At 42.1% G+C, this 71338-nt stretch overlaps 4 protein-coding genes across 7 annotated transcripts in view; all 4 read right to left on the minus strand.

Annotated features, from left to right (window-relative positions):
• LOC109892555 (amyloid-beta A4 precursor protein-binding family B member 1-like) overlaps positions 1 to 17562 on the minus strand; it is an 18867-nt gene extending 1305 nt beyond the window's left edge. The window contains exons 1-15 of one of the 4 annotated variants that reach the window (XM_031826459.1): positions 17381 to 17562; positions 15935 to 16743; positions 15524 to 15729; positions 10518 to 10580; positions 10290 to 10366; positions 10157 to 10217; positions 9882 to 10028; positions 9655 to 9782; positions 8318 to 8323; positions 7785 to 7899; positions 7533 to 7617; positions 6676 to 6756; positions 6085 to 6200; positions 5770 to 5946; positions 1 to 3972 (exon numbers count right to left, since the gene is read on the minus strand). The exon at positions 1 to 3972 is cut by the window's left edge and continues 1305 nt beyond it. In XM_031826459.1, the coding sequence (XP_031682319.1) occupies positions 3811 to 3972; positions 5770 to 5946; positions 6085 to 6200; positions 6676 to 6756; positions 7533 to 7617; positions 7785 to 7899; positions 8318 to 8323; positions 9655 to 9782; positions 9882 to 10028; positions 10157 to 10217; positions 10290 to 10366; positions 10518 to 10580; positions 15524 to 15729; positions 15935 to 16743; positions 17381 to 17547 (2400 nt within the window). In that variant the 5' untranslated portion in view covers positions 17548 to 17562 and the 3' untranslated portion in view covers positions 1 to 3810. Of the gene's footprint in view, positions 3973 to 5769; positions 5947 to 6084; positions 6201 to 6660; positions 6757 to 7532; positions 7618 to 7784; positions 7900 to 8317; positions 8324 to 9654; positions 9783 to 9881; positions 10029 to 10156; positions 10218 to 10289; positions 10367 to 10517; positions 10581 to 15523; positions 15730 to 15934; positions 16744 to 17380 lie in introns of all 4 variants that reach the window. The other 3 variants (XM_031826456.1, XM_031826460.1, XM_031826458.1) reach the window with 3 other exon arrangements.
• A 4070-nt stretch (positions 17563 to 21632) lies between these two features.
• LOC109891756 (fibroblast growth factor receptor homolog 1-like) lies at positions 21633 to 32404 on the minus strand. Its single transcript, XM_020484243.2, has 12 exons — positions 32324 to 32404; positions 26990 to 27086; positions 26600 to 26852; positions 26363 to 26501; positions 24900 to 24998; positions 24627 to 24787; positions 24363 to 24500; positions 24166 to 24277; positions 23597 to 23696; positions 22845 to 22944; positions 22600 to 22706; positions 21633 to 21836 (listed from the first exon to the last, which is right to left on the minus strand). The coding sequence occupies exons 1-11, from the start codon at positions 32334 to 32336 to the stop codon at positions 22620 to 22622; spliced, it is 1299 nt and encodes a 432-aa protein (XP_020339832.2). The 5' UTR covers positions 32337 to 32404; the 3' UTR covers positions 21633 to 21836; positions 22600 to 22619.
• A 4207-nt stretch (positions 32405 to 36611) lies between these two features.
• LOC109892556 (ubiquitin carboxyl-terminal hydrolase 32) lies at positions 36612 to 59870 on the minus strand. Its single transcript, XM_020485169.2, has 34 exons — positions 59675 to 59870; positions 56413 to 56540; positions 48724 to 48829; positions 48334 to 48452; positions 47173 to 47332; positions 46947 to 47078; positions 46754 to 46861; positions 46543 to 46658; positions 46328 to 46390; positions 46144 to 46227; positions 45975 to 46036; positions 45759 to 45861; positions 45452 to 45644; positions 45110 to 45267; positions 44837 to 44977; positions 44583 to 44703; positions 43450 to 43604; positions 42812 to 42893; positions 42649 to 42723; positions 42267 to 42405; positions 41988 to 42093; positions 41675 to 41848; positions 41166 to 41340; positions 40694 to 40845; positions 40479 to 40596; positions 40041 to 40246; positions 39741 to 39925; positions 39544 to 39630; positions 39333 to 39453; positions 39026 to 39217; positions 38581 to 38824; positions 38098 to 38480; positions 37873 to 37965; positions 36612 to 37747 (listed from the first exon to the last, which is right to left on the minus strand). Exons 1-34 carry the CDS (start codon positions 59730 to 59732, stop codon positions 37574 to 37576), a joined length of 4713 nt encoding a protein of 1570 aa, XP_020340758.1. The 5' UTR covers positions 59733 to 59870; the 3' UTR covers positions 36612 to 37573.
• Positions 59871 to 65246: 5376 nt separating this feature from the next.
• The window catches only part of LOC109892557 (amyloid protein-binding protein 2-like), a 24523-nt gene continuing 18431 nt past the window's right edge, over positions 65247 to 71338 (minus strand). The window contains exons 10-13 of the mRNA XM_020485170.2: positions 68203 to 68288; positions 67738 to 67928; positions 67302 to 67467; positions 65247 to 67149 (exon numbers count right to left, since the gene is read on the minus strand). Coding sequence (XP_020340759.1) covers positions 66893 to 67149; positions 67302 to 67467; positions 67738 to 67928; positions 68203 to 68288 — 700 coding nt within the window. The 3' untranslated portion in view covers positions 65247 to 66892. The remainder of the gene's footprint in view (positions 67150 to 67301; positions 67468 to 67737; positions 67929 to 68202; positions 68289 to 71338) is intronic.

Consider the following 71338-nt stretch of genomic DNA (forward strand, 5'->3'; position numbering starts at 1 on the left):
CCAGAGTTACCTCTGCTGCAGAGGATGAGTTCATTAGTGTTAACTGTACCTCAGATTGTAGCCCTAAAAAAACACTTCACAGAGTTCAAGTAACAGACACATCTCAACATGAACTGTTCAGAGGAGATCGCGTGAAACAGGCTTTCGTGGTCAAATTGATACAAAGAAACCACTACTCAAGGACACCAATAAGAAGAGACTTGCTTGGGCCAAGAAAAATTAGCAATGGACATGAGACCGGTGGAAATCTGTCCAAATTTGAGATTTTTGGTTCCAACCGCTGTCTTTATGCGACACAGAGTAGGTGAACTCCGCATGTGTGGTTCCCACCATGAAGCAGGTGGTGTGATGGTGATTTGCTGGTGACACAGTCTGTGACTTCTTTAGAATTCAAGACACACTTAACCAGCATGGCTACCACAGCATTCTGCTGCGAAACGCCATCCCATCTGGTTTGCACTTAGTGGGACTATCAATTGTTATTTCATAGTTTTGATGTCTTGTAGAAAATAGGAAAAATACAATCCCTTGAATAAGTAGGGTGTCCAAACTTTTGACTAATACTACATATACATAACATCTCATTTACATTCTTTAGATATAATTAAAAAACTAACCCTTTTTCTTGCATTACAGTCATCAGTGGATATTAAAGGAAACAAAACATTTAAAAAATGCTCACATACAGTATGAACAAAAGCTATCACTTCAAGGTTTTCTTAATACTCTTTGAACACATCATGCGAAACAAACAAAAGGCACACAAAAGTTCAGGTTTGTCAAGAGAATGTACATATATTTTCCATGGCTTATGACAGAGGACATGATCACATCCCTATCATATTAGTGTTGCGGTTCATTTGGATCAAAGTCTGTTTCTCACCCTTAACGTGTAATCATTCAATAATATTCATCTTAAATTAAAGAAAAGCATATGACTTTTTTATTGCCATGACTAAATCCTTAGACATATATTTATCATTTAAATGTCACCAAAGCAACCTAAATATCTCAAGCGTAACCAATGTATACGCTTGATCCAATGGGTAGGTTAAACGTATACCCAAGACTTCCTATCGTGTCCTATATTTGTCCTCACAGCGCTGAAACACACGGAAGACCTCTGAGCTCCCCTGTTCTGAGTCTGGGGTCAGTCCTTATATACCATTTATGGGGCAGCCATGCAATGTGCTCCCATAGGTTGGCATCTACACTGTAGTGAATATATGGGTGAAAACAGGTTTCTCAGCAAAACTGAAAAGAAACAGGTGAGAAATATGTGGATGAGATGTGTAGTGACAGTCACTATTGAAATGAGAGGAAACACATGTGAATTCATGTAGTCATATCTATAGCCACAAAACACAACATTTCTTGAAAGTATTATTGAGGCCTCCAGAAGCAAAGCATGGTACAACATTACAGTGTGCATTCAAAATCAAATAGAACACCAGGAAGCTCTGTTTGTATAAGGCAACCAATGTCTGACACTTATAGTAAGTAGTGGAGTACATAGTGTGTATAGTAAGGAGTAACAATTATAGGACCAAAGGAAATTACATGGACACAAATTCAGTTAACTTAAAAATAAAAAAAATCTGAATGTGTAAAACCCAAAAACTAAATTGTACATACACTTCTGTTTTTATGAGTCAAAACTTAGTGACAGAGCAGCTGAAGCAAGGCATTAGTCAAATTCATTATTGTCTGGTCAAACTGCTGTCCAAAACAGATCAGAGAGAGGAAGAAGAACTGTGGTGCTATAATGTGAAGGAGGATAACTATAGTCTAGCGATACAGATTTGGAAACACTGCTGCACCAGTGACCACAGTGGTAAGAACAGAGGCAAAAAAAAAGGCATGTCTACCTCACAGATACAGTATATTATACACACACGTAGAAAAATATAATTTCATAAAAAATATAACTTATTTTGAACCAACTGCATTAAAAAAAAAGGGGGAAATCTAGTCAGTCAACTATGGGATAAATTATTTTAAAGATGTCGTGTTCATATGACTTACACCGCAAGGAAGAAACTCCAACACATACTTTAAGTCTGTCTCTTTCACAGAAAAACACTGTCTGTGGGTAAGCAACACGTTCCGTATTGCAATCTCTGCATAACAAAATGCCTTCTGAAGACTGAATGTGTCAGGCTTCTTAGCTTTCCTATAGTGTTGTCAGACACACTGCTCATGAACAAGACTATTTGAAAGCCCACCCGAGGGCAGTCATAAGTTTCAAAAACGTAAAATAAAATAATGTCGGTGTTAAACGAACAATATGTGGTAATGACATACTTTGGTGTAATTTTAACTGTATTGTTGGTTAAGGGCCTGTAAGTAAGCATTTCACTGTTGTATTCGGCACATGTGACAAATACAATCTTATTGGTCAGTGTCATGCCTATCGCAACAATACTAAACGTACCATCTGCCCTTAGACCCAATTGGTTAAGAGACAAAAGTTGGCAGATGTTAGTGTGCAGGGACACCTCGGTAGCTAACAGTAGCTCTGTCACTCTGCTTAGACGTAACAAAAAACATACACTAAAAATGCATAGAGAATGGAGTAGAGGGAACAGCGTATAACACTTACATGAAAGGAAAATGTTGTTAAACAGATTCAACATTTTTGGGGTTATCTGAACATAACAAAAGGATGGTAAAATCACCTTCAGGTCAATTTCCACACAATAGATCTGAAGAGGAACACCATAAAAACACATGATTCTTCTAGCTTTGGCATCACAAAGATGATATATTCCTCGACTCCAACATACAGTACCCCCCACTTGGTATACAGCTGGAGTGCAGTAAAAGATAGCCAAAGCTTTCTTTGAGATTTGAGAGGTTTCATTAAAACTTGAGCCATGCTCTAAAAGTATGCCATCTCCATTTCAGATTTGAGGAGCTGAACTACACTTTTTAGTGCAATTTGCAATACACATACAAATAAAAATATAGCTATAAAATAAAGATAATGCACTTGCTGATTTACCAGCTCCATCAGATGGAAGAGGGGATGCTAAGCTATTTAGGCATTAACAAATGTACTGTACAAAGTATAGATTTTAATGACCCAAACGATTAGCATTTTATTTGCCGAATATTACATTCGTAGCTAGCGAGTCTTAGTTCTTCCACCACTGACATTCACCATGATGCATTTTATACAGACTTCTCATGCCATTTTATTTCTCAATCATTTCTTTCAAATCTACTTTGAAATGAAAACCAACATGATAGTTCCACAAGCAAATGGCATGAGTTCAACATTCACAATTCAATTGCACTTCTTCCATTTCTATCCTCACAAATAATATACTATATTTGTTCTGCAAAACAAACAGCAGAGACAATGTTACAGAACAGTACTGCTTTCCTAAGCATAATTAGTGTTGGTACTTTGCAAACTAGACCAAGTTTAACCAACTATTGCTGTCATTCAAACCACTGTCCATGAATCCAGCAGTTTCCTCTTAACAGATCACAGATTAAACAAACAATGGAAGGAAAACATGGCCTACTTGTCCAACCAAGGATTACGTGAAGGAAGTGAAAAGCGTGGAGCAGCTGTGGGCAGTGCTAGGCTCACTGGTACCCCAACCACACCGGCAGCCCACACTGCCCACGGCTCTGACATCACATCTAAAAGAGATGACAGGTGTTGAGAGGGAAGCAGGTTATACCATAACACCTCAGGGTGGGGGGAGAGAGAGGGAATGGAGGAGTGAGGAGAGCCATGGCTGGCATGGTGGGCTGGGCCTGGGGGTGGACTGGAGTGGGTTAGTTGGTTGGCACCTCTCAGGGCGTCTGGGACCCAGACCTCTTGAAGCTGCCCAGCAGGCTCTGAACCCCCTTCTTGACACTGGAGCCCACACGACGTGCCACGGAGTCGGCTGGTGGGCCTGGCAGGCAGGAGCTGGTACTGGGGGGCCTGGCGTCCAGACACTTCTGGTAGCGCAGCTGTCAAAAGTCACACAACATAAGCACCAAATCTGAATATAAAATTAAACTTGGACTCAAAATATTTGGTGCAACAAGGCTGTGCATGTTTAATATTACCGTGTAGTAAAACAGTCCAATCCCTGCAAACTCCTCCCATTTAGAAGAACCACTCACCTAATGTTTCTGAAAAAGTTGCCATATCAAATAGAAGTCCATTCACATTTTTAGTTGTGCCCACTGCCATTTCATTGGCTCCTTGCACATTGGCTCCTTGCACATCTCTCTGTCCATCTGGCTTACCAATATCCCATGCTTCAGTGTCAATTTATTTGTCCACTTATCTGTACTTCCATCCTTGGTACCATAGCTAGTTAGCTAACTTCATTTGCACTGTTTTGGGCATTTTTAAGCGAACTACACAACCAAGCATTAGACTAGCATGAGAAGGAAGCAAAATGACTTCATCTAAATACTCCATGCTGGACTTGTATGACATTTCTGTACATTCTCTTACAGGGATGTCTAGCAAAACATAAAATAGCAGAACACTTCTCCCCTGTGTGCATAGAGCCAGTTGATACAATGCTGAAAGTTTGCTAGCGACAGTGTGAGCTCAACACAGACAGGCGGAGTAGAGAGAAGATGTGACTGAAAGACAACCTGAACCAACCTCTGTGCATAGCCAATGTACTTTGTGGCGAAATTTGCACGTAGCCTTCACCGTGCGCTGCCACTTTAAGAGAGCATGAGCAGTAAGGAAGGAGGAAATAAAGACAGCTCTTTCAGCTCTTTTGGGAGGCGCGACAGTTTGAATGTGTGTGCTGCAGAAGTTGTTTGTTTTCAGCGTGTGTAGTTTATAAAGTATTTAACTCAATCATCGGTGTGATCGCTCTAGGTCGTGGTTGTTTTCGTTTGGGACCGCGCCCGTTATGGATCGCATGGATTAGTAGCAACATTGTTGCGAAGCTTTAACATACAGACCAACAAACCATCAGACAGTACACCAGCACGCCTGAAGACCACAGCTAAGATCTCTCGTTCTTTCTCTTCCCTCTATCATCCCAGTGCTTTACCCTGCAACAGACTCTCTATTTTTCAAATGTACTTCCCATTGAAGTTCATTAGAGCTGGACTATTATTGCCCTGCCAGAAGTATTTGGATGGACATTTTAGTTAAAAGGGAGGTTGCTTGCAAGTTGTGTATTGTTATGTGAACTGTATTGAGGTGAGGTGTACTAATGACATGTGGCCGAGAAGATTGTGGACATTTTTAAGGCCTTTGTTGTGTCTATGAACACCCCCCACATTCATACCCTCTGCACTCATCCACTAGAAAATAATACAGATTATTGCAAATCCTCTGTTGATGACTGGGTTCTTTCTTGTATTAAGTTGCTGTTAAATTGCTCTGCCATTATTAGTATTATGATTGTATAAGGTATTCTTGTTGGGGTTACCCCTGTGCTGTAATGTGGGTTTTAGATGGTGTGTGTTCTCTTTTCTCTCCACTGGCTATCTGGTAAACGGGCTACACTCTAGGCAGTCTCTTCTGCTGATGTGTGTGGGTCTGGTAGTGGTACTCTCTCTATTCTACTCTTTTCCTTTCGGCATGGTTAATACCTGCCTGGCGCCCAAACAAAATCTTTCTTTACCCCTCTCTAATAAATACCGCTACAACTTTATAAAGGATATTTATTTTCATAAGGATATTTTCTGCTGGACAATGTGTCCGGCAAAGTTTTTATTTGTCTGCTTGAATGCATTTGTATTGGCCAAAAGCCCTCAATCGTTGGCTGACAGAAACGTTGCACTCACCATGCAGGCGGCCTGCACAGCCTCACTAAGGCTGGCAGCGTTGGGCTCACACCAGAACATGTGGCAGATGAAGTCCCCGGGGCCCTCGGCCATGATGAAGGCAAAGGTGTGGATGTCCTTCCCCACGCCTATGAAGGACAGGAACCGCACCCGGCACTCAGAAAGAACCTCCTCTGTCTGCAGGGAACACAACAGAACACCTTGGGTCAGACTATTCCCACAGCAATTTAAACAACCTCAGAGCTTCATATTGGAAAGACATTAAAAATATATATATTTTTGAGATTGTGTGTGACTATCTGTGTGTGTGCTCACCTCAGCTGTGACTATTGTAAGTGTGGCTGAAGCCACGTTCACAGTAACTGGCGTCCACTCTTCCTTCTCTTTGGAATTGATTGCTGTGTTGAGGGCTACGTTGACTAGGTCCATACCTGGATAGGACATACCACTCAGGTTAGCTGCACATCTGAGTACACTCAATACCTGAGAATTTCAGGAAAAAGGATGGAATTACAGGAATTGTGTTAGTCATACTTCACAGAAAACCAAGTGTTAGGTAATAGCTCAATATCCCTAACAAGAGGATAGCTCATAGCAGTCGAGACGTCACACAATAAGACATCAGTATCACAACCTGTAGAAGAAATTAGTAGAACACATGCAATACTTTGAGACATTCAATAAGTCAATGTATATTAAGTGCATTTCATTAAGTGAACCCCAACTTAGTTGAAAGTCAGTATTCATTTAATTACAGTACCAAGTGGAAGGTTAGGACAAGTGGAAGGTTAAATACAGGCAGTGACCGAGAAACATACACAAGTTTACCTGAAATGTAATTCAATACACACCATCACAACTCTAGGAAAGAGAAGAAAAAGCATTCCTTACCAAAGCGTTCCTTACCTACGGGTTTAGCCACCGGCACGTTACCCAGGTAACGTACCTGGAAGGACTGGACTAGCTCATTCTTTGGTGCAGGGAATTCTGTAGGGAGAGGAGAGAGACAGAAAACCACTGTGACATCCTATTAAAACCATACAAAGGACCTGAAGTTGCCCATAAATACATTTGGTTTTAGATTATACAGTAAGTATATGGTCATACTAGGCTCTGGCAGTATCCAGATTGTCATACCGACCTTGTACTATACCAGGATATTTGGTAATACCGGCACTGAACACAAGGGACACCGTTTTCAAACCCCACTGATAGCATTTCTAACCTTCAGATTACAGAGTAACAAGTATATGTAAAATCCCATAGAGAATGCTAACTAAATGCTAACGAGCGCAAAGCAAACATTTTATAGCATCTGACCTAAACTATACAACCAACTCAAAAATGCTACTCACAGTTTGCTTGCACGCACAAAACAAATATTAGGCACCTGATCCAGGAAGAGATTTTCTGCTGTTACCAAGCGAATGCTTGATTTTGGAAGAAGCTAACCACTTAGCTAGATGGCTAACTAGCTACTAAATTAGCAGAACAAATGCACAACTGCAGAGCATTTAACACATTTTAGACAGTTAACTTAATTGTTATTAGATATCGAGCTGGCAACCATTTAGTTGTGAATTCCATACTGCAATTAGATCACATGGCGCATGCTGCACAACAGTGAGTGACTCACAAGGCTCCAGTCTCTCGTTATTCTGTGCTTGTAAACAAACACCAAGTGACTAGGGACTAACTCACAAACACCCCGGTATATGGTATACCACCAAGCCTACATCATACATCAAGTGCCAGTGTTTTACCCTGGAAAGGAATGTCCACCAGTTTAGAGGGGTCTATGTTGAGTCTGTTCAGAGAGGACTTGGATGATTTCCTCTGGGCCATTATCTACAGAAAAGGAATGACAGGAAAAACCCGATACAACATGTCAAAAAATAAAGACACAAACGACCCCTGAACCCCAGTCCCAAAGTTAGGTGAAAAAGGGGAGATTTCATTCAGGTTCAACGTGGAGACCTGAGTATGGTGCAGTGAACCAAAGCAGATGGGCTTACCTTAGAGCAGATGTCATGCATGCTGGTGGCAATGTTCTTAGCAGGTGTATCACACCTGAACACATGGCACTTCAGAACATGAGTCAGTTTGTCTCTCGCCACGTAGGCAAAGTCCCTAAAGTTAACACAAACAGAGGCGTCTCTTGAGAGGCCGTTATAAAGGCTGATCATGACAATTGAGGCAGATGAAATGGACAATGCTGAAATCAATACATTTTGATAATATCAGGATTTACTCAAAGGAACTAGCAACCTAATAGCATAAGCTTCCACAAATACAACAATGAACAAATGTACTAACAATTTGGACTGAGAACACTTAGTGTTGTCAAAATATGATTAATAGCTAAGCAAACATTCTCGTCTATAGAAACTGATCAGAAAGTCATGGGTGTGATTGAGAAATCATGGGTGTGATTGAACATTATGGGATAGGGGTGTGGAATCAATATGCTAACTATGAAAACCACAACTATGATCAATTCTATGTGACATGACTGAAGATGGTGGATACGACAATAACAATACACTACCTCTCCCTGTGTGCCCAGGTGCAGCCGGTTAGAGAGAGAACCCCAAATTAATCAATTCAACAGAAAAAGCAGGGTTCACAAAACAAGGCAACAAAAGCCAGACAAATAAAACCAAAATAAGAAACATTGTCTGTAGTAAACTGGCACACATATTTTTAGTATTCAAATATGAAGAAAATACAAAGAAATGTATACTGAAAATATAAAACGCAACAACTTTAAAGATTGCACTGAGTTATAAGGAAAACAGTCAATTAAAATAAATAAATTAGGCCCTAGTCTATGGCTTTCACATGACTGGGAATACAGATATGCCTCCGATGGTCACAGAACCCTTTTTTTTTAAGACTGTAGGGGCGTGGGATCAGCAAACCTGTCAATATCTGGTGTGACCACCAATTTCCTCATGTAGCACGACACATCTTCTCATAGAGTTAATCAGGCTGTTGATTGTGGCCTGTGGAATTGTCCCACTCCTTTTCAATGGCTGTGCGATGTTGCTGGATATTGGTCGGGAACTGGAACATACTGTCTTACACGTTGATCCAGAACATACCAAACATGCTCAATGGGTGACATGTCTGGTGATGCAGGCCATGGAAGAACTGGGACATTTTCAGCTTCCAGGAATTGTGTACAGATCCTTGCGACATGGGGCCGTGTATTATCATGCTGAAACATGAAGTGATGGCGGCAGATGAACGGCACGACAATGGGTCTCAGGATCTCATCACGGTATCTCTGTGATCTCAAATTGCCATCGTTAAAATGCAATTGTGTTCGTGGTCCATAGCTTATGACTACCCATAACATAACCCCACCACCACGGGGCACTCTGTTCAGAACGTTAACATCAGCAAACCACTCTCCCACACAACGCCATACACATGGTCTGTGGTTGTGAGGCTGGTTGGGCGTACTGCAAAATTCTCTAAAACAACATTAGAGGTGGCTTATGGTAGAGAAATGAACATTCAATTCTCTGGCAACAGCTCTGATGGACATTCACTGCACGCTCCCTCAAAACTTGACATCTGTGACATTGTGTCGTGTGACAAAACTGCACAACCACAGCACAAGGTGCACCTGTGTAATGTCCATGCTGTTTAATCAGCTTGTTGATATGCCACATCTGTCGGGTATTATTTTGGCAAAGGAAAAATGCTCACTAACAGGGATGTAAACAAATTTGTGCACAAAGTTTGAGCGAAATAAGCTTTTTGAGCATATGGAAACTGTTTAGGATGTTTATTTTCAGCTCATGAAACTTGGGGCCAAAACTTTACATGTTGCGTTTTGGTTTTTGTGAAGTGTAGTTAGAGTAGCAGGGGACTGACCTGCCGTTGTCCCGGCCCACTCCCCACACTCGGATGCTGACGATAGGCTGGGTGTGCAGCAGAGTCTGGCCCAAAGGATCAATCAGGTTCAAGGTCTCATTCTCCAGAACAAGGAGCATGTCTTTTCCCTGTGTGAAAACACATTACAGAACATTCCTCTTAACCTCTTAACATTGTTCTACCAACACTATCCAGGTAATATTCCCACACATAAGCCATTCTCTGACCTCTCCCCAGATCCCAGCCGTGTCGTGCAGGTTGTGTTTGTGGTAAGAGAGCTGTCTGATGCAGTTGTTGACAGCCACGCTGCTCTTCCCTGGAGCCATCTCCTCCTCTGATATCTCCACCCAGCCCAGAGACCGCACAGCAAAAACCTTTTGAGAGACACGAGGAGAGGGAAAGAGTGATTAAGAGCATGTTGAGTGTTAAAACAGAAAATATTGTGTGTGGGATGGGAGTGGAATGATTGGTTATGTCTATTTGTCTGAGTGAGAGCACATACCTTAGCGTCCAGGTCATTGATGAGTGAGCTCATCTTCTCCTTTCCTTCAGACTGTGAACAGCTGGATGTGAAAGGAATCAGACAATATAAGCATACAATGATAATACATTGTACCTGAAGGGTGGGGACTCACCTGAGATTGATAGAGGCATAACGCAATGTGGCTCCTTCAAAATCCTTCAGGGTCTGATCAGCCATTGCATCTTCCTCCTGAAGACATACCAACAACAGTAAGAAGTCACATTTCCACATTTGAGATAGAAAATAATAAGCAGTTGATATCTAAACATTGAAAACCTCTGAAAAAAGGTTTGCAAACTGCATTGATGTTAGGTTTGTTTCAAGTACATTTGGCACTCACCTTCCAGAACTCCTCGTCATTAAACCTGTTGGGGCGGGACTGGGTGAGACTACTCCACGTCAACTGAAGATACAAAAAAGAGACAAGGACCAATTAGAAGTAGGAAACTAAATCCGTTAGCACTAGCAGTGGGTGCTTAAATGGAAATACAATGACTGTGTGACCCTAATTGCCACAGTCAGGCCAAAACCTAAAGGACTGTGTCCACAGACATGGAAGGAAGCTAAAGTAATTCCACTACCTAAAAATAGTAAAGCACCCTTTGCTGGTCTAACAGCCACCCAATCAGTTTGCTGCCTGTTCTTCAAAAACTGATGGAGAAAATTGTGTTTGAACAAATAAAATGCTATTTTTCAAAGAACAAGCATGCAAATAGGAAAGGGCACTCAACTTGTAATGCACTGACTGAGATGATTGATGATTGGCTAAAATAAATGTATAATAAGATACTGTAGTTGGAGCGAGGGCTGTGGCGGTCATTACATTTTATCAGGCGGTTATTGTCATGCAAAAGACTGCCGGTCTCACGGTAACTGACAGTTAATTAAAATAAACACGTTTAGCATCTCCAGGCCTCCAAGCTGTATTCAAGCCACAGATGTGAGCCATTGAATCTAATTTTTTAAAAATGAATAAATCAATTTAATATACACCATCAGAATAAATCCATGATTTATTTTAGGCAGGTCTAAATAAACAACGATATGAAGACAATGTATTTCAGAAGAGCAGAATATGAGTTGGCCTACTGTATGTTACCTGGCTATGTGCCATGCCACTGGCTTGTCCACTTAGCAGACAAGATATGCTTATAAATCCTGTGCCATAATTGTATATCATATGAGTTTATAGTAAGAAGAATAAAACTTAGCTGAATAAAATATAAAAAATATTTTTCCCATTCCGAGGCGAAGTGGCTATTTTGAACTATGTTTACATACACTTAGGTTGGAGTCATTAAAGCTTATTTTCAACCACTCCACAAATTTATTTTTAACAAACTATAGATTTGGCAAGTTGGTTAGGACATCTACTTTGTGTATGACACAAGTCATTTTTCCAACAATTGTTTACAGACAGAATATTTCACTGTATCACAATTCCAGTGGGTCAGACATTTACATACACTAAGTTGACCGTGCCTTTAAACAGCTTGGAAAATTCCAGAAAATTATATCATGGCTTTAGAAGCTTCTGATAGGCTAATTGACATAATTTGAGTCAATTGGAGGTGTACCTGTGGATGTATTTCAAGGCCTACCTTCAAACTCAGTGCCTCTATGCTTGACATCATAGGAAAATCAAAAGAAATCAGCCAAGACCTCAGAAAAACAATTGTAGACCTCCACAAGTCTGGTTCATCCTTGGGAGAAATTTCCAAATGCCTGAAGGTACGACATTCGTCTGTACAAACAATAGTACACAAGTATGAACACCATGGGACCACGCAGCCATCATACCGCTCAGGAAGGAGACGCATTCTGTCTCCTAGAGATGAACGTACTTTGGTGCAAAAAGTGCAAATCAATCCAAGAACAACAGCAAAGGACCCTGTGAAGATGCTGGAGGAAACAGGTACAAAAGTATCCATATCCACAGTAAAACGAGTCCTATATCGACATAACCTGAAAGGCTGCTCAGCAAGGAAGAAGCCACTGCTCCAAAACCGCCATAGAAAAGCCAGACTAGCGTTTGCAACTGCACATGGGGACAAAGATCGTACTTTTTGGAGAAATGTCCTCTGGTCTGATGAAACAAAAATAGAACTGCTTGGCCATAATGACCATTGTTATGTTTGGAGGAAAAAGAGGGAGGCTTGCAAGCCGAAGAACACCAACCAAACCGTGAAGCACAGGAGTGGCAGCATCATGTTGTGGGGGTGCTTTGCTGCAGGTGGGACTGGTGCACTGCACAAAATAGATGGCATCATGAGGAGGAAAATTATGTGGATATATTGAAGCAACATCTTCCGACTTCAACTGTATTTGTTAGATTTATTTGGCAAATTTAGTTGTGAATGGTACAAACCTTAGAAATAAAAACATATGGGCTGCAAGATTTGACTATAGGCTATTGATGATTTGAGAAAGTCACAACAAAAAAAGCTTGCGCTCTGTTCCTTGCTTCAGGCTGCACACACCGTTCTCTCAAGTGATCATATTTTCACCCATCAGACTATTCTCAATTTAATCTTGTCTTTACTATTAAGTCAAATCAGTTTAGATTTAGAATGACCCATTATGGGAAGGAACAGGGGCACCTTTCCAGGCGGTTCATTTTTCAATCATGCCGGGTAGGCTCCTCCGGTTATTTCACTCCATGCATCAACCCCTGTTTGAGGAGCATGCAGCCTCTCGTTTCATGACAGGTGATATTCCGCCCAATCTCTGTATGCTATGGGCTCTCCAACCCTGTTCCTGCAGCTACCCAGTGCTTAATTTGGGAAACCAAGTGAAATCTGTTCAGGAACATTGTTGTTATCACAAATAAACATATTTCTGTTGTCAGCCCCTCTCTCTGCAGCTCAAGAAAGGAATGAAGGAGAGAAAGAAGATGGAAACACATGGTAGTGAGATATTCTGTAGTTAAGGTAGTGTCAGCCTATTAATTATAAAAATATATTTGTTAATTGCTATTATTAGGCTATTCAAAAATCAAATTCACTCTAATTGTAGGCTAACTAAACCAAATGAATCTTCGCCTTAGAAAGCACTGTATATTTTGTGCTATCTGTCTAACCTCCAAACGAGCTTCAATGCCATACAACACTCCTTCCGTGGCCTCCAACTGCTCTTAAACGCTAGTAAAACCAAATGCATGCTTTTCAACCGTTCGCTGCCTGCATCCGCACGCCTGACCAGCATCACCACCCTGGATGGTTCCGACCTTGAATATGTGGACATCTATAAGTACCTAGGTGTCTGGCTAGACTGTAAACTCTCCTTCCAGACTCCTTCCAGACTCATATCAAACATCTCCAATTGAAAATCAAATCTAGAGTCTGCTTTCTATTCCACAACAAAGCCTGCTTCACTCACGCCGCCAAACTTACCCTAGTAAAACTGACTATCCTACCGATCCTCGACTTCGGCGATGTCATCTACAAAATTGCTTCCAACACTCTACTCAGCAAACTGGATGCAGTTTATCACAGTGCCATCCATTTTGTCACTAAAGCACCTTATACCACCCACCACTGCGACCTGTATGCTCTAGTCGGCTGGCCCTCGCTACATATTCGTCGCCAGACCCACTGGCTCCAGGTCATCTACAAGTCCATGCTAGGTAAAGCTCTGCCTTATCTCAGTTCACTGGTCACGATGGCAACACCCACCCGTAGCACGTGCTCTAGCAGGTGTATCTCACTGATCATCCCTAAACCCAACACCTCATTTGGCCGCCTTTCGTTCCAGTTCTCTGCTGCCTGTGACTGGAACGAATTGCAAAAATAGCTGAAGTTGGAGACTTTTATCTCCCTCACCAACTTCAAACATCTGCTATCTGAGCAGCTAACTGATCGCTGCAGCTGTACATAAGTCCATCAGTAAATAGCCCACCCATTTTTACCTACCTCATCTACATACTGTTTTTATTTATTTACTTTTCTGCTCTTTTGCACACCAATATCTCTACCTGTACATGACCATCCGATCATTTATCACTCCAGTGTTAATCTGCAAAATTGTAATTATTCGCCTACCTCCTCATGCCTTTTGCACACAATGTATATAGACTCCCCTTTTTTTCTACTGTGTTATTGACTTGTTAATTGTTTACTCCATGTGTAACTCTGTGTTGTCTGTTCACACTGCTATGCTTTATCTTGGCCAGGTCGCAGTTGCAAATGAGAATTTGTTCTCAACTAGCCTACCTGGTTAAATAAAGGTTAAATAAATTACATTTAAAAAAATATATATATATTTTGTTGTGTTAAGCTTTGAAACAACATCCACAACAACCATGTTTTCCACTGAGTTTCAACCTGTTGTTAAACTTCTTTTTTCAAATTGATCAATAACTGTGCAGTAAGTTTTAAAAGCATGATACTGTTTTGATAGTAATAGTGATAGTGGTTGATGTGATTTTCAATTGTATTTACACTGATGTCAAAGTGGTTAGAGGGACAATAGATCCCCGAGTACCAGGCCATTAGCGACCTCATGGTCGTTAGCGCGTTGGGTACTACCAACGCATGTCCAGAGTGCATAAGAAGAGATTACCGTGACTCAATGGTCAGGTGGAATTTTATTGTGGTCATGACTCATGACTGCCGGTGCAGCGGTAATACGGTCACCACAAAAGCCCTATTTGGAGATGTATTGTTAGATTTCAGTGCAGCCTTTGATGTTATAATTTCTTGTTTCGGCTTTACGTCCCCTGCCATCACATGGTTGGAGAGTTACTTATCCAATAGAGTATTCTTCAATGGAAACTTCTCTAACATTAGATATGTACAGTACCTCTATTTTTACAAATGATTTGCCACCTTGTTTTACAAGAACTTAAAATGACACACACTCTGCACAATAAACTGGTCTTAAATACAACTTAAAGCATTGTATTTGGTTCAAAACATTCTCTAAGACCTAAACCTCAACTGGAGATGTGCATAAAGGGTGTGACCATTGAACAAGTTGAGGAAGCTGAACTCCTAGTAGTAACATTGGATGGTCAGTTATCATGGTTAAGTCTTAATGACAAAGTTGTTGTGAAGATGGAGAGGGGTATGTCTGTTTTAAAAAGCGTTTGACACAAAAATCAACTGCACTAGTTGTTCAGGCTCTGATCTTGTCCAATCTTGATTACTTTCCAGTAATATAGTCAGATGCAGCAAAGAAAGACCTAGCAAAGCTTTTTATTTATTTATTTTAAATGTAATATCTTATAATTGTACTGTGTCATGTATTTGTATGTTTTATGTGGGCACCAGTAAGAGTAGCTGCTGCACGCGCAGTAGCTAATGTGGATCATAATAAACTAAACTATCTCTGCCCTCTAGCTCTCACCTGTGGCTCCTCACTGGGTGTGATGACAGGGGAGGTACTGGAGGGTCTCTCTGGGGCTTCTCCCTCCTCTAGGGGAGAGGGGGGCTCCCACTGGGTGGTGCCTGTGGGGATGTGCCAGTAGTAGGTACCGGACTCGTCTCTGACCCGCATCCACCCCGCAGGCAGGTCTGTGTCCGTCTCAAACGCACTGCGATCCCAGTAAGATTCTATACAACGAGGAGGAACAAGATAAATGTAAAGAGAGAACTAGGAAATAAGATGCTCAAACCCGGAAAATAAGATGCTCAAACCCGGAAAACTATTTGATTGTGTCACAATCCCTGTTTACGGCAAAAGCAAAGCGCAAGTCTTATACACAATCCTTTCACTCAAAGCCCATCCATTGTTAAGACATTTTGTTGCCCCTCTTACCTGGGTCACCATCTGGCGTGCTGTTGGCTGTGCTGCCCTGAGACAGTGACATACAGCTGGAGTCCTCATCACTGGGTGCTGCATTTCTGCCCTGAAACAGCAAGCAGGTTTCCTTGACTTCTCTACTGTCATCTCTCTGAGACTCACTGCTACTTTGCGCCTCAGACGAGTCTGTGTCCCTCTCTCCACCTGTTGGAAGAAGTAGAGGCTCTTCCTCATCTTCCTCTTTCTCTTCTTCCTCTTTCCCATGAGGGGCCTCTGAGTTTTCGATCAGCAGAGGCTCATTCAGGTCAGAGCACAGGGACCTCAGGGTCTTAGAAGAGGGGTTCTGCTCACTGTCCTCCACCTGCTGGTCCACCACTAAAGAGTTCTGGTTGGGGTTTCCTTCTGGGCTCTCGTTGTGATTCAGATCTTGGTCAGAATTTCTATTCTGGTCCTGCTGCCTCTCTGCCACCTTGCGCAGTTGATTCTGATCCTCCTTGAGCCACTTGGCATTGGTCCCTGTGCTGTGCTGGCCCTGCTCGTTCTCCTGGTTCCGGACCCTCTCCTCCTCTCGCTGCTGACTGCACTCATCCTCATCGATGTCATTGCCGCCCTTGGTGCCATTCAGCAGGTCCAGAGGAGTGGATGTGGCATAATTGTGGCGCTTCTTGGTGGAGGTGGTGCCTTTGGCCTTCTTGCTCAAGTCAGAATCAAGCAGAGCACTATGTGGGGAGCGGAGGTCAAGGGTCAGTGAGGACGGCAGACATGTGTTCTCATTGGCCAGATCGGAGGTCTTCTCCAAAGACATAGCAGAGAGCTGAGAGCCACTTTTTGGGATGTGGGGAAACATAAACAGGAAATCACACAGAGGTAGGCCTAAAGGTGTTTGTTTACCACAACATACACAAATGTATGGAGACTGAGTCCATTTATCAGTGTTTAAATGGTCTGCATTAGATAGATCTCATCTCATTACAAAAATATAGCAGGCATATGGTTGCCAACCGTTAGCTAGCTACTGGCAACGATTGTTATGCAGTGATTTGAGCTCCTCCCACCAGGAATCCAAGGCTACAGGCAACACAAACTGTATGCTAGTTAGGTAAGGGCCCACTGCATATTAGCTAGATGCTACTATGCAATAAAAATGAGGGACAGAGGACAGCACATCTAGCAAGCTCCACAGAAGAAAATACAGTATCTTGGAATGTAGCCAGCTAACGTTCGTTTTCTAGGCTATCACTATTTATATCTAATCACGTGTGGCACACGTCTATCTATCTAGCTTTATAACTAACGTTAGATTGTGTATCATAGTTTATATGCGGTCAAAATGAATCGAGTTGGCAAGCTAGCTACTGTTTGCTAGCTAGTTGACTCGTAACACCATTATTATCCCATTATAAACACACTCGTGTGTGCCAGCGACGCTCTCTAAATAACTTAATTGACCTGGTAACTTACCCTGAATTGTATTTTCCTCGCTTTAGTTTTCCTCCCACCTTTATTTCAGCGGTAAATAGATCTTCTTCGTGTGGCTTTCCGGCAGACTCGACGCTGTGTTGCGTATTGCTGCCTTTCGCAGGTCGGAGTGCGGATTGCACATTTTGGCAACAAAAAAAAAGCGACATGGGAAAAACTGAAATTTCACCCCATCCCACTGCTTTGGCCCTAAACCAGTGGTATTCATGACCGGAAGTGTCATTCTAAAGCATATGTCTGGATTTGAGTAGAGCTTTGATCAGCTTGTAAAATCAAGTCTGATACTACTTGAGCCTGATGAGCCTTACAATAAATATATTTATTTTATAATCCCTACATTAAAGGCATTTTATGAGCCCAAGCCCAAAAAAGACCAAAGGATTGTGCCATCATCTATTTTTACCAATACATAGACTATGATATGCTACCGCACATTACACAAGACAGAAAAACATAAATGCCCATAGATGTAGCTATGCTCTCTAGGGTAAGTAAATGAAACAAGCTCCAGTAAACAAATCTCTTTGAGTGTGGATTGATTAGAGTACCACAGTATGAGTCATAATTCCCACAAAACCTAGTGTACAAACAGGAAAAAAATTTAAATCGTTTTTCCACCATTCATTTTTCCCCATATGGGATTTTAGAAACACTTCAAATAAGGGCTGTGTTTCATGTAGGCTTACCCTGGCATGACGTTTTGATAACCTTGTAAATCTCTCTACAATAAGGTGACTTTTATCAATATATTAATCTGTTTTTACTCCCCCAAAATGAAATGCTATTTAGCTGCTAATGTGGTTATCATAAAGAACAACAAAAGCCATGATGATCTGGACGAGACTCCTGAATTCGAGGCAAAGGTCAGATTCTCTCTAACTGTCGAATGTTAGCTAAATGTAATAATGATGCTGGTGCAGGACATACGGCCTACACAGTTACAATTAGGCTGTAAGCTGACGCATGTATACATTTCAAAATATTTTCCTTAACGTTGTGCAATGTGCGTATTAGCATACCTGTTCTTTCTCGATTGTTGCTTCATTATTTCCTTGCATTTAACAGTTAAAAGTTTTGTTTTCCAGCCCTTCATTGTAATGACATACTTGAATAATATAGAACTAGAATAAGATGCAGATTACTTCCCTTTCTCTTCATTAAGATTGAATGGTTACGGGTCTGAACAAATAACTGCTATAGCCTACCGCCATCCCGAGTTCACTCTTCTTTCAAACTCCCCAGCCGTGAGTTGTATTGGCTGCTGTATTTATCATTCAGCTATTGTGTTTCAGGTAAGACCCAAATGCAGACTGTGTTGAAGTAACAATGTTTTTTACAGCAACAGGGGCAGGCAAACGACAGGTCAAGGCAGGCAGGGGTCGATAATACTGAGTATTGGGGCAAAGGTACAGGATGGCAGGCAGGCTCAGGTCAGGCAAAGGTTGGTAATCTGAGTAGGGGCAAAGGTGCAGGCAAGGTCAGGGGCAGGCGGGCTCAGAATCAGGACAGGCAAGGGTCAAAACTAGGAGGGGGAGGAAAATGAGAGACTGGGGAAAAGCGGGAGCTGAGACAAAACACTGGTTGACTTCACAAACGAAACAAACTGGCAACAGACAAACAGAGAACACATGAATAAATACACAGGGGATAATGGGGAAGATGGGCGACACCTGGAGGGGGGTGGAGACAATCACAAGGACAGGTGAAACAGATCAGGGAGTGACATTCAGCAAACAAGAGCTTGCATCCTTCTTCCAACAGTCTATTAGTATAAGACACGCTAAAAATTAATTCTTCCAGCAAGCTATTGTAGTCCAGCTTTTCCTGGGATTCCAAGAGCAAAGAAGCGTTTTTTAAGGAGAAAGGCCAGCAGAGCACATGGTGTGTATTGTGCAAGAGACAGAGGCTATGAGTTAGAAGCTTATTTATAGCCCATCATTCATTAGCTAAATATTTAATTTATTATCTGAAATTATTAGCTGAAAGAGGTAGGCTAGGATATATATATATATATATAAAAAAGTATATATATATATATATATATATATATATACTTTTTTAACAGGATTATCTATTTTGGATGCAATTTGAATGGAATTGATGGAGAGAGAGAAAGACAATGACGTAGTGCTCAGGTGCACAATGATTTAAAGCAACAATATGCAAGTGGTATGCTGTTTTAAAACTATACAGCTAAAATGAATCAAAAATAATATTTACAATAAAACAATTGGTTGACCCCCGAAAGTCAGATGGAGATGTGTAAATTAGACGTGCATTTAGTCCATATATTACTAGCATATGCTGCAGCAAATGTAGGGGCCACAATGGAAATTAGTCCCTGACTTTATTGTGCAATCCCAGTCACTTTTACAATGATTTGTTTATACTGTATATGTGTTTTTTTTACTGACAAATACAATCAATCAATCAATCCAAACTGTCCAGCTGCATTTTATAATTGGAAAGAGACCAAAAAGTTTAATGACATTCAGAGATTGTCAAGCCAAGCCTTTGATACTTGGTAAGCCTAAGGTAGGAAGGGATGTGTTTTCTGTTTGTCGAGACAGTATATTTGTTGTTGTGTTGAAAATGAAAACCGTGATATTGAAGACCCGAAGTCGGTATGTTTTGTTTATTGGTTGTGTGGTGCATTGGCACATAAATCTGTTGGTGGAAGATTTGTTGCATATACACTGCTCAAAAAAATAAAGGGAACACTTAAACAACACAATGTAACTCCAAGTCAATCGCACTTCTGTGAAATCAAACTGTCCACTAAGGAAGCAACACTGATTGACAATACATTTCACATGCTGTTGTGCAAATGGGATAGACAACAGGTGGAAATTATAGGCAATTAGCAAGACACCCCCAATAAAGGAGTGGTTCTGCAGGTGGTGACCACAGACCACTTCTCAGTTCCTATGCTTCCTGGCTGATGTTTTGGTCACTTTTGAATGCTGGCGGTACTTTCACTCTAGTGGTAGCATGAGACGGAGTCTACAACCCATACAAGTGGCTCAGGTAGTGCAGCTCATCCAGGATGGAACATCAATGCGAGCTGTGGCAAGAAGGTTTGCTGTGTCTGTCAGCATAGTGTCCAGAGCATGGAGGCGCTACCAAGAGACATGCCAGTACATCAGGAGACGTGGATGAGGCCGTAGGAGGGCAACAACCCAGCAGTAGGACCGCTACCTCCGCCTTTGTGCAAGGAGGAGCAGGAGGAGCACTGCCAGAGCCCTGCAAAATGACCTCCAGCAGGCCACAAATGTGCATGTGTCTGCTCAAACGGTCAGAAACAGACTCCATGAGGGTGCTATGAGGGCCCGACGTCCACAGGTGGGGGTTGTGCTTACAGCCCAACACCGTGCAGGGCGTTTGGCATTTGCCAGAGAACACCAAGATTGACAAATTCGCCACTGGCACCCTGTGCTCTTCACAGATGAAAGCAGGTTCACACTGAGCACATGTGACAGACGTGACAGACTCTGGAGACGCCGTGGAGAACGTTCTGCTGCCTGCAACATCTTCCAGCATGACCGGTTTGGTGGTGGGTCAGTCATGGTGTGGGATGGCATTTCTTTGGGGGGCCGCACAGCCCTCCATGTGCTCACCAGAGGTAGCCTGGCTGCCATTAGGTACCGAGATGAGATCCTCAGACCCCTTGTGAGACCATATGCTGGTGCGGTTGTCCCTGGGTTCCTCCTAATGCAAGACCATGCTAGACCTCATGTGTCTGGAGTGTGTCAGCAGTTCCTGCAAGAGGAAGGCATTGATGCTATGGACTGGCCCGCCCGTTCCCCAGACCTGAATCCAATTGAGCACATCTGGGACATCATGTCTCGCTCCATCCACCAACGCCACGTTGCACCACAGACTACCACAGACTGTCCAGGAGTTGGCAGATGCTTTAGTCCAGGTCTGGGAGGAGATCCCTCAGGAGACCATCCGCCACCTCATCAGGAGCATGCCCAGGCATTGTGGAGGCCACACACACTACTGAGCCTCATTTTGACTTGTTTTAAGGACATTACATCAAAGTTGGATCAGCCTGTAGTGTGGTTTTCCACTTTAATTTTGAGTGTGACTCCAAATCCAGACCTCCATGGGTTGATAAATTTGATTTCCATTGATAATTTTTGTGTGATTTTGTTGTCAGCACATTCAACTATGTAAAGAAAAAAGTATTTAATAAGAATATTTCATTCATTCAGATCTAGGATGTGTTATTTTAGTGTTCCCGTAATTTTTTTGAGCAGTGTATTTTATATGATAAAATATGGCATCAAAATGTTGAAAATCTGATTCCCCCTAGCTGATCATTGTCTGCAACCGTCTTTGATCTTGAAGTAACGAAACAGGCAGGGAGAGTGAGCTCTTCTGTGGTTGTCAGCGAATCCTCAACCTTCTGGCCCGTAGCCCTGCATGGCACCAACTGTGCCACAAAAACATGCAGAAGTGGCAAAGTTGATATCCACATTTATAAACACAGGGTCACTAAAGTTATTATTATTTTAGTTATTTAGTTATTCCATTTACTTTACAGTACAAGGGGAGGGTCATGCATTTATGACACCTGGAGTTGAACCAGGTGAAAGCTGTGATCTGATTGATTTCACTTGTTAAATCCACTTCAATCAGTGTCGCTGAATGGGAGAAGACATGTTAAAGAAGGATTTTTAAGCCTTGACAAGTGAGACATGGATTGTGTATGTGTGCTATTCTGTGAATGGGTGAATGGGCAAGACAAAAGATTTAAGTGCCTATGAACAGGGTATGGTAGTAGGTGCCAGGCGCACCGGTTTGAGTGTCTCAAGAACTTTAACACTGCTGGGTTTTTCACTCTCGACAGTTTCCTGTGTGTATCAAAAATGGTCCACCACCCAAAGGACATCCAGCCAACTTGACACAACTGTGGGAAGCATTGGAGTGAACATGGGCCAGCATCCATGTGGAATGCTTTTGACACCTTGTAGTCCATGCCCCGATGAATTGAGGCTGTTCTGAGAGCAAAAGGAAGTGCAACTTAATATTAAGTAGCTGTTCCTAATGTTTTGTCCACTCAGTGTAAGGTCATTGTAGTAGACCTACTTCCCTAAGTAAAAGAAAAAGCAGATTTTGCAAACATGCACATCCAAACATGTTATGCATGAAGTAACTTGCACATATCAAAGATGATCTATATACTGAGGCTTCACCTCTTCCTCTCTGCACATATTCAGTCGTCATGAAGGAGAGTAAGGCAGACTTGATCTTGGTCGCCATATCCAACATTGGCTAGTCTGTTGTTCACTTCGATGTAATCCTGCAGACAATATACAAACACAAATTACTGCATGGAAAGGTAACATTTTGCATGCCTAGATTGCCTCTTAAATACGTTTTTACAACAGAGAAGGATGGGAGATGCAAGGGGAACGGTAACTGAAAATGCCACACTCACTGCATCATCCTCCAGGATGTTCTCCAGGACACTGACTATGTCGTTGAAGGAGGGCCTTTGGGTGTAGGGCTCCAGCCAGCAGTCCTTCATCATCTGCAGTCTAGAAGGAAAGGGATATGTGGCATAAACACTGGTGTAACTCAGGCAGTTGTTGTTGCCATCCTGTACCTGTCGCGCAAGTGTGATGTTAGGATGTACCGATCCTGTGCAGGTGCTGTTACACGTGGTCTGCCACTGCGAGGACGATCGGCTGTCCATCCTGCCTCCCTGTAGCGCTGTTTTAGGCGTCTCACAGTAAGGACATTGCAATTTATTGCTCTGGCCACATCTGCAGTCCTCATGCCTCCTTGCAGCATGCCTAAGGCACGTTCACGCAGACGAGCAGAGACCCTGGCCATCTTTCTTTTGGTATTTTTCAGAGTCAGTAGAAAGGCCTCTTTAGTGTCCTAAGTTTTCATAACTGTGACCTTAATTGCCTACCGTCTGTAAGCTGTTAGTGTCTTAATGACCGTTCCACAGGTGCATGTTCATTCATTGGGAAACAGTGTTTAAACCCTTTACAATGATTTGTGAAGTTATTTGTATTTTTATGAATTATCTTTGAAAGACAGGGTCCTGAAAAAGGGACATTTCTTTCTTTTGCTAAGTTTACTAGCGCACCAGTATACAGACATGCAAGTACACATGAGCAGTCAGATATGCCTGGAAATATTCCATGTAAAAAAAGTATCTGAAGGGGGATAATTACTCACATCTCTGGCCTACATGTCTCTGGTTCTGAGTTCCTGTGTCCAGAGCAGATGTAGCGCACCACCAACTCTAAAGTCTCCAGGTTGGGATATGGTAAGGTCCCTAAGATTAAGACAAATCATTACAGCACTGTTAAAAAATATATGGCAAATGGAAATCCAGTATGGATGGTGTTAAGAGCTAGATGGGAGGGGTTGAATGGAGCTGAAGGGTGGGACTAATAACAACAAGATCACAAATGTAAAATATACTGTGTCTGTAAAATTGATATATTTTCAAAACTTTTGTGAAACAGCAAAGTTAAACATCTACAATGTAGAAAATAGTAAAAATAAAGAAAAACCCTTGAATGAGTAGGTGTGTCCAAACTTTTAACTGGTACTGTATACATTTACAAAAAATGCATATTGGGGATTGGGAATGACAATTGGAAATGACAATTACATTGATGGAAGCTACAATCTATCTTTAATATTACATTTGATCTACCCCCTAAAAAATGAAAATTCATTATTAATACGTTAGTGAATACATTTTTCTCAGTTAATCTCAGGTGCTCTTTCCATTTTACCAAATGTTTGCATCTCCCACAGCACAATGCCAAATGCCCAGACATCCCCTTTGAAGCTGTAGTAGTTGTTTCTGAAGTACTCTGGGGGATACCAACGCAGGGGCACTTTTTGCTGCGAACAGAACCAAAAAAGAACAGCCAAGTTAAATTATGCTCTGGTCACAACGTCTGGGTGACTCCAAGACAGTCCTCCTCACCAAGTGGTCTCCTTTGTGGCTGCTGCGACGGCTGCTCAAAAGAGTCAGGTCTTGGGCCAATCCAAACTCCGCCAGCTTCACCTCTCTGGGGAAATGGTTAACCATGATGTTCCTCAGGGCTAGGTCACAGTGCACCACCTGTAGTATGAACAATTGTGCAACAGAGATTATGGGGACTGTAGTCAAATATGTATGTGTGGTGACCACAGGCAAAAGTGAAATATATGACATTGTTGATGGATTTTTCAAATGATTCTAATGTACCATTTTAGAGCGCAGGTGTCTCATTGCATGGGCAATGTGATATGCTGCTGTGGTGAAGTGCTTTTGCAGATCACTGTCCCTGCTCAGTTGGTGTTGATTCACTTGCAGGAAACTGCGCAGGGTCCCACTGCTCACCGACTCCAGGATCAGCATGTAAGGAGCTGGAGTAAAGGAAAATGAAACACACACAACACCACCTTAGTGTATAACTTTTTGCCATGGTCCAAATTTCAGAAACAATGAATGCTTAATAAACGAGTCTGTGACTCTTACCCTGTGTGATGTTCCAGTCTAGCAGCTGCAGCACGTTCTTGTGGGTACCCAGCTTCCTCATGATGTTCACCTCTCTGGCTACCCTCCTGTGGGTAACCCCTACAGAGAACACACCACGCTTATCAACTGTTTTGGTAGGTATAAGCTCCTGGGTGCATTTCAAACAGTAAACCTCTGATGGTGAGGGCTGTGATTGGTACATGTATTATTGTGAGGAGTACAGTGCATTGTCTTTTTGGTATTGTCTAACAAAAAAATAAACGTCCTCAAACTGTCAACTGTGTTTATTTTCAGCAAACGTAATATTTGTAAATATTTGTATGAACATAACAAGATTCAACAACTGAGACATAAACTGAACAAGTTCCACAGACAAGTGACTAACAGAAATGGAATAATGTGACCATGAACAAAGGGAGGGTCAAAATAAAAAATAACAGTCAGTGTCTGGTGTGGCCACCAGCTGCATTAGGTACTGCAGCGCATCTCCTCCTCATGGACTGCAACAGATTTGCCAGTTCTTGTTGTGAGATGTTACCCTACTCTTCCACCAAGACATTCCTGTCTAGCAGGAAATCACGCACAGAATGAGCAGTATGGCTGGTGGCATTGTCATGCTGGAGGGTCATGACAGAATGAGCCTGCAGGAAGGCTACCACATTAGGGAGGAGGATGTCTTCCCTATAACGCACAGCGTTGAGATTGCCTGCAATGACATCAAGCTCAGTCCGATGATGCTGTGACACACCGTCCCAGACCATGACGGACCCTCCACCTCCAAATCGATCCCGCTCCAGAGTACAGGCCTCGGTGTAACGATCATTCCTTCGACAATAAACGCGAATCCGACAATCACCTCTGGTGAGAGAAAACCGCGACTCGTCGGTGAAGAGCACTTTTTGCCAGTCCTGTCTGGTCCAGTGACGGTGGGTTTGTGCCCATAGGCGACGATGTTGCCGGTCTGGTGAGGTGTTGTTACACGTGGTCTGCCACTGCAAGGACGATCAGCTGTCCGTCCTGTCTCCCTGTAGCGCTGTCTTAAGCGTCTCACAGTATGGACATTGCAATTTATTGCCCTGGCCACATCCGCAGTCCTCATGCCTCCTTGCAGCATGCCTAAGGCACGTTCACGCAGTTGAGCAGGGACCCTGGCCAGCTTTCTTTTGGTGTTTTTCAGAGTCAGTAGAAAGACCTCTTTAGTGTCCTAAGTTTTCATAACTGTGACCTTAATTGACTACTGTCTGTAAGCTGTTAGTGTCTTAATGACCATTCCACAGGTGCTTGTTCATTAATTGTTTATGATTCATTGAACAAGCATAGGAAACAGTGTTTAAAGCCTTTACAATGAAGATCTGTGAAGTTATTTGGATTTTTACAAATTATCTATGAAAGACAGGGTCCTGAAAAAGGGACGTTACTTTTTTAGCTGAGTTTAGTAGTAAGCTTGGTGGATTTGTCCTTACACTCTTTGGTCATCTTGCAGGTGACAATGGAGTGACCCTTGCAGGTGCCACGCGTCATCTTAGCCTTGTAGTACACCCCTTCCCTCCCTGCTTTGATGAGTTGCTGCATGCCCAGCCCTGATGTGTTGAAGCAGGAACCCTGGGAAATTAAGTCCACGCTGTTACATCATTCTACAGCTAGATTTAAGTATGAGAATGTTATTTTACCCTGTAGCTTTTTCTTCAACCTGAGTTTACCGTTTGCTGTGGTCTCCAGAGAGACCTAGAAGCTGACTTGGTTGTCTGCCTGAGCAGGGGAGTGGGCGAGCTAGTGTTCTGATACTCCTGTCCCAGAGTGACAGAGACAAGCTCTAGTGGGCTTCTAGTCTCACGCACTAGACACTTCCTCAAGGTTAGGGGACTTAGAGCTGGGGGGTTGGATGGAGCAGCTCTGCCCAATAGACCCTCAACACCCTGCAGCTCTTGAATGGTGTGAATCAAAGTGCGATACCTGGAAAGGGTATGAAGAAAGTTAGTTGTACTGTATATTACTGCATCCAGTATGGAATAAACACATCCGCTGCTGATACTGTATTAAGGAAAGGTACACGTTTGATATGTTAACAAGTAGTTGAGCTATAAACTTACTTCATTGTCCACAGAATGGCCAGTATAAGGGCAATGGTAAGAGTAAACCCAGAAATACCGATTAAAATGTAGAACATTCCATTAAATTTGACACCATCTGAGAAAAGACATGTTCACCGTTACATCACAGCATGAGAAACCGCCATCAGTAAACATCTCACATGACATATGATTATATGACTCACCTACTACAGGATCTGTTGAGAATGTATTATCAAGATAATTTATTATATTTGAAGGTCTTGTTACGTTGTTGATGAGGGAGGTTTCTGTGTGATTGTTGCTTGTATTCACATATGACATTGTTCTTTTGAGTGCGCACATTGCCTTCATCTGAGGAATCATGAGCAAAAATGTGAAGTGATGAGCAAGGAGTTGTTCTAAAGTCCCCATCCACATCGATGGGACCACAGTGGAGAAGGTGGAAAGCTTCAAGTTCATCAGCGTACACATCACTGATGATCTGAAATGGTCTACCCACACAAACAGTGTGTACCTCAGGAGGCTGAAGAAATTTGGCTTGGCCCCTAAGAACCTCAAACTTTTACAGGTGCACGATAGAGAGCATCCTGTCGGGCTGTATCACTGCCTGCTACGGCACCAGCAACCGCAAGGCTCTCCAGAGGGTGGTGCAATCTGCCCAACGCATCACCGGGGCACACAGCCTGCCCTCCAGGACACCTACAGCACCCAATGTCACAGGAAGGCCAAAAAGATCATCAAGGACATCAACCACCTAAGCCACGGCCTGTTCACTCCGCTATCATCCAGAAGGCAAAGGTCAGTACAGGTTCATCAAAGCTGGGACCAAGAGACTGAAAAACATATTCTATCTCAAGGCCATCAGACTGTTAAATAGCCATCACTAGCCAGCTACCACCCGGTTACTCAACCCTGCACCTTAGTAGCTGCTGCCCTATATACATTGTCATGACGTGTCCCTTTCTGGGTATAGATCGGGGCTTCCCCCTCTCTGTCTCTCCTACACCCAGGTTCTGTCATCTCAGGTCGTAAATTCCTGGCGGAGACTCTCTTCCCCTTTTCATGCAGAGAGACCACAGAGTGAACAAAGGATTTCACATGGCCGAACCCCTAAATCCCCAAAATGGGAAAATGAAACAAAATGTCCACTTCTGAGAAGGTGGGAATGGTCCGTGGACACTTAACTTCTCTAGGGTAGGGGGCAGCTTTGGGAATTTTGGATGAAAAGCATGCCCAAATTAAACTGCCTGCTACTCAGCCATAAAAGCTAGAATATGCATATAGTAGATTTGGATAGAAAACACTCTGAAGTTTCTAAAACAGTTTGAATGATGTCTGTGAGTATAACAGAACTCATATGGCAGGCAAAAACCTGAGAAAAAATCTGAGGTTTGTAGTTTTTCAACTCTTAGCCTGCACAGTGTCTATGGGGTCATATTGCACTTCCTAAGGCTTCCACTAGATGTCAACAGTATTTAGAACCTTGTTTGAGGCTTCTACTGTGAAGTGGGGGCGAATGAGATGGGATTGAGTCAGAGGTCTGCCAGAGAGGCACGAGCTTAGTCTCACACGTTCACGTGAGAGCGAGTTCTGTTCCATTGCATTTCTACAGACAAAGGAATTCCCCGGTTGGAACATTAGTGAAGATTTATGTTAAAAACATCCTAAAGATTGATTCTATACATCGTTTGACATGTTTCTACGAATTGTAATATGACTTTCCTTCTGAACATTCGCCTGGACCTGCCCGCGCGTCGTGAGTTTGGATTTGTGAATTGAATGCGTTAACAAAAGGAGCTATTTGGACATAAATGATGGACATTGTCGAACAAAACAAACATTTATTGTGGAACTGGGATTCCTGTGAGTGCATTCTGATGAAGATCATCAAAAGTAAGTTAATATATATATAATGTTTTTTCTGACTGATGTTGACTCCAACATGGCGGATATCTGTTTGGCTTGATTTGTCGTCTGAGCGCCGTACTCAGATTATTGCATTGGTTTTCCATAAAGTTTTAAAAAAATCTGACACAGCGGTTGCATTAAGGAGAAGTGGATCTAAAATTCCATGCACAAGTTGTATGTTTTAGCAATGATTATTATGAGTATTTCTATAAATTCATGTGGCTCTCTGCAAAATCACCGGATGTTTTGGAAATACTGAACATAACGCGCCAATGTAAACTCAAATTTTTGGGATAGAAATATGAACTTTACCGAACAAAACATACATGTATTGTGTAACATGAAGTCTTATGAGTGTCATCTGATGAAGATCATCAAAGGTTAGTGATGAATTTTATCTATATTTCTGCTTTTTGTGACTCCTCTCTTTGGCTGGAAAAATGGCTGTGTTTTTCTGTGACTTGGCTCTGACCTAACATAATTGTTTGGTTTGCTTTCGTCGTAAAGCCTTTTTGAAATCGGACACTGTGACTGGATTTACAACAAGTGTATCTTTAAAATGGTGTAAAATACATGTATGTTTGAGGAATATTAGCTATGGGATTTCTGTTGTTTTGAATTTGGCGCCCTGCAGTTTCACTGGCTGTTGATGAGGTGGGACGCTACCATCCCACGTACCCTAGAGAGGTTAAGGGATGGGTATGATGAGCGTGTTTCATTTGGTGACCTCAGAGAAGACAGGAAACACACATAACTACAGTTGAAGTCGGAAGTTTACATACACCTTAGCCAAATACATTTAAACTCAGTTTTTCACAATTTCTGACAATTAATCAGAGTAAAAATTCCCTGTCTTAGGTCAGTTAGGATCATAACTTTATTTTAAGAATGTGAAATTTCAGAATAATAGTAAAGAGAATTATTTATTTCAGGTTGTGTTTCTTTCATCACATTCCCAGCGGGTCCGAACTTTACATACTCTCAATTAGTATTTGGTCAAACTTGGGTCAAACATTTTGGGTAGCCTTCCACAAGCTTTCCACAATAAGTTGGGTGAATTTTGGCCCATTCCTCCTGACAGAGCTGATGTAACTGAGTCAGGTTTGTAGGCCTCCTTGCTCGCACACACTTTTTCAGTTCTGCCCACAAATTTTCTATAAGATTGAGGTCAGGGCTTTCCTAAAAAGTACGATCTTTGTCCCCATGTGCAGTTGCAAACCGTAGTCTGGCTTTTTTTATGGCGGTTTTTGAGAAGTGGATTCTCCTTGCTGAGCGACATTTCAGGTTATGTCGACATAGGACTTGTTTTACTGTGGATATGGATACTTTTGTACCTGTTTCCTCCAGCATCTTCACAGGGCTTTGCTGTTGTTCTGGGATTGATTTGCACTTTTCGCAGCAAAGTACGTTCATCTCTAGGAGACAGAACTCGTCTCCTTCCTGGGCGGTATGATGGCTGCTTGGTCCCATGGTGTTTATACTTTCGTACTATTGTTTGTACAGATGAACGTGGTACTGTCAGGCGTTTGGAAATTCCACCCAAGGATGAATCAGACTTGTGGAGGTCCACAATTGTTTTTCTGGGGTCTTGGCAGATTTCTTATGATTTTCCCATGATGTCAAGCAAAAAGGCACTGAGTTTGAAGGTAGGCCTTGAAATACATCCACAGGTACACCTCCAATTGACTCAAATGATGTCATGGCTTTAGAAGCTTCTGATAGACTAATTGACATAATTTATCAGAAGCTTCTAAAGCCATGACATCATTTTCTGGAATTTTCCAAGCTGTTTAAAGGCACAGTCATCTTAGTGTATGTTAACTTCTGACCCACTGGAATTGTGATACAATGAATTATAAGTGAAATAATCTGTCTGCAAACAATTGGTGGAAAAATGACTTGTGTCATGCACAAAGTAAATGTCCTAACCGACTTGCCAAAACTATAGTTCGTTAACAAGAAATTTGTGGAGTGGTTGAAAAACGAGTTTTAATGACTCCAACCTAAGTGTTTGTAAACTTCCGTCCTCAACTGTATATCTCTGAATGTGCACATTTCTCAATTATGTTTCCATCTAATTATTGTATAAAATGAATGAGTTGAAGATGAAACTATTTGTGAAATGATGTAATGTGATGTTAAGCCTTTAATGTGATAGAATTGTATTCCCTTTAAAGTTTAACTAAGTCATTGGCCCGCCCCCGTGAGCACAGACATGATCAGGCATCATAGAACCGGCTATTCTACTGTTACGAGGAAATCCTCTTCAGACCATGCGTACCTCTGTGTAAACTGACGTGGCACAGGTTTGAGTACCAAGACTAAGCAAACCCACCCACGTGAGCTGTGATTGCGAATAGTTATTGAATTCCTAACCATACCACGTGGAGCATTGGCTACACGGCTGGAAATGGTTCAACTCTGAGACTATCAATCCCTACAGAATAAGAGCAAATCTTAGATACTAATTACTAGTCTGCAGCTAGAAATGATGTAAACCTGGGATGCGAAGAGATCACGACGACACATGGGTGTAAATATATATCGATTGCAATTATTCCCGAATGAGTGAGTGTTCATGTGCAAAGGATTAGCATTTCAATAAATATAATTATCAACTGTGTGTAGTGATCCCTTTTGTCTTTCTGTCCACACCCACTTCCCTTTGTCCACCAAGCCATCATATTGGATTAGCCCATTGGGGAATCTTCCCTATCCTTGTTAGCAACCTATCTACTGTTTGTTTGTTTATGCATTTCTGTGATTATTTAGTTAGTAAATAAATGATTAAGCCAATTGGTGTATGGATGATTCATAGTAAAGGCTGTGTTCGCGGAGATAACCAACAATTTACGTTTGGAATGAGACTGGCGTGAGGTAAAGAATAATTCATTAGTAGAAGACTAATTGATCAGATATTAAAATATCTGAAGTTATAATTTGGTAATCTGAAGATTTTCCTTGGTGCCCTGACTTCCTAGTTAATTACGTTTACATGATTAGTTTAATCACGTAATAATAATTAGAGAATTGATTTGATATAATAAATCTTCACTTTTAATGATGCCAAAGACACGACAGCATAGGCATGGAATCACTGGCCACTTTAATACTGGAACACTAGTCACTTTAATAATGTTTACATACTGCTTTACTCATCTTATATGTATATACTGTATTCTATTTTAGTCAATCCCACTCCGACATTGCTCGTCCTAACATTTATATATTTCTTAATTCCATTCTTTACTTCTAGATATGTGTATTGTTGTGAATTGTTAGATACTACTGCACTGTTGAAAATAGGAACACAAGCATTTCACTACACCCGCAATGTCTGTTAAATATGTGTGTGACCAATAAAATGTTATTTGAAGTAGGCATAGAGCTACAGTATAATGAGTTTTTAATTAGTTTTATTGAGCTGATATAGAGAGATCTTACCCATAGAGCCCATGCAGGTAGATATTCATACACCTTCTATCCAAATTCATGTGAAATCTTTTCTATTGTGATCACTTTGTGGACCACCTACATATGTTCTTTACCTCACTTCCTGTTGTCCCCCACTCACAGGAAAGAGGAGCTTAGTCTTCAGCACCACTGTCTCGCTGCAACAATTTAGCTTTCAAGTCATCCTACAATCATGTACTAGTATGAGCTTTTGGGTGACAAAAGAAGTGGCTGTTGATTAACACTTTATGACGGGCCACTTATTGTTTTAAATGAAACATTAAGAGTTAAAGCTGGAAATTTGGCCATGTGTAAAAAAAAAATAGGGTTCCATTTAATCATCTCTGTGGTTATCAAGCGTGTGTGTCATGGAGTGCTATGAGGTGGGAGGCATTTCCCTGCAGTGCTCTGATGTTTACATTCACCAACAGTTACATATCTCTAAGGGGGATGGGGGCCGACATGGTGTCTATATTGTGGTTTCCTTATAGGAAGTACTTCTACAACAGTTCTTTGAGCTTTGCTTCTCGAACATATGTGGTCCTAAGGTTTATTAACACCTGGGGATTACTATACAACAGACCATTCTGAGAATATTGTCTAGCTTAGGCTAGTTATGACATTGTTATTAAGTCATGACCATTATACATTTACATGACATTTTTCATGTTAACATCCCAATTTTTTAAAAACCTTAATTTAACTAGGCAAGTCAGTTAAGAACAAATTCTTATTTCAATGACGGCCTAGGAACAGTGGGTTAACTGCCTTGTTCAGGGGCCAAACAACAGATTTTTACCTTGTCAGCTTGGGGATTCGATCTTGTAATCTTTCGGTTATTAGTCCAACGCTCTAACCACTAGGCTACCTGCCGCCGAATAAGTCTGTACAAGAAAAAGGGAGACAGGCTGTGTAGTTCATTGGCTGCTTTAATAGTTACAGAAACTAATTCACTCCATATACAAGGCAGATCTTTACAGTTCATATTCCAATACATCCTTTTTCCAAAAGTATTTATTATTATTATTATTATTATTGCAAAATACATTTTAAATTTAAACATTTTACAAAAGTACATGAAATTAATAAATTAAAAAACTAAATAGACATAAAACAAAATAAATAAATTATTCAGTAGTATTCACTGCATCAAGCTTTTCGGGGGGACAATTCTGAAAATGACCACGGCAATAGCCGGCTAATGTTAAAAATGTAAAAAAATATAATTGTTATCAGGATGTGTATCATTCTACCATCATAGGCCAGGTAGAGTTGGTAGGTTTCTGTCCAGCTGTTATAATCAGTAATTGATTCACCAAATAAAGCATATACCTCAACAAGACTTAAGAAATGAGAGCTGTGTATTGTAATGGATATACTATAGCTCACAGCCTAGAGTTTGATTTTTTTCTCCATCTGATTAGATTCAATTCAACTCCTATGTGTCACATACAGTGTATGTCAATATAGTTACAGTAAATACATCTTTCAAAGCTCAGAGGGAAAAGCTAGCTATTCACTTGTTGAATAACGGTAAGGTACAACTGCTCAAACTGTCAAATGTCCCACTCTGCCTAAATCAAATACCCCATACCCATGGCATTCAGAAAGATGCAACATTATTCACAACTTCTGCCCTTCGAATTTGTGATCTCATGACTTGCATTAGGGCTCCCGAGTGGCGCAGCAGTCTAAGGCACTGCATCTCAGTGCTAGAGGCGTCACTATAAACACCCTGGGTCGAATCCAGGCTGTATAACAACCGTCCGTGATTGGGAGTCCCATAGGGCGGCGCACAATTGGTCCAGCATCGTCAGGGTTTGGCCAGTGTTAGGCCATCATTGTAAATAAGAATTTCATCATAACTGACTTGCCTAGTTAAATAAAACAATGTACAGTTGAAGTCGGAAGTTTGCACTTAGGTTGGAGTCATTAAAACTCATTTTTCAACCACGCCACAAATTTCTTGCAAAAAAATTATAGTTTTGGCGAGCCGGTTAGGATATCTACTTTGCATGACCCAAATCATTTTCCCAACAATTGTTTACAGATTATTTCACTTAATCACAATTCCAGTGGGTCAGAAATGTACATACACTAAGTTGACTATGCCTTTAAACAGCTTGGAAAATTCCAGAAAATGTCATTGCTTTAGAAGCTTATGATAGGCTAATTGACATCATTTGAGTCAATTGGAGGTGAATCTGTGGATGTATTTCAAGGCCTACCTTCAAACTCAGTGCCTTTTTGCTTGAAATCATGGGGAAATCAAAAGAAATCAGCCAAGACCTCAGATTTTTTTTGTAGACCTCTACAAGTCTGGTTCATCCCTGGGAGGAATTTCAAAATGCCTGACAGTACCACGTTCATCTGTACAAACAACAGTACGAAAGTATAAACACCATGGGACCACGTAGCCATCATACAGCCCAGGAAAGAGACGCGTTCTGTCTCCTAGAGATGAATGTACTTTGCTGCGAAAAGTGCAAATCAATCCCAGATCAACAGCAAAGGACCTTGTGAAGATGCTGGAGGAAACCAGTACAAAAGTTACTATATCCACAGTAAAACAAGTCCTATATCGACATAACCTGAAAGGCCGCTCAGCAACGAAGAAGCCACTGCTCCAAAGCTGCCAGTAAAAAGCCAGACTACGGTTTGCAACTACACATGGGGACAAAGATCATACTTTTTGGAGAAATGTCCTCTGGTCTGATGAAACAAAAATGGAACTGTTTGGCCTTGATGACCATCATTATGTTTGGAGGAAAAAGGAGTAGGCTTGAAAGCCGAAGAACACCAGCCCAACCGTGAAGCAGGGGGGGGGGCAGCATCATGTTGTGGGGGTGCTTTGCTGCAGGAGGGACTGGTGCACTGCCTCATGATGCCATCTATTTTGTGAAGGAAAATGTGGATATATTGAAGCAACATCTCAAGACATCTGTCAGGAAGTTAAAGCTTGGTCGCAAATGGGTCTTCCAAATGGACAATGACCCCAAGCATACTTCCAAAGTTGTGGCACAATGGCTTAAGGACAACAAAGTCAAGGTATTGGAGTGGCCATCACAAAGCCCTGATCTCAATCCTATAGAAAATTTGACGGCAGAACTGAAAAAGCGTGTGCGAGCAAGGACTGTATTTGGCTAAGGTGTATGTAAACTTCCAACTTCAACTGTATACACTACTGTTCAAAAGTTTAGGGTCACTTAGAAATGTCCTTGTTTTTTTTAAGGAAAAATCACATTTGACCATTAAAATAACATCAAATTGATCAGAAAGACAGTGTAGACATTGTTAATGTTGTCAATGACTTGTAGCTGGAAACGGCAGATTTTCTTAATGGAATATCTATATAGGCGTACAGAGGCCTAACCATCACACCTGTGTTCCAATGGCACGTTGTGTTAGCTAATCCAAGTTCATCATTTTAAAAGGCTAATTGATCATTAGAAAACTCTTTTGCAACTATGTTAGCACAGCTGAAAACAGTTGTTCTGATTAAAGAAGCAATAAAACTGTCCTTCTTTAGACTAGTCGAGCATCAGCATTTGTGGGTTCGATTACAAGCTCAAAATGGCCAGAAACAAATAACTTATTTCTGAAACTCGTCAGTCTATTCTTGTTCTGAGAATTTAAAGCTATTCCAGATCTCGTACAAAGCTGTGTCCCTTCACAGAACAGTGCAAACTGGCTCTAACCAGAATAGAAAGTGGGAGGCCCGTTGCACATCTGAGCAAGAGGACAAGTACATTAGAGTGTCTAGTTTGAGAAACAGGTCCTCAACTGGCAGCTTCATTAAATAGTACCCGCAAAACACCAGTCTCAACGTCAACAGTGACGACTCCGGGATGCTGGTCTTCTAGGCAGAGTTGCAAAGAAAAAGCCATATCTCAGACTGGCCAATAAAAAGAAAAGATTAAGACAAGCAAAAGAACACTGACAGTGGAACTCTGTCTAGAAGGCCAGCATCCCAGAATCGCCTCTTCACTGTTGACATTGCTGATAATGGGTCTATGTACGCCTATGTAGATATTACATTAAAATAAATCTCCCGTTTCCAGCTACCGGGGCGGCAGGTAGCCTAGTGGGTAGAGTGTTGGACTAGTAACCGAAAGGTTGCAAGTTCAAATCCCCGAGCTGACAAGGTACAAATCTGTTGTTCTGCCCCTGAACAGGCCGTCATTGAAAATAAGAATTTGTTCTTAACTGACTTGCCTAGTTAAATAAAGGTTAAAAAAAAATATATAATAATTATAACATTAACAATGTCTACACTGTATATCTTATCAATTTGATGTTATTTTAATGGACAAATAAACAGTGCTATTCTTTCAAAAACAGACATTTCTAAGTGACCCCAAACTTTAGAACGGTAGTGTATATAAAGAATTGTGTTAAATTGGGCACAATGATACAGCCTGTTGGTGGCATACTGTTATGACACGACTGTTGATGTGATAACATCACAATGTTGTGATGGAACAGACTGATATGTTGTTGGAATGGACCTGCACACAATTGGTACAAAGCAGATGCTACAGGAAGATCCTCTCAGATCGGTGAGAGTCTGAGGCTTTGTTCTTAAAAGACCTGACACGATAAACAAACACAAAAGATACATTGCAATGCAAATACATAAATGTAGTTCAGAAACACTGAATATAATCCAGGCCTATCGGTCTGGAGTCTAAATCATTTACATTTGAGGAGGACAACAAAAAAGGGAATTTTAGAATTGGGACATTGCATTTGACTCCTGTCCAAAGCAGGGTATGATGAGGTAGTGAACACTTGCTTCTACTGCAATCATTTTTTTGTATTATTCAATGAGGGGATGTAACTGCAGAGCGTACCAATCAATGTGTCAAAACATTAATGGCATATTGCAACTGGCATTGGTTTACAAACAAAAACACACACTCCAACATTTGTCACATTTGGCCTAGGACCAACACCATGGGCCTAAGCATTGTCACTCCCCAAAACAAACCAATACACAGCCCACCGTTTTGTTTGACATCGCAAGCGGGAAATACACTTGAGTACCATTACTTGAAAAAAAAGATCCATCCACTATGAAGGTGTAAAAATGGTTGGTTGTCCACTTCTAACCACCAGGGATGATTTCTAAGCTTCAGCTCATCTCATCCTGAGAGATTTCAGTCAAATAGTAAGGTGGTTTTGTAGCACAAGCATGTCGATGAACCGGCAGCACATTGACACATATGGACAGACAGTCCATTACTGAAGAACACAGTACTTCTTATAGTCAGACTCAAAGTCCTCGTCCATGCAAGTTGTGTCGGCCATCTTTTTGCCGTCAGTTTTGGGCATGAACAGAGAATAATCCACTTCCTGCTGCTCATAGAACAGGATATAGGCAGAGTCTGCATCAATCTCCTCTGACTGCAACTCCTGAACACAGAAAACACAGTGAGGTTTGTTTATACTTGTGAACTTGAAATAACAGAGTTACAGATGACAATGGACACTGCATCACATAGCAGAGATATAAGTTCTGTTTTTGGCATACAACTTACCTTACAGCTACTGTCGTTGTAACAGTACCACTTTTCATTTGGGTTTTTGGCGTATGTCACATAGTGGCCTCCTCCTAGGATCCCTGAATGGCACTGCAAACCCAAAAGTTATTGGGGGTTCATATTTCAGATGGTAGATAGACAGTTACTTTACTCTCAGGCTTCAGGCTAGGACAGTAAAATTCTTACAGAGAAAAACAAATATTTGACCCAGTTAATACTTACTGAAATTGCATACAAGTTGTACATGGGATCCAGGTCTCTTTGGCCCTGGGAGGCCTCCAGATCCATGCTGTTCTCGGTGTAGCCATTGCTGTTGAGCTCAGACACAGACTTTGTGTTGTCACATTCTCTGGCCATGTCCTCACCAGAGGTGGAGTCACTGAGGCCTTCTCCCATGCTCCCCATCCTCGTCCTGCTGGCCTCCAGCTCCATGGGGCTCTCCCTGCCACTGTCCAGGCTCTCCTTACTGAGGGACAGTTGGTACCTGCTTCCCGTGGGAAACACCAGCCCACGGCCCTGCCTCCTGCCCTCACTCTCAGGGCTGCAGTTGGGACAGACGTCTTTGCTGAGGGGGGTGCTGGCCATCCTCCCTGAGCACAGAGGGTCTGCAAACAGACACATATTCATAGAAGAACACCAGCCTCCTTAAAATAATAAGTGGGATATGACAGGTACATCTGAAACCCGTCAAGATGTTATACAAACCTTTCCCATTGTTGAGAGTCAGGGCAGGGTTACAGACAGTGTCTCCACCCCCAGACTTTTTCACTCCTCCCTCTGTGTCATGTAGCCCCTCCCCCAGCTTATCCCTCCAGCTCTCTTGGCTTTGGTCTGCATTTCTTGGGGTCAGGAAAGCACTGGGGTCAAACGTCTCCATGGGAAACCTAACAATCTTCTGGGATTTGATCCACCGCCCATTCATAAACTGGAACCGTTTTAAATGAATTATCTGCAATTCAAATGGGCAGAATAAAGGAGTTTTAGAGTGGGTGATGTCATGTGCAATCTTGCACTTCAGACATAGCATTAAATGTTTGAGTTGGGGGTTATTCATGTATATTTCAATAGGTTTCAACTGTTGCCTATTGACACATATGAATAGGGAAAGGACAGGGAAGTTAACGCAGAGGGAATGAGCTCTATGTCTGACCAGGATGGGCGGCAGCCTCCACAGGTCCAGTTTCTTGGTGGCCAGGCGGTGGGTCTTGCACTTGGAGCAGTAGTAGAGCTCATCTTCTCCCAGCTCTTCCTCACTGGTAAAGGCCTGCAGACAGCTGTCCAGACTGATGGGCTCTGCCTGGGCCCTGCGACTCTGTTCCACACTGGGGTGCTCCTCCACAATCTGCAGGACAGACAAACATTACTTAGTGTATGACGTATATCCATTAGATATTGAATAAATACATTGACATGACCCCTAGGGTTCCATTCCATCCCTAGCCTCATGTCTCTCTTACCCTCTCCTGAGAAGTCTGGTAGCGGAGGTGCAGAGCAGTGGGGTCCCAGTCCACAGCCATGAAGGCATTTCCCACAGCAGCCCTCTCATCGTTACACTCCACTGTGCAGCCTCTGCAGAACCTGAGGGGGACAACAATACAGGGTATCAATGAACAGATTCTCTATCTTCAACTGTATAGTGATATGTTGTACTGTGTGAGACGTAATTACCTGTACCACGGACACCAAGCGCAGGAGTTGCCATCTTTCTGCACCACGCGCAGGGTGAAGGGATACTGGTAGCCCATGCTGTCATCACTGTGTTCACACACACATACACATACCGATCAGCATCACACACCTGTACCTTTAGGAGAACACTGCAAAGCCATCTGACAAAATACAGAGAGTGGTCTGGAGAGACTGACCAGTCCTGGGCGTGGTTGCTGGCCTCCTGAGGGGGCAAGGGACTGGCCAGGCGTGACACCTGGGTCCACACAGAATCATACAGGTCCCTGGTCCTGGTGTGGACTGTACACGGCACGATCAACGGCATCCCAAACAGGCTGGGGCGGTTCTTCTGACTGGACAGGAAGTATAACTCTGCCCGCATCTACGAAACAAACACAAATGACACATTGTTTAGAAGTGAGCATTATATAGACTTTGACTAATCTTGATGCACTGCTAATCTTCTCTCCATCTTTAGCCCATCCTGCAGTTCTTACCATCTTCCTGTGGATGGTGATAATGTACCCAGTGAAGGGGCTGTCTGATGGGAGCACCACGGGGCCGTCGGGGAGACCGTTAGCAAGGCTGCCCTCTGTGCCACAGGGAACCACAGTGCTGGGCATGCCCTTGGGGATCAGTCCCAGGTTCAGAGAGTTACTGTCAGTTACCATGGTAGCGTTCCCATAGGCTAGTGCTTGAGCTTCTGGAGATGACACGAAGAACAAATGTTATACGTAATATTTTCCAGTGTCAAAGTATCTACCTTTTTTCATCTGTTTAATAGAACCTGTGCATTTGTTTACATTCCAAGGTGTGTTTGGTTGCTACTTCTTTGGATTCTAAACCCCTTTCATCACTTCTTACGGATTGCCTTTAAAAAAAGGAATGAAAAGAGATGAAATGTCGCTAATGAACAGAAGAACCAATTGGTATACCATCTGTTTGTGTGGGAGTGGACACCACAGACGTGGGCGCACTTGGCACGGGGATCTCAAACGCACACAGGAAGCCGCTCACCGCCCGACGCACTTTCTGGTTGTCCAGTGGAAAATTCTAAAAATAGGGTAGACAATCATTAGTCTACGTGCAGACTGATATTGACAGTGTGATGGATGGATGTACAGTGTTGGAGGATAGATGACGGCCCCACCTTAATGTTGGAGGCATGTACTTCAGCCAGGAGGATCTGCTCAGGATTCAGGCAGCAGAGCTCACTCAGGAGTCTCTTCAGGCCTGTGTACTTCTCATCCGCATTGAGCCGGAGCCCATACCGCACTGGGCATGACCCATCGAGCTTAGTGACTGGACAGAGGAATAAAAGAGCAAAGTGTTTCAGAGGCACAGGATCCAATATACATTTCCTCAAAAGACAACAGGAACAAAATAGCTTTCTATTCAACACCACACTGTTACTGTAAAGCTCAGAGTCCAGTAAAAGAAAGGGTGGACAGGCGACAGACTTCCTGAGACAGATCTCCAATATGCTGCTTATGTTTAATCTTTTGGAATGTATTTTCTGGATGTTGCACTGTAGTACTGTATACACTGCATTTCACTACACCCGCAATAAGATCTGCTAAATATGCGTATGTGATAAATACAATTTGATTTATAAGGCTCACCTATGATCTCTACGTGCATGGAGTTATCCATGGGCAGAGGGAGAGAGAGGAAGTTGAAGGGATCAAAGCGTGCACTGACGTGGCCACAGGTCTTGCACTTGACCTGTGACCTGAGCTGGCCATGGAACAGGTCCACCACAATGGAACGGTTTCTCCTCAGGTGATTCTCCCACGCCTGGGGGAACACAATTTACCATCACAACAGACAATAATATATGCCATTTAGCAGACCCTTTAAGCCAAATCGACTCACAGTCATGCGTGCATACATTTCTCACGTTTGGGTGGTCCCCGGGAATCGAACACACTACCCTGGCGTTACAAGTACCATGCTCTACCAAGTGAGCTACAAAGGATAACTTCTAGCAGTTGAAGATGATACAGAAATCTAATATTATACCTCCAAATCAACATTTATACTCCCAACAGCTACATGAGGTGATTCACCTGAGGCCTTATTTCTGGATCTCCCCACCATGACGATAGGAACAGTGTGTATGAACTCTGACCTCAGAAGCAACCTCCCAGTCTGGTCGTCCGTCGCTGTCCTTCAGCTCCACGTAGGGCTTCTCGTGAACACGGTTCAGGTCCTCGTGAAGGCCATCCAGCAGGAAGGCCAGCAGCTCCTGGGAGTCCTGCTGCTGGAAGCCATTGAACCGGGGAGCGTACTTCGCTATCGTCCACTGAGGGAAGAGACGGAGGACAAGGAGAAAATGGAAAAAAAGACAACCATTTGACTCTTATTTTTTAGGTTGAAAGAAAGTACATTTAGGTTGGTCATTTAGGGGGGGGTGTCAGTTGGAGGCTTGTTTGTGGACATACTCTGAGTTTCAGAGGGGCCAAGTTCTTCTGTGTTCCGCTCCACAACTCCTGAACCAGATCACCATAGCATTTGGCCATGTGACCCCGCATCCCAATTGGATTGGTCCTGTTATGGAGACAAACAGCACAAATTAAAAATAAACTTGCACACTCATCTCTACTAGCTGTGGATTTATTTGAACGATGTTCTGCCCAAAGAGTATAATAAGCATGTATAATAATACTTTCTTGTATAATAAGCGTGCATTCTTTTAAGTCTAAAATAATGCACACACATACCTGTTGAGTTCGTAAAGGTGGTTTCCTGAGGTGAAGTAGTCTGTGAGAGGCTTGGTGTTGCTCACACACTGGATACTGGAGTTCATGAAGCACGTGTTGCCAAGGTTGCTCAGTCCAGTGGCACCTTTCTCAGTAGGGACTGTGAACAACAGCAGGAGGCAACAGTCTGAGGACGCTATTCAACCATCAAAAGCTTCTACAGCAGTCAGTACGACCCCTTCAATATGTTTGGAGACCACATAACAAGTACTGTCTGACAGACTTATCTATAATACATCCAAGTAGCAATCAGCTCAGTTAATGTTAAATTATCAATAATGATTACATAATAGGAGTGCTAATGTTGTGTTGGTGCTGTAACAGTATGCAGTGACGGTCTTACCATTGTGTCTGTTCATCCTGTTGCTGTTAGCGATGAAAGACATCTCCTCTGGCCAGCTCATGTCCTTGTTCCGAACTGATAAAAACAAAAGTGTCTTCATCTACTCATCCTGACAATACATGATGGAGCCATTAAAAACACAGAGAGTCGTTACGATGCATACCTTCTATGACCATGTACTGTTCATCTGGGATCTTCAACCCCTCCAGGGAATGGTCTTCATCATCAAGGAGGGTCAGATAATTCTGTGGAATACAATGTTTTGAACTGTAAAATTAGAGTGTGTGTGAGTATTTGAGTTTGAGTGTTTACTGTGCACGTCTGTTTGTGCAGTGTAGGGTTCTCCCCGAGATTTGTTTTAACAAGGTGTTGCTGATGAATCAGTCGAGGGGGAGGTCCCAAGGAGGGCCGTGGCCCCCTTTGGACTCAGAGATGTGTGTTTTTTGAACACCTGTAAGTGCCATTTCCTGCAATCTAGAGCCTTAAATGATAACAAATAAAGCGGCACACACTGGTTAAGTGCAAAATAATTATTTAATATTCTTCACAGTGTCTTTTCTAGAATTATCCTAGTAATGTCATTATTCAATGATCTACAGAACAGGGACCATAGGTATGAGGTCCAGGCAAGAACAATTCACAGTGTGTGTGTTTACATTTTGTATTTATTTATTTGTGTTTATTTTTTTAATAGAGGCGCAGCCAAGTCCACATGGTGGCGCAGTGCCCCTCTTACATTCTTTGGGTAGAACCCTGCCGTGTATGTTGACGAAGGGTCAACCTTCTATGAGTCACACCAACCTCACTGTTGTAGAGCCAGAGGCGCATGTCTTCCTCCTTGATGCGGAGTCTCTGGGACAGGTATTCATGGATGTCCTTGATGGTGCCCACCCTACTGAAACAGCCCGTGTAGACCAACACACGCTTTAGGGGGGCACTAGGAGAGGGAACGTTACCTGGGGGAGTTCAGGGAGACACCACGGACACATTGAACTGCTCTGCACACATGATTGGTAAAAAGCACAGGAACGGGTGTGGAAGAAAATCCAGACCATGTTGCGTTGGTCAAATGCTCTGACATATGAGGCCCAGATCCTACATAGCCCATTTCATCTTACACTGCAACACTGCCTGGCTGGGGCTGTGCGAACGTGATAAGCGGAGTCAAAGATGTATTTTTAGAAGCGCTGCGCACAGGCATAAAAGTTGGTCTAATTTACTTAAAATGAAAGTCTGCTGAAGTGAGACTTTTTGTCCTTGTGTTTCTTGGCTATTTACAGTGTTTTGTTGACAAGCTAGGTTGTTTTTCTATGTTTGAGTTTCAACAGCTAGGGAAGAGAAGACAACGCTTCTACTAGACAGACTCAATCTCACAGACACAAACATGACTCTAGTCGTGCTACCATGGTAACCTCCCGCCCTTACAGGGGCATGTGGACATCCTTCGTCTCATCTGTGATATTTTGGTTAAAAGTGTGTCCCTGTGCTGCCCCAAGTCTTGTGACCAATGTTCCCTCTAAGTGCCTTCCTCCTCCGGGACTGCTGCAGAAGAAATGCCAGCCCGCGCAGAGAATTCTAGTGATTAAACTTTACTACTTTGCCCAGTTACATACTTCCTTAAACAGATCAACGCTTCCTTCTAATGTGGGAATTATGTTTGAATCAATATAATATCAGCCCCCTTCAATGCAACCACCCAAATCTAACTTTGCAAGATTGAGTCGTGATTGTGTTGTAAGGCAGAACGCATCTATCGCACGAGTGGTCTTTCAATCATCCGCAGTCGGGAGTGGACGTGCTTTTCAGATCAACATGCTGAATGGCCCTGGACACTCTTGGGCAGAAAGTCACTAGGGCACTGTGCTATTCTTGTCCCTCCTTTGCTTTGTAACCTTTGGAGAAGCGCTGGAAACACATGCAGAGGAACCTCTTACCCATATTGACCCAGACGTTGTTCTGGGGGGTGCGGGGGGGGGGCTGCTGCTGCCTCAGGAAGAGCAGGTGTCGGGGTAACAGCTCCAGCTCAGCACAGTCTGTCTTGGTGTTTCTGATCACCTGGGAATGCCAACAGGACAAGGGATGGGAATGTGAGGTTATCACAATGTCAGGATCAATAGGGATGATAATGGTGATGGTTTAATGGAAAATCCACAAGTGGTCCTGCTTTACAGAGTTGAAATGTACGTACCGGCCTGGGGAGACCCAGGTTGGCTCCGTACCAGTGGTAGAGTGCCCTCCACACAGGCTCTGGCACAACCTCAAAGTCCCTGCCTAGAATCAGGGACGGGGAGCGCCTCAGTAGGCCCCCCTCCATAGTCAATGTGGGAGCCTGGGGGAACAGTTCAAGATGGACAGATTTAAAACTGAAATAATATGGCAAGGCCAGTTTGAAGAAGAGGAACATTTTAATCTCCAATTAGTTCATCCCCTTTCACAGTGTTGTTTGTGGTGCCTAACTTACCTTTAAGGGCTCTGATCTGACCAGAGGCTGGTTATCGATGGCCCCAGGCCTTAGAACCACCATGTTCCCATCAGCCCCCAGGAAGCACTGGTTGTCTGTGTCATCATGCTGACGGGCAAAGCAGATATCCGTAGCAGTCGAGCCCCGGGGTAGAAGGCCTGAGGAGAGCAAATTAATGGTTTTCAATGACATTCAGTTGTACACTCACTCTCAGCACACAGTATGCAAGGCCAGGCAGGTATAATTTGTGGTGCATTTCCTTATTATTAAGCTGTACTAGTATCCAACTGTTTTGCTAATACTAAGTGTTACGCGGGGTGCTGAGAATTCTTAGCCACTCACTGCCGCTGGTCGTCTCGGAGGCCTCTGATGCACTGGAGATGTTGTCTATGAACTTCTCCTCTGTGGAGCTGTGGGAGCTGGCCATGCTCTCCCCCTCTGGGCCTTGCTCTGCCCTGGCCTGGGTTCCGGCCCCTACACCACTCCTCACTGTGTCAAACACTAATGGCTGCTCCACCACAATATGCTTGTTATCCTGGAAGAGACGCCAACAACCACAATCACATTAGCAAAGAAATTATAGTGTAGAATGGGCACAGTATGATAAACAGATGGTCATGGTGTCAAGCATCAAAAAAGCCTTCCTTACATATTTGACGTAGTCCCTCCACTGCTGCCACCATGGCACTGCTATGAGGAACCAGTAGTCTCCTGGCTGGAGGCCGTGTCTGCTCGCCCTCTCCAACCAGCCCCTGCAGACACAAGTGAGTGAGTTCGTGAGTGTTTGATTGATTGATGAGGGGGTAAGGAAGAATGTGTATGACAGCAGGAAAGGACACTGACATGGTGACACAGACACACATACCTGATTATCTGTCCCTCCTCTTCAGGGGAAGCAGGCCGCAGCCCCAGGACAATATGACACACCTAGAGACCAACACGATAGCAGAAGATTGGTGATCCAGCAGAACAAGAAAAGCACACACAACACATAATGGTGACCAAAGTAGAAACACATGGTGGCTGGCTCTTACCTGAAACAGCAGGTTGAGGAACTCATTGGCAAATGCACTCTTCACACTCCATATTTGGTAGTCCTCCAGGGTCAAATGCCCTTGCTAAAGAACACAACAACCACCAATAGCCGGTTTCAAAATGTTCTGACAACTTTAAAGAAATCTATATGAATCCAAAGTCACGCAAGCAGTAAGGGAATACCTTAGTGGTGTCATGCTCCTTCAGGATGTCTTCCACAACGGCATGGACATTAGTGTCCGCTTCCTTAAGGGACAGAGGCAGGGTTAGGCTTAAGTAAGATCCCAGAATAGTAATGGGACAGGTTAAAACAAAACAATCTAACTACAAACATTACAACAGTTATCATTATCTACAGTATGTCCATCATATGTCCAGTCTGGCCAAATGGTACTTACAGGTAGAAGGTCTATGCGATTGTCTTTCCACACCTCCAGTAATGCCCCAACCATTTCTGTGATTTCCTTTCGAGACAGAAGCCCATCATGGTCAACGTCAAACACTTTGAAACAGACTGGGGAAAAGAAACAAGAGGAAAGTCACACATTGAAACTGACAATGTGATGAAAGAATGACAAACAGCAAGGCTTAGTGCTTGTATCTACTTACACTTCTGTCTCTCTGCCAAAGGCCCTCTGCAGCAAGCAGATAGTCCACAAGAGATTTCCTTAAAATCTATGTGATTGTCCCTGTTTTCATCAAAGGCATGAAACAAACCTGCACAGAAGGAGAAATGGATGTAACGACCGCCTTCAAAAGAAGTATCCAATAAATTAAATCCACATCCTGCGTATTCTCTTACCTTCACTTAGGGATGTATGAATAGTGGGAGAAACTAAAGCGACAAAGGTTTCCAGGTCAAATCGTCCTGTCCGAGACTGAGCTTTCAGCAGCCAGTATCTCTTCTCCAGGTCAATGATATCCGATTCCTCTACTGCAAGAAAAAAAATCTATAAGTGGCATGACAAGACCCTTAGCCTAGGTTATTATTTAGTACATCTCCCAAAGGATCAGGATGAGTCACTCACAGTGTGTTACTCCAGCCAAGGTCTGGTAAAAGGTGGGTGTGTCACTATCGTCTGTCAGGGTGACACACACCCCACTGGACAGGAGCCAGCGGGAGAAGGTGAAGGCATCCTTGTTCTGCAGGAGCCAGCTCTTAAATTTATCATAATTTACCTTCTCACCCTGGTAAAGAAAATAACAGGAACTCCACTAAGCCTTGAACAAAGGTGCAAAACACATACTGGAATTATCTTCCTGTGTAAAGTAGCATTAGTGGCCCTGTGCACTTATTTTATTGAACCTTTATTTAACTAGGCAAGTCAGTTAAGAACAAATTCTTATTTACAATGACGGTCTACCGGGTAACAGTGGGTTAACTGCCTTGTTCAGGGACAGAACGACAGATTTTTACCTTGTCAGCTCTGAGGTTTGATCCAGCAACCTTTTGGTTACTGGCCCAACGCTCTAACCACTAGGCTACCTGCCACCCCAAACAGGTAACATAAGTTCTGTCAGCAGCTTACAATTAGATAAGGCTACATTAGATAAGGATACGTGGCATGTTTGTAGTGAACAAATAAAATAGACCTGGTAAACGTGTAATAGCAGATTTGCAACCACCCTGGTGGTCATACAGTTTGTGAAAACATGTGTGTTTAAAACAGTAAAATACAGGTAACTGCTAAAATAAAGGAAATACTTGAGGGATACAACGCATATTGAAAGCAGGTGCTTTTACACATTTGGTTTCTGAGTTAATTAAGCAATTAACATCCCATCATGCTTAGGGTCATGTATAAAAATGCCTAGTTGCCCATTATTTTGGATACCATGGCTAGAAGAAGAAATCTCAGTGACTTTGAAAGAGGGGTCTCAAAGGAGCTTAAAGTGTGTGTGTGTGTGTGTGTCTCTCAACCACCAGATCTCAAACCAATTTAACACTTCTGGAGTGGCACCCGAGACAGCTTTTTCCACAACCATCAACAAAACTTCAAATTATGGATTTTGTTGTGGAAGAACTCCAATAGAGTTCCAGACACTTGTAGAATCTATGCCAAGGCACATTGAAGCTGTTCTGGCAGCTCATGGTGGCCCAAAGCCCTACTAAGACACTTCATGTTGGCGTTTCCTTTGTTTTGGCAGCTACCCATACATATTCATTCAAATAAGGCATATGAGCTAACCTCAGAGAAACACTTCCTGAGAGAAAGTGGGATCTCTCCATCCACAGACTGCAGCATGCTTTCCATGTCCTCTCGCGTTGCATGATTGCCCAGATCGCTGGCAAACAGACTGAAAATGTCTGAAGGAGAGCCACAAAAAGAAGCTTAGCCTGATAAGCAACTCTGTCAGGTGTGATTCACAATGGGGGTGAATCGCATAAGACATTTTCAAGAATACAAATTAGATACCAGTACAAAAGAGGGGTCCATTTGTGTGAAGGTCTATTTGTTGGTTTTTATTCTCAGAGATCCTATTAAATTATATATGTAATTATATGATTATTCTTGTAATTACATGGTCAACACAAGCATCTATAGAGGTTCCATAAGTCTGTCGGTTACAATACTCACATTTAGCTTTTTCTTCATCACGTCCTCTAGTCAAGAGAACCAGGCCAACAATTAGGTTGTTGAAGTGCAGGCCTTTAGAGGTCCCACCGAATGAGCTGTATATCACCTAGAAACAGGAGAAGGGAGCTGGGTTCAATTCAGGTAAAAATATAAACTCATTCCGGTCCAGTCCTGACCTACTTGTTGTTGTAATTTGGAGAGTGAGTTCCCTTTCAGAAATCGATAAAAAGGTATATTATCTTTGATAACCCTGTCAGATGGACTAAAGCTGAATTCAAATATACAAGCTTGCCCAGGTTACTAAGCTAGTTAGACTCATATCAGAAGAGCACAACAGGCTACAGTCCCTCCTGAGTCATTCCACCTTAAAAAACACAAGAAAGAGGATTGACACCCACCATCTCAGATGGTTCCGAAATCATTTCTGTAGTTTGAAACAGATAAGCGTTCCTGAAACATTTTGTTGAAAGACCATTTGAATGCATTATACGGCCTGATATTACCAGGTTCTGACCACTAGACGGTGGTGTTGCTGCTAAACAGGCTCACTATTATATCCAGTTAGAAGTTATGGTTAATGGTTAAGATTAGGATTGGTTGAGATTCGGAACGAGGACAGGTTAACCTCCCAATCAGAAAAGCTGAAGTTGGGTACTACCCAGGTAGAGGTATAGGCGCAGGGGTTTTCAACCTCATGAGCAACATTTTATTGGTTGAGAATACATTGAGTATGTAACCAAATCCCTTCAAAAAAGGTTTGAAGCAGTTAGACCTTTTCCGGTGAACAAGCAAACCACTAGGCTACAGCAGTTCTAATGGTTCTGGTCTCTAAATGGTCTTCAAAAAGGTAAATACCCCCAAAGCATATTGTGTTTTGCAATATTTTCTATTGGTGAAGCCTTAATTGTTTATATAATGGTTTATTGCGTAGGTTTAACTGTTTCTTATGGAAAATGTTCTAATTGGTTCTCTTTTTAATAGGGTTGTCATGCTCAGCATTTCAGTCACTTGCCAATTGCTCCAACGTTTTGGGCTAGTAGGAAACCCCTTAATGAGAATTGCACCATAGGGAAATACCTCTGAGAGTTGCCATTCAATGGACTATTCACGGGCAGTTAGTTTGAAGCATGAGGTAGCTAAGAGGACAAACTAAAATTGTTTTCATGGAGGACAGGTTTGGCTATTGATTATCTACTCAAACTTCAAAATAAAATGTTGGGATCCCATTTAATAATCACAAGAAAGCAGTAAATAGATCACTCAGAAGTAAATGTGGAGGTAGCTAAGAATTAAGGGACTGTTCAGTGGCAATGTCATCCCTGGAATTAAATTGTGTCCATGATGTCGCATTGCTTTCAATGAAAAGTGACAATGGAGATCGACAAAATTCATCTGGTCATGATGTTGACAGTGAACAGGCTGCTAAAAGAATGAAGTCCTGTCTTGACTCCAGTTTAAGTGGCATTGGTGTTAAGTCCACTACAGCTCAAAGGAGAGGCATCTCATTCCAAGGTATCCTGCGCACAAAATAATTCTCCATGTGCAGATCAAGATCAAATATGCACAATACATCAGCAGGCTGCTCAAGCTGTCAATGTATCTCCTGAGGAACTGGCGCCTCAGAGCAGCCTGAGATCTTTAAAGAAATTAATAAAAATGCTGAAGATCTTGACAGGCTCATTTACTTAATGAAATAAAAAAATAATTATCCCCCAGAAAGTAAAAGAGACAAATATTAATAAAATGGCTCCACCATTATGGTCTATAGTCAAAACTAAAGAGGTCTTTAATGTCAGTGTTTACATAAGGGCAGCAAGAAAACTGGCTTCAGAGAAAGGTATCATGGAGTTGCCAAACCAGAACACTCTTTGGCAATGACTTTCCAGTTGAGGATTTAGTCATTAGATTCTACAATGACAATGTATATAGTAGAGTTTTGCCAGGAAAAAAGGATTTTGTCAAATTCAAAATTCACGAGCAGAAAACACTCATTCTGTGCAACCTTAAAGAACTGTATGCAGCGTTCAGAAATAAACTGCAGTCTGTCCGAAGCATTGTGTGGCAGTCGGCTCATCTGGAACACATTCTGTGTGTATGTACAATACATCAAAATGGCACTAACGTTAAATGCAGTAAAGGTAGACAAGGGCTGCCATGCATTTGTGGACCTGATGGTGTGGTGCATAGATGTGATGTGAAAGTGTTTTTCATAGAACAGGGCATGGAAAATGTGCGCATAGAACTCAGGGAAAGATATGCGAACACAATGACTCTGCCAGGACCCTGCAGCTTCCATCACTTTGTTCCACTCTACAAAAGCCTCATAGGTGCAGAGTTTCCAGTAACCAGGTTTCCATCCAACCACTTCATGCGGATAAATTACCTGACGAATGAAAAAAGTCACGACCGGGCTGATGGAAACAGGATACGCCAGTACAATTTCATATATGCCGACAGACAATTTGTTCATTTGACAAGGTGTCGGTAAAATATCTTCCACTGACATTTCTCGCATAAATGAGCAAATATTTATCCGCAAATATTGATATAATAAACATCATATTGAAGTAAACTTGCGTGGTCCTCCCACTACGACTAGGGAAACGATGCAGTTTATAAGACTACAGATTAAATAAGTTAGGATGAACTTCACAGGGTGGTGAAAGTTAATTTGATGTGCTTGATGCTCCTTTAAAAAGCGAGGGTCTTATTCTAGTGACGATGATCGATGCTTGGCTGCCTTTTGACAAATAAAAATGACATCGGTATATGCATAATATTTTCAATATAGGTAGCCTACCCGTACTGCTTCTGCGAGCTGTTGGTTAGAGCGCAAGTGGCAAGACCAGAGTGGGCACGTTTGCTATATAACGCAACCGTTTGTGCCAAAACCATCAGTAGCATTAAATGCGATGAAACCCATTTAACTTGTATTTTAAATTCTTATGTATTGAATGAACCGCAAAAGTTATTTTATGTGCACTACGTCAAAAGTGCATACTTTTATCCACAATAAGTGAGTTATGGAAAAATATATGGTGTTAAAATGCACATTGTTTTATGCAGATTTTAAAATATTTGCATGAAAATCTGTCCAAAATTGAATGGAAACCTAGATTCTGACACAGATTATGCCATTAAGTTTGACTTAGTCCTCAGAAAATCCATAGATATAAAATGGTGAATGTGCGAGCATCTGATTTTCTAGTTTGCTGCTATGATGAATACTGGATTGTAATTGTGGATGATAACATGGACGTAAAAGGTGAAATTCATGCATCCAAGTTATCCAGCAAGGTTATTTTCTTGGCCAAATAGAGAGGACACGTTATGTTCCAAAACAAGCACCATCTGCACCATTAAAGGGTTACTTCATGCTAGCAGATAGCTCAATGACTAAAAGTCTATGGGTAAGGCTAATTAGTGTTGGATCGCAAAACTACCTCAACTTCCTTCATACTGGACACAGAGATATGGATTTTTTTCCCCCACCTAATGACAGGAACAGCATCATCTAGTGGTCAGAATTTGGTAATATCAGGTTGTATGGTGGGCCATAAACCTAACTTTAATGACTCATTTCTTTGAACAGGGGGAAGAATATCAGATTAACAAGGAATCCATTACAAAGGATGAAGAAGCAATACTCCCAAGCCACAGCTCCATACTTCTTGTCAGACATAAAGAACTGATATTGTATACTGGTTGTTATGGTGGGATATGTGGGTGGCTTATTGAACTTTGGATTCCTCATGTCTTAAAAAAACAAGTTTGGTCCAAATCGGATGTTAGGTACTATATTTATTGAATATTATGTGAATCTTATAAATGAAAATGGCCAATAGCTTATTTTCTCAGAGATCAAATTACATTACAGCATAATAATGTTGCAAGAATTAGAGGTCATCACGTGTCCAAAAAGGAGGAGGGAGAGACAGCAACCAACCAAGCCAACTCGCGCTATAGTAGACTAATAGTTGCCATAGCTAGGTTATTTATTATCAAATATGAATACATAGTACAGTTAGCTAGCTAGGATAACTGAGGCTGCAGTGCATACACTTTCTCATCCTACGGTTGAGTGATAATGCCCTCGAAGCCAGTGTTTGGAGGATATATTGGCACAGGTGTTGTTAGGCAACCCATGCCAATATATCCTCCAAGCAGCGGCTTCGAGGGCATTACCAATTTAATACAACGGGTTACCAAAATATTAAAATAATGACTGACATATTTTCATAAATAACCTTATTTTGATTAATATTATTTCATCCTTCCACAAGATGTAGTCCCAACACAAATCTAGGGTTGCTACCCAAGCCGGTTGGTCGGTCGTTCTATTCGTTCGGTTACTAGAGACGCCTACCTTCACCTTTAACCTTCAATTTCGTATTTTTAATTCCATCTTCTATTTACTAGATATCTATTAACTGTTGCCACACATGGAGTCGAGGCTCTATGGCTGTAGCCGATTGCCAATCTACAGTACCAGTCAAAAGATTGGCCACACCTACTCATTCTAGGGTTCTCTATTTTATACATTGTAGAATAATAGTGAAGACATCAAAACTATGAAATAACACATATGGAATCATATAGTAACTAAAAGTGTTAAACAAATCAAAACAGATTTTTGATTGTTCAAAGAAGTCACCCTTTGCCTTGATGACAACTTTGGACACTCTTGGGATTTTCTCAACCAGCTTCATGAGGAATGCTTTCCCAACAGTCTTGAAGGAGTTCCCACATATGCTGAGCATTTGTTGGCTGCTTTTCCTTCACTCTGCAGTCCAACTCATCCCAAACCATATCAATTGGGTTGAGGTCAGGTGATTGTGGTGGCCAGGTCACCTGATGCAACACTCAAATAGCCCATAAAAAGCCAGGAGGTGTATATTGGGTCATTGTCCTGTAGAAAAACAAATTAGTCTCACTAAGCGCAAACCAGAAGGGATGGCATATTGCTGCAGAATTCTGTGGGAGCCATGCTGGTTATGTGTGCCTTGAATTCAAAATAAATCACAGACCATGTCACCAGCAAAGCACCCCCACATCATCCGTTCACCTACTATGCGTCTCACAAAGACACGGCAGTTGCAACCAAAAATCTAATTTGGACTCATCAGACCAAAGAACAGATTTCCACCGGTCTAATGTCCATTGCTTGTGTTTCTTGGCCCAAGCAAGTCTTCTTATTATTGGTGTCCTTTAGTCGTGGTTTCTTTGCAGCAATTCGACCATGAAGGCCTGTCTCCTCTGAAAAGTTGATGTTGAGATGTGTCTGTTACGTGAAGTCTGTGAAGCATTTATTTGGACTGCAATCTGAGGTACAGTTAACTCTAATGAACTTATCCTCTGCAGCAGAGGTAACTCTCGGTCTTCCTTTCCTGTGGCGGTCCTAATGAGAGCCAGTTTGATTATTGTGTTTCGTGTTTGCGACTGCACTTGAAGAAACTTTCAAAGTTCTTGAAATTTTCCACATTGACTGTCTATGTCTTAAAGTAACGATGGATTGTCATTTCACTTTGCTTGTTTGAGCTGTTCTTGCCATAATATGGACTTGGTCTTTTACCAAATAGGGGTATCTTCTGATTGGCTCAAACACATTAAGAAAAACTGTTTAACTTTTAACAAGGCACACCTGTTAATTGAAATGCATTCCAGGTGACTACCTCATGAAGCTGTTTGAGCGAATGCCAAGAGTGTGCAAAGCTGTCATCAAGGCGAAGGGTGGCTACTTTGAAGAATCTCAAATATAAAATATATTTTGATTTGTTTAACACTTTTTTGGATACTACATGATTCCATGTGTTCTTATAGTTTTGATGTCTTCACCATTATTCTACAATGTGAAAATAGCAAAAAATAAAGAAAAACCCTGGAATGGGTAGGTGTGTCCAAACCTTTTACTTTTCACTCTTTTGAAGTGAGAAGAATAAGAGCACCACATTGAAGCTGCCCTGCAACACCCGTTGGGGTGGTGTTATCAAGATCATGTTTGACAGTCTCCTGGGGGGAAGGAGTCTCTCCAAGAAATGGCCATATCAGTCTGCTGATATGGACAGCCCCATCAAGAGAATCCTCCTGGATGATATATTTCGGGAAAGAGTGATAAGCAGCCCGAAACTCCTGAAAACTATAGCAGTAGCCATTGCACAGATTTTTTATTTTTATTTTTTACCTTTATTTAACCAGGCAAGTCAGTTAAGAACACATTCTTATTTTTGATGACGGCCTGGGAACAGTGGGTTAACTGCCTGTTCAGGGGCAGAACGACAGATTTGTACCTTGTCAGCTCGGGGGTTTGAACTCACAACCTTCCGGTTACTAGTCCAAAGCTCTAACCACTAGGCTACCACTAGGCTACCCTGCCGCCCCAGATAATGCCATCCTGCCTGATGTTCAGACTCTGCTTGCAGATGTAAGAGAAGAAATCCATACTGCCCTGCCCACTTCACTGTTGCTCCAAGCAGAGGAAACTGCAGTTCTGAAATACATCAAAAAGCGTGAAGACTTCTGCCTGAAGCCCATACACGCCGCAGTGTACATGTTGGACCCCAAGTATGCTGGCAAAAGCATCCTGTCTGGTGCAGAGATCAACAAGGCCTATCGTGTCTCGCCACCTTGGCCTGGATGAGGGCAAGGTTCTTGGCAGTCTAGCAAAGTACCCTTCTAAGCAAGGGCTTTAGGATAGAGATGCAATATGGCAGTGCCAACATATCTCATCAGCCACCTGGTGGAAGGGACTTTGTGGATCTGAGGTGCCTTCCCCTGTTGCCTCAATCAATCATTCTACAAATTCCACAAACATCAGCCGCCTCAGAACGCAAAAGGTCCTTGTTTGGGAACACACACACCAAAGCACGCAACAGGCTGACCAATACATGGGTTGAAAAATTGGTGGCCATCCGGGCAATTTTTGGGCTTTTTGAGCCTGACAATGAGCCATCCTCAACAGGGTTGGAAAGTGACAGTGAAGATGAGGCCTCAGAGTCTGATGTTCAAGAGGTGGACATTGAGGAGGTCCAGGGAGAAGAAATGGAAGCCTGAGGAAGACAACCAAAGCTTTAGTTTCTATACTATCATTTTATGGATGTATGTTGAAAACGTTTTTGGGATCCTTGATGAGGCAGTCCATATCAGCAGATGCAATGGATCAGTGGGGATCATTCAATATTCCCTTTTGTTGTTCAGTGAAATCATCCCATGTGAAGAGTCAACTAATTTAATTAAAGTTGAATTCGTAACAAAAGTTTTTTTATCTTTTTTTTCTTTTGGAAGGATTTTATCATTTGCAATTATGTCCACTATGATAAGATGTTTTTATTCTGTCTCCATATGATATGGAAAATATATCCAATGCAAAAAACATCTACATTTAAATGGTATTAATATTCATTTGCATATATTACCGTTAAATCCTACAGAAAGTTTCCACCTCTGAATATTCCCCAAAATGTGCAAACCGACTTGTGACATAGAATTCTGGATCCGGGAAAGGTGATCTCAGGTACAGGTGGATACATGAAGACCTTTATCAGGAATGCTCCTCTTATCGGTTTCGAACTACAGAAACTATATCAGAACAATCTGAAATGGTGGGTGTCACGGCTTGCGGAAATTACATTGAGACTCTCCCATCAGACCTCATGTAACACTGGGTCCGTCTGTCTGTTGAACAAGGCTCACCTCAGCAATCCTGGGTGGTACGACGTCTCCCAGCACCTCCCTGAGGAAGCACTGCTGGCTCATGTAACAGGACAGGCCACTGGTCCTCCGGAAGGCATCCTTCAGACGCTGGAGTTCCACATTAGTTACTGGGAGGGATAGAGACACAGAGATTGTGAAGAAGCTTTTCTGTGAATTAAAACATGGACTGTATGGTCAGGCAGAGCATTAAACCATGGTCAACAATACAATCTTAGGCAGTCTAAACCAAAGCCACAATAGCTATTACACTGTATTACCATAGCAACTATCATAACTAATCAGTAATTGCGGGAACGTATATGTCTGCCACACAGCCAGATTTCGAAATGCTTGCAAGTGCTCAGCACTACAATAGGGAACTGGCAGACGCACATACACCACCATCATCATCAACAACAACAGTATACTGCTGGTTAGCTTCGTCAGCTGTTAGCTACAGTGCCTTTGGAAAGTATTCTGACCCATTTACGTTTTCCACATTTTGCCTTTCCAAAGACACTGTAGCCTTACTATAAAATGTAATAAATAAAAATCCTCAGCAATTTACACACTCCATTATGACAAAGCAAAAACAGGTTTTTATTCATTTAGGCAAACGTATTACAAATAACAAAACATAGCTAATTTACAAAAGTATTCAGACCCTTTGCTATGAGACTTAATTGAGATCGAGTGCATCCTGTTTGCATTGATCATCCTTGAGATGTTTCTACAACTTGGAGTCTACCGGTGGTAAATTCAATTGATTGGACATGATTTGGAAAGGCACACGTCTATATAAGGTCCCACAGTTGACAGCACATGATACAGCAAAAACCAAGCCATGAGGTTGACGGGATTGTCCATAGAGCTCCGAGACAGGATTGTGTCGAGGCACAGATCTGGGGAAGGTGTACCAAAAACATTCTGCAGCATTAAAGGTCCCCAAGAACACAGTGGCCTCCATCTTTCTTATTATGGATGACGTTTGGAACCACAAAGACTCTTCCTAGAGCTGGCTGCCCAGCCAAACTGAGCAACTTGGGGAGAAGGGCCTTGGTCAGGGAGGTGACCAAGAACCTGATTGTCACTCTGTCAGAGTGACAGATTTCCTCTGTGAAGATGGAAGAACCTTACAGAAGGACAACTACCTCAGAATCACCCCACCAATTAGGCCTTTATGGTAGTGGCCAGAAGGAAGCAACTCCTCAGTAAAAAGCACATGACAGACCATGAGAAAACAAGATTCTCTGGTCTGATTAAACCAAGAATGAACTCTTTGGCCTGAATGCCAAGTGTCATATCTGGAGGAAACCTGGCACCATCCCTACGGTGAAGCATGGTGGAGGGAGCATCATGCTGTGGGGATGTTTTTCAGCGACTGAGAAAATAGTCAGGATGCAGGCAAAGATGAACGGAGAAAAGTAGAGAGATCCTTGATGAAAACCTGCTCCAAAGCGCTCAGGACCTCAGACTGGGGCAAAGGTTCACCTTCCAACAGGACAACGACCCACCCTAAGCACACAGCCAAGACAATGCAGGATGGAGGCAAAGATGTATACTAGCAGTATACTGCTAGTACATCATCAGGGCCAAGCTTCCTGCCATCCAGGACCTCTATACCAGGAGGCGTCAAAGGAAGGCCCTAATAATTGTCAAAGACTCCACCAGTCATAAACTGTTCTCTCTGCTACCGTATGACAAGCGGTACCAGAGCACCAAGTCTAGGTCTAAGAGGCTTCTAAACAGCTTCTAGCCCCAAGCCATAAGACTCCTGAACATCTAATCAAATGGCTACCCAGACTATTTGCATTGCCTCTCCCGCCCCTCTTCTACGCTGCTGCTGCTCTCATTATCTATGCATAGTCACTTTAATAACTCTACCTACATGTACATATTACCTCGACACCAGTGCCCCCGCACAGTGACTGTGTACCAGTACCCCCTGTATATAGCCTCGCTATTGTTATTTTACCGCTGCTCTTTAATTATTTGTTACTTTTATCTTTTTTTTAAAGGTATTTTCTTAACTGCATTGTTGGATAAGGGCTTGTAAGTAAGAATTTCACTGTTGTATTCGGCCCATGTAACATAAAACTTGATGAGTGGCTTCGGGACAAGTTTCTGAATGTCCTTGAGTGGCCCAGCTTGGGTGGCCTACAACTTCACATCTGAGCAGTTGTTACTCCTAGACGTTTCCACTTCAAAATAACAGCACATACAGTTGACCGGGGCAGCTCTAACAGGGCAGAAATTTGAGGAACTGACTTGTTAGAAAGGTGCCACAATGAAAGTCACTGAGCTCTTGTTTGTCTATGGAGATTGCATGGCTGTGTGCTCGATTTTATACACCCGTCAGCAACAGGTGTGGCTGAAATAGCCGATGGGTGTCCAGAGCAAGGGGTGTCCATATACTTTTGTATATATAGTGGATCATGAATAGTTAACATTTTAACACTGAGGGGGTTAAATTAAATTGCACCTGGGTGCCCTGTGTATGTTTTGCATCTGTTGAAAGTTGATTTGGAACTGGGCTGCCTCCCAGGCACGAAGCAGGAGCCCCTTTTAAAGTCCACCTCGATGTCAGCTCAAAACAAAGGTGACATAATTAAGCACGTGTAGTCATTAGTAGGATTCTGTGTTATCCCATGCAAAAGTTATTGTTTTTGATTTTTTTTAAACCGCTTCATCTGCCTTCCCAATGAAAAATATTTAGAAAATTGAAAGAATTAGGAAACGATGCACAAATTACTGTTAGATTTGAGAATGGCGCTCCTCCCTCCCATTTTCGCTCGACGACGTGACTGGCCTTTGCCCGGTGCCCCGCTCAGCATAATCGAATCCGCCCACACAGTACCACCAGGCACACACAATGTCAACAAACAGCGGCTACTTGGTGTCATTAATTTACTTCTAGTTGACCGAAGTGCAGATAGCTCTAGTTCTTAGTTTCCGGTCGTTGGCCTCTACCTGATCCCGAGGGCAGTAGCGGTTTTAGGGTCAATTTAAGATAGCCCGTTAATTTACCTAGCTAACCGCCTACCTGGACCCGCTGGTATATTTGAATTACACTTTAGTACAATTGACAAGGTTATCTAGCTAGTTAGTTGCCTGTCCCATTGTTGTTCGCCATCTAGCTAGTAACGTTAGTAATGTTAACACATTACCCATCCAATAGTTAGCTAGCCTTACCTTCATTAGCTAGCTGTCTATAACGCTAATGTTTACAGCTAGCCAAGGTTAGCAAATTATCAATTGTTACCTCTGTTGATGGCCTCTTCGTACGAGAGGAAACCTATCCTTGACTCTTTAGCTCCCATGTTTTTCTCATTTCATAGCAACATCTTAACAAATAAAACAGGTTGTTATGAACTGCTTTGTTGGTTTAGCTTATACGCACACGGCAGTCATAACTATCTAATAATGTAGTCAGCTATGCGTCTACTGACGCCTTGCCAACCCCAACTCCCCCCCCGAGTCACGTGATCACCTGTCAAGGCCCTTGAATTATTTCAGGAATGTGCGTTTACATATTCAATACTTACTGACCAGCAATTTAGTAATCCTTGTAATATTTATTGGCAAATAAAAACGGACACAGAGTCATAATGTACAAACAAGTTTAATATAATTTAATGGTGGTGCATTGGACTGTGCAGTGGCGGAGTCCTAGCCTGGGTAGCAGTTTAGTTAGCTAACATTCCATTCCTTGCTACTGCCACTGGAATGTTAGCTAAAAAAGACTGCTACCCAGTCTAGCAGAGTTCTGCTGGAGCTTGCGTCACATACACAAGCCAAATAACGTGCATGAATGTAGCCATAAACGTGCGCACTGTGGCACTAATGATGTCAATGTTTACATGTTAGTGCTTTTTGAGGTTGTTTCGGTTTAATTATAACAAAATAATCACGGTTGTCGGTTTTTTATTTGTTACATTTAATTCATTATGAAATAATTAGTGAACATTCAATTGCCAAAACATTTGAAGTATTTCATTCTCTGTCAAGACCAAATAGAAAAATAGGATATTAGTATGAAATAAAATATTTCAGTTGTGTACATTACTTGGTTTTATTTGACTACTTTATTTTTTATTCCTTAAACTATTTTCATTTCCGCTCACAGCCTGGTCTCAGACTAGACATAACATAGTCAATTCAATTTCTCAAACTAGTATATGTTAAGTTTGATATGGTTACATAAGACAGAAGGTTACTTAAGGCAACTAAAGTAGGGTGGTTGGTCGGGGTGGGTGTATAACGTGAATGTCTAGCAATACAAAGGTTAAGTGTTCAAATCTCATCTTGACAACTTCAGCATTTTAGAAACTCCTTTACTACTTTGTAGCTACTTTACAACTACTTAGAATGTTAGTTAAAAAAAGTTATCCCAATTCCTAACCTTAATCCCTAGCCTAGTTAACGTTAGCCAGCCAGTGAACATTAGTCCAAACAAATTGGAATGATAACATGTTTAGAAAATTCTAAATAATATGGTATGTTTGGCTAATTCGTAACATAGCATATGATTTGCAATTGGTAACATATGATACGAAACTAATACACACCATATGAAACGTAACATACTAAATGGAAGGTTCATATTTTCGTACAGAATAATACGAAATGTTCCGAGACCAGGTTGTTTGCAGGTAGTAGTGGCGAGCCAAACAACCATCTAACTTGATCTCTGTTCTCCCCATACTGTACTGTCTTTAGTAATCCTATTTAGGTAGGCTAGCCTACCTAAATCTGCAGCAGAGATGTCCGACAATCATTTCTCGTTTTTGAAAGTAGATAAAGGCATACTTCACGAACTGTCTCCATCCCCCTCTCTTATCGTTGTGTTGTGTACATTCCCCTTGCAAGCTGCGGTGTATGCGTAAGCATGTAAGCACAGTGCCTAAACATACACTTTCACCAAAGACCGTAGAGTATCTAAGCAGGCAAATATACGCAATGGATTATGGTCATTGTAGCTAATTACAATATTTCTGTGCTGAAATAGTTTGAACATTTGCTTAATGAAAAACTATAAATCCCTTCAGCGAAGCGTCCCATATAGTTCTTGATTTCATTTCTCTAGTGAATTATCTCGAGAAACGGCGCGCTTAAAAAAACTACTACATGGAATTCAAGTAATTGAACCGACGTCTGTCAATTAGTTGTGTAATAATTAAACAAATTGTTTCATCGCTCTGCACTAATACGTCTTTAATTTTTAGACATTTTAATATTCATATTTTCTGAGCTTTGAAGAGAACAATATTTCCAATGTAAAATGTTAATGTACAAAAACATGGTAGCTACAGTGTTGACATGAAGCAAAAGAAGATGCTTGAAAGCCCTCATGTAATATTTTCTTGTTGTGCCATTTCATTTTAAGAACCCATCCCATTACCGAATAATGGGCTGACCCACTGTTGCTAACTGTCAAAAATTGATTTGGAGGTACTGCAGAAGGCATTCAAATAATGGAGAGAATACATAAAATGACAACTATTTTCATGTTTTCAGTACACACATTACAATAATTTCATTTACCTTTCTGGGTAGACATGGACAGCATGAGGAACAACCACTAAGACCACTCTTAACTAGAGGACTGTATACACACCTTTGTAGCAGGCAGCAATACAAACAGTATGCAATGAATACATACATATCAAAAGATCACTTCAACGCACACCACAGTTCCTTAAACTCTGATAATGCATGCATGGAATATCGGCAATCTAGTTCTGCAAATCCTGCCAGATACTTCTCTCAGGGTCATACCTAAACTCAATGTGTCTACACTTGTAACCCAGACGCACAGTACTTATACTCTTAACACATGTAGGAACAGTTTTACAGACCAAGATTAAATGATTGCAGGAGTTGGACAAATGATCTGTTAATAATCACGACCTTTAATTGTGATTTCAAGAACATAGTTAACTATGGATTAAATACAGGTGATGCAAGCCTCTTAAAATGAAGTTTAGCCATCTCATCATAACCTTAATCAAAACGTTAGTCCAAGAGTGGCCTTAATGTAGGTCTATGAAACTTGCCCATATTTATACTTGTAGAATTGGACAACCTTCCATATACAGGAGAGTTTCAGAGTGAGCAATGGTTAAAATGATGTTAGTGTGGAAATAAATGTGCCGTAAAAAAAGGCTGGCGTATTGCAATGCATGTGAGAATATAGACAGCACATGTATTAAAAACAAAATAAAAAGCTTAAATGGGCTGTACTTGCTCCAGTTCCAGTGGCAAACTTGTCTTGAAGAGAAACTCTCAAGTTGTTCCACCTATAACAAACCAAGATGAAACTCCTGATTTAAGAGCTGTCTGCTTCCAGAGACACCGTCAATTAATCTTACTGCAGTCTTGCGGACATTGACAGAAAGGAGAGGGTGTGTGCTGCAATCACAAATACCATAAGATTTTTTAAGGATCCCTTCCAGTAACATTCACAAGAAACAATTAGAGCCTTGTAAACAAAACTAAGGACATACAGACAGCCATATAGCAGCCAGGATGGACCACAACCTCCGATTACAAGGTGGATCACCTCTTTCAACATCTAATTTCTTAAATCAACACATTCTATTGTCAGATTTACACAGGCAAAGCACTTGGGGGTGAAAGGGTTAGAAATCAAGATAACAACAATGTCTATTTGCTTCACTTGTTCAGATTATGTCTTTGTAGCTAATCTGTCTGTCCCTTGTTCTGCAGTGTTCATCTTTGTAACTCGGTTCATCCTAATGCATCGCCCATGGTTCAATACTTTTCAGAACAAAGCTGGCTGACAAATGGGGCTAGTGGTCTTCACTCAGAAAGACTGGGTGTCCTTGATTTAAGGACAACACGAATTAGCTCACAGATACACTACATGGCCTGCTTGTCAAACTAAAAATCTTGGGCATTAATATGGAGTTGGTCCCCCCTTTGCTGCTATAACAGCCTCCACGCTTCTAGGAAGGCTTTCTACTAGATGTTGAAACATTGTTGCAGGGACTTGCTTCCATTCATCCACAAGACCATTAGTAAGGTCGGGCACTTATGTTGGGCGATTAGGCCTTGTTCAGTCGTCGTTCTAATTCATGTATGGACCTCGCTTTATGGACAGTGACATTGTCATGCTGAAAAAGAAAAGGGCCTTCCCAAAACTGTTGCCACAAAGTTGGAAGCACAGAATCGTCTAGAATGTCATTGTATGCTGTAGCATTAAGATTTCCCTTCACTACAACTAAGAGGCCTAGCCTGAACCATGAAAAACAGCCCCAGACCATTATTCCTCCTCCACCAAACTTTACAGTTGGCACTATGCATTCGGGCAGGTAGGGTTATACTGGCATCCGCCAAACCCAGATTGGTCAGTCGGACTGCCTGATGGTGAAGCGTGATTCATCACTTCAGGGAACGTGTTTCCACTGCTCCAGAGTCCAATGGCGGCGAGCTTTATACCACTCCAGCAGCCGCATTGCATTGTGCATGGTGATCTTAGGCTTGTGTGCGGCTGCTCGGCCATGAAACCCATTTAATGAAGCTCCCGACAAACACTTCTTGAGCTGACGTTGCTTCCAGACGCAGTTTGGAACTTGGTAGTGAGTGTTGCAACTGATGACATGCGATTTGTACTCGCTTCAGCACTCGGTGGTCCTGTTCTGTAAGCTTGCGTGGCCTACCATTTCGCGGCTGAGCCGTTGTTACTCCTAGACGTTTCCACTTCACAATAACAGCACTTACAGTGGACATTGCAGCTCTAGCAGGGCAGAAATTTGACGAACTGACTTGTTGGAAACGTGGCATCCTATGACGGTGCCAAGTTGAAAGTCACTGAGCGTATACACTACCGTTCACAAGTATGGGGTCACTTAGAAAAGTCCTTGCTTTTGAAAGAAAAGCACAATTTTTGTCCATTAAAATACCATCAAATTGATCAGAAATACAGTGTAGACATTGTTAATGTTGTAAATGACTATTGTAGCTGTAAACGGCAGATTTTTAATGGAATATCTACATAGGCGTACAGAGGCCCATTATCAGCAACCATCACTCCTGTGTTAGAAAACCCTTTTGCAATTATGTTAGCTCAGCTGAAAACTGTTGTTCTGATTAAAGAAGCAATAAAACTGGCCTTCTTTAGACTAGTTGAGTATCTGGAGCGTCAGGATTTGTGGGTTTGATTACAGACTCGAAATGTCCAGAAACAAAGACTTTTCTTCTGAAACTAGTCAGTCTATTCTTATTCTGAAAAATGAAGACTATTCCATGGGAGACATTGCCAATAAACTGAACAGCGCAAACTGGTTCTAACCAGAATAGAAAGAGGAGTGGGAGGCCCCAGTGCACAACTGAGCAAGAGGACAAGTACATTAGAGTGGACACCTCACAAGTCCTCAACTGGCAGCTTCATTAAATAGTACCCGCAAAACACCAGTCTCAACGTCAACAGTGAAGAGGCGACTCCGGGATGCCGAGTTGCAAAGAAAAAGCCTTATCTCAGATTGGCCAATAAAAAGAAAAGATTAAGATGGGCAAAAGAACACAGACACTGGACAAGAGGAACTCTGCCTAGAAGGCCAGCATCCCAGAGTCGCCTCTTCACTGTTGATGTTGAGACAAGTTTTTAGCTGTACTAACATAATTGCAAAAGGGTTTTCTAATGATCAATTAACCTTTTAAAATGTTCAACTTGGATGAGTTAACACAACGTGCCATTGGAACACAGGAGTGATGGTTGCTGATAATGGGCCTCTGTACACCTATGTAGATATTCCATTAAAACTCAGTAGTTTCCCGTTACAATAGTAATTTACAACATTAACAATGTCGACACTATTTCTGATCAATATTGATGTCATTTTAACTGACTTTTTTTTGTGCTTTTCTTTCAAAAACAAGGACATTTCTAAGTGACCCCAAACTTTTGAACGGTAGTGTGTCAGGTCAAACATATGACCTTGCTGTCTCTCTCCAGTGTGGGTATTTGGAAAGCAAGCATGCTAAGAACCAGAACAAGAGCACCTTTGGCTGATCGTCCTTTAAGGCGAAGGCTTGGACTTCAGTTGAAACATAACAGCACATGTAACAATAACATCCATTAGACAGACATGCATTTGTTCAAAAACAAGGCAATAATTTCCATTGACCTAGTCCACACACAATGGGGTACTTACTACATTACTTTGGAATAGGTAATCCTTCACTAGGCAAATGGTTTCTAAAATGAAAACACAAGGCCTATTCTATTGTTAATGGTGTTTGAGGACCCCTAATCTCGTTCCCAGACACTTCAGCCGCCCAAATCCCCGAAGAGTCTGGTAGTCCAACGGGTCAAACTTGACCTTCGTTAGCCAGTACAGAATGCCCGGGAGAAACTCCTGAAGCATAGGCTTAATCTAACAACCAATCATCTCCCACAACCCTCCCACGTACGCTAGCATACCACAAGCACAGAGCCATGCCTCGCAGTTGTGTGATTCGCTAAAATTAAATGACAAATACTTTACTCCGTACGGTCACTCCCACTAAGGCCAACTTTGAATCGATGTACCAGGCTTATATGCACAATAGCCTGGGGACGATGTTAGAGGACCTCCGTCTGGGTGTTTGCACTGGAACACAGGGAGGGAGTCATCTGAATAGCAGGTTTAAGCTCACCTGTTTTTGGTTTAGCTATATGAAATTCTTTAGAAATACTTGTCATTTTAATTCCAAAAAAAAAAAGTACCCACGTACACTTTCAAATAAACTACATGTAAGTGCAACAACAACAAATCTACTGAGCACAATTGTGGTCAAATTTAATACACACACTGGTGCATTTCAAATTCATCAAATCACGGACAACCTTTAAGCACAAGCATAAAGACTGCGCCAACGTCTTTAGATGGAGACAAAAACAGGTGTTGCAAAAAGGAAACTGAAGATTTGGTCCATGGATGAAAACTCTTTTGTAAACTCCCTCATGACATTAGAACAATAAAATAAGGATTCCACCCAGAAAAAGTAACTTGCTCTTTATAATTGGCCAAAGTAAAAAGGTGCTCCATCCATGCTTGTAGGGGACATCCCAATGGTCAAATAAGGGCAAGCGCTGACCAAAAATGAAGCCGAAAACAAACCAATTCCTATTCTAGAGCTAGAACACACTATGATGTCGTTGTTTTATTTTTCCCCCTTTTCTCAATTCCTCTTACAGAAGACTGAAGGTGATGAGAGCAATGTTAGGTGATGCGAAGTGGATGGCAAGAGGTTCCTTTCATCAAATGTTCAATACCGGTTTGATCACAGGAGAATGCCCCCGTTGGGCGCAAAAGTGAGGACAAAAACACTAGATTATATGCATTCCACAGGCATTTTCCCATAGCCAACCATATAGCTTGATGTGGAGAGGGTGTGTTCAACAAATGTAAGTGAGCCGTGAACACCTTTAGCGTTTCTATCAGTATGTGGGCATGTGTGTGTCTGTGTGGTGAGCCTAAGCAGGTGGGCCAGCCCCATTGTTCTGTGACAGTAGGAAGGACTGCACCACCTCCCCGGTGGCCTGGGGGCTGGTGTTTACGTCCTCTAAGGCATCAGCCACAGCAAACTGCCGGTCCCTCAGCCGGTTCCAATTGGATAAAATATTGTGGTACTCAAAGACTTTCTCATAGTTCCCCACAGAGTTGTAAAGTTTAATTAGGCCCCTGTAGTCGTATTCCAGTCCACTGTAGCCCTCCCCAAACAGCTTCTTACCTGCAGGGGGGGAAACACACACACACACACACACACACACACACACACACACACTAGTAAGAATATGGAACAGTAGAATGAGGAAGAATAGATTACAAAAAAAGAAGAGTACACAAGGGAAGAATAGACCCCAATCTAGCCTGAAGACTGACCGATAGCAATGGAGCGCAGGTAAAGCCTCTCTGCATCTTCATACTGGTTCATGTCGTAGTTGTAGAGAGAGGCTAGGTGGCCCACAGACAGAGCCACCTCATAGTCCTCCTGACCCAGAAGCTGCTCCTTGATCTGGATGGCCTTGATGTGCATCTCCTCTGCCTCCTGAAACAAACAGGTTAAGTGAGAACTCAGTCATCCACAGCCTTGGGGTCTACATTTTCAACTACCATAAAACCTCAGAGCCCCTGTGACATTTAAGCCTCCTTAGAAAGAGGATTCACTTCCTGCTATCAAAGTGAAATCACAGGGTTGGTAAACACTGTGGAGAAGATTTGGATGGAAGTTTACCAGACAGAGCATAGGATGACAGTATGTCAGATGTCAACCACTGCATGTTTTCTACACTTGGATGAAAGGGAGGGATGATCTGACCTTGAACTTCCTCATGGACTGGTAGAGGCGGCCCAGGTTGCCATAGTGCTTCGCTGTCTGAACATTGAACTCCCCAAAGGCTTTCTTGGCCAGCTGGAGAGAGGAGAGGTGGAGGTCATGGGCATCCTGGAGCAGCCTCTCCTCTGTCTCCTTGTTGTGGCAGTCAATAGCAATCTCCTCCAGGATCAGAGCTGAGGGAACAGCACAACACAGTCAGAAAGAAGACAGAGTCAGATGGTCATCTGAACAAGTTAGTTAGGAAATGAAAGATATCTACTGATCCAATCTATTTATTCTCCAAATTACAGACATCTTATCACCTCCATGATAAAACAAATCCTCTACATTAATTTACTCTACCGCAGTTGAACGTATTGGATACACGTGAGATTCACAGACATCCGTGTGCCCATCACAGAGGCCGGGGAACAGGAGTACACAGATAGTTGTGAAAGCCGTTTTTACCTTTGACTCTTTTGGAGGAGGCCAGCAGCAGATGATCCTCCGGGAGAATGTGAGTGATAATGTCTATGGCCCGCTCTGCATGGAATCTGTACGCAAAATACCCAGAGGGCACAGCAGGGGAACAGATTGAACTCCGTGACACAGTTACATCAGAAGCTAAAGCACAAACATGGCCTGAATGAACTTCAGAGGTTGGAATACAAGTAAGAGTACATAACATGAATGGAAACCAAGTACCTTGGTCTAAATTTAAGGTCATAAGAGATGGTGACATAGGGCTGAGCGACATGGCCTAAATATCAGCACAATATTGTTCACTTTTTTTATGCTTTATGAGTAGGGTATGATGGGGGTGGGGCTTGGTGTGTGTGGAAGGAGGGAGAGACAACTCAAGAAGCAAACAGAATAAACTATAAAAATGGACATTACACAGGGCAGAGTGGCATTTACACACTTAACAAATCAAACATTAAAATACCATTATACAAGGTAAAGTAAAAATCCAAACCAGTCCATGCATCAATACCGGTGTATATAGTAAAATATGGTATACTGCCGAGCCCTGTGGAATTTGTATTTATAATGGATCCCCATTAGCTGCTGCCAAAGCAGCAGCTACTCTTCCTGGGGTCCAGCAAAATTAAGGCAGTATATTCCATTTGAAAAACATTACAATGCATTCACAGATTTCACAACACACTGTGTGCCCTCAGGCCCCTACTCCATCACTACCACATATCTACAGTACTAAATCCATGTGTATGTATCATGTGTATGTTATCGTGTGTCTGTGCCTATGTTTGTGTTGCTTCACAGTCCCCGCTGTTCCATAAGGTGTTTTTTATAATCTAATTTTACTGCTTCCATGAGTTACTTGATGTGGAATAGAGTTTCTTGATGTGGAATAGAGTTGAGGAATGTAGTCATGGCTCTATGTAATACGGTGCACCTTCCATAGTCTGTTATGGACTTGGGGACTGTGAAGAGACCTCTTGTGGCATGTATTGTGGGGTATGCATGGTTGTCCAAGCTGTGCGCCAGTAGTTCAAACTGACAGCTCGGTGCATTCAACACCTCTTAAATACAAGTAAAAGTGAAAGTCAATCTCCTCCACTTTGAGCCAGGAGAGATTGACGTGCATATTATTAATATTAGCTCTCTGTGTACATCCAAGGGCCAGCCGTGCTGCCCTGTTCTGAACCAATTGCAATTTTCCTAAGTCCTATTTTGTGGCACCTGACAACACGACTGAACAATAGTCCAGGTGTGACAACTAGTGCCTGTAGGACCTGCCTTGTTGATAGTGCTGTTAAGAATGCAGAACAGCGCTTTATTAAGGACACCCTTCTCCCCATCTTAGTGACTGTGATATTAATATGTTTGACCATGACAGTTTACAGTCCAGGGTAACTCCAAGCAGTTTAGTCACCTTAAATTGCTTTATTTCCACATAATTTATTACAAGATTTAGTTGAGGTTTAGGGTTTAGTGAATGATTTGCCCCAAATACAATGCTTTTAGTTTGAAATATTTAGGACTAACTTATTCCTTGCCACCCACTCAAACTAACTGTGACTCTTTGTTAAGTCTTTTAGTCATTGCAGTCGCTGTAGTAGCTGACATGTAGTGTTGAGTCATCTGCATATAGACACTCCGGTTTAACTCTTTATCCACAATATAGCAGGGGGTGTAAAGCCATAACACATACGTTTTGCCAGCAACAGACATTGATCGATCACGTCAAAAGCTGCACTGAAGTCTAACAAAACAGCCCCCACAATCTTTTTATCATCAATTTCTCTAAGCCAATCATCAGCCATTTGTGTAAGTGCTGTGCTTGTTGAATGTCCTTCTCTATATGTATGCTGAAAGTTTGTTATCAATTTGTTTACTGTACAAGCATTGTCTGGTCAAACACTATTTTTTCCAAAAGCTTACTAAAGGGTTGGTAAAGGGGACTTAGCAGAATTACTTTTGCTTCCCTCCAAGCCTGGGGGCACACACTTTCTAGTAGGCTTAAATTGAAAATATGGCAAATAGGAGTGGCAATATCATTCGCTATTATCCTCAGTAATTTTCCATCCAAGTTGTCCGACCCCGGTGGCTTGTCATTGTTGATAGACAACAATCATTTTTTCACCTCTTCCACACGAACTTCACAGAATTCAAAACTACAATGCTTGTCTGTCATAATTTGGTCAGATCGACTTGGATATGTAGTGTCAGAATTTGTTGCTGGCATGTCATGCCTAAGTTTGCGAATCTTGCCAAATTAAAAAAAATCTAATCAAATTTGAATTAGTCACATTAATTAGTCACAATTTTAATTAGTCACTGTGAAATTAAATGCTTACTTACCAATAATGCAGTTTAAAAAAAAGAAAATAATAAGAAATAAAAGTAACAATTAATTAAAAGGCAGTAGTAAAATAACAATTGCGAGGCTATTTACAGGGGGTACCGACACAGAGTCAATGTGCGCGGGCACCGGTTAGTCGAGGTAATATGTACTTGTAGGTAGAGTTATTAAAGCGACCATGCATAAATGATAAAGTAGCAGCGGTGTAAAAGAGAGGGGGCAATGCAAATGGTCAGGGAGTCTTATAGCTTGGGGGTAGAAGCTGTTTAGAAGCCTTTCCCTGCATTCCTTTCCCCGGCCTCTAGGAGCGCCGCCTCCGGGTGAGCATTTTCCTGTTTGCTTTTATGGCGGAATACAGCTCAATGAGTGCAGTCTTAGTGCCAGCATCAGTCTGTGGTGGTATGTAGACAGCTACGAAAAATACAGATGGAAAATCTCTGGGTAGACGATATTAATTGTTTGATTAATATTATAGTGTTTCTATTCCAAGAAAACCTGAGGAATGAAGGATTCTAAATTAAAAATAAAAGCCGCCTCGTGGGTCTCCCGGTGGTGGCCGGCACGGGTATCGAACCTGCATCTCTAGCAATGCATTTTGCACTGTGCCACTCTGGAGGCCCCATCCACAAAGTATCAAAATACAGAGAGGTGTTGTTAAATGTATATTGTCCTACTAATAGCCTGCTAATAACATAAATGGGCTATTATAATACCGTACATGCTGTCCGGGTCAGTTTAACCAAAACATTTCTTTATTAAAAGACGATCAGAAAGCAT

This window comes from Oncorhynchus kisutch, linkage group LG6 (assembly GCF_002021735.2).
Source record: "Oncorhynchus kisutch isolate 150728-3 linkage group LG6, Okis_V2, whole genome shotgun sequence".
Lineage (NCBI taxonomy): Eukaryota > Metazoa > Chordata > Actinopteri > Salmoniformes > Salmonidae > Oncorhynchus > Oncorhynchus kisutch.

Coding starts and splice junctions, on each gene's coding strand:
- LOC109892556 (XM_020485169.2), bottom strand. CDS start 59,732: ATGGGAGCTAAAGAGTCAAGGATAGGTTTCCTCTCGTACGAAGAGGCC. Junction 42,406..42,648: donor CAGGATGAACAGACACAATG/GTAAGACCGTCA, acceptor TGTTGTTCACAG/TCCCTACTGAGAAAGGTGCC. Junction 37,966..38,097: donor ACAACTTGTATGCAATTTCA/GTAAGTATTAAC, acceptor TTGGGTTTGCAG/TGCCATTCAGGGATCCTAGG.
- LOC109891756 (XM_020484243.2), bottom strand. Junction 24,999..26,362: donor CTGCAAGATGACCAAAGAGT/GTAAGGACAAAT, acceptor TGTTCTCTGTAG/GGGTTACCCACAGGAGGGTA. Junction 24,278..24,362: donor GCCACAAAGGAGACCACTTG/GTGAGGAGGACT, acceptor TTCTGTTCGCAG/CAAAAAGTGCCCCTGCGTTG.